The sequence below is a fragment of the Macaca mulatta genome, chromosome 7 (assembly GCF_049350105.2).
Source record: "Macaca mulatta isolate MMU2019108-1 chromosome 7, T2T-MMU8v2.0, whole genome shotgun sequence".
Lineage (NCBI taxonomy): Eukaryota > Metazoa > Chordata > Mammalia > Primates > Cercopithecidae > Macaca > Macaca mulatta.
The window spans coordinates 156,258,424-156,330,512 of NC_133412.1; the positions used below are offsets into that span (position 1 = coordinate 156,258,424).

General features: G+C 35.7%; 1 non-coding gene and 1 pseudogene across 1 annotated transcript; both read left to right on the forward strand.

Annotated features, from left to right (window-relative positions):
- Positions 1-25,852: 25,852 nt before the first annotated feature.
- LOC114679818 (U7 small nuclear RNA) lies at positions 25,853-25,914 on the forward strand. The gene has a single exon (XR_003731912.1). It is a non-coding gene; the product is annotated as a U7 small nuclear RNA (small nuclear RNA).
- Positions 25,915-55,867: 29,953 nt separating this feature from the next.
- On the forward strand, positions 55,868-56,351 carry LOC709043 (large ribosomal subunit protein uL23 pseudogene; annotated as a pseudogene).
- The last annotated feature ends 15,738 nt before the right edge of the window (positions 56,352-72,089 follow it).

Below are 72,089 nucleotides of genomic sequence, written 5' to 3' on the forward strand. Positions count from 1 at the left end.
TGTTCATTTCTGGTGACTCAATAATAAATATTCACTGAGTGTACAGAAAGTAGTAATCCTCTCCCTGAGACTTTGTGGAGGAAGATTCTTCCTGTCAAAAATAAAGGCAGTTTGTTCTGAAAATAAATTACTATTTTGTCTGCCAACTTTGGGTGGTCTGCTGTTATTAAAGACCAGATTATCAGGATTCATTTTAGATGCTTCAAGAGCTCACAAGTGGATTTCTCTGGGGCTTGTGAATACAAGGAGGAGTTTGTTATGTCTAGGGGACCAGAGCTCTGAATCTGGGAGGTAGCTTTGATTGGCAGGTTTATGTTTTATAATTCTGTGGGAAAAAACAAATCCTAGTTTCAGCGGTTTCTGTTGTTACATTTGTTTCTTTTATAAAGTATTTTGACACCAGGTAAAACTGACACATTAAATATCGATACAATCATTTGATATTTACTTCCATAAAAGCCTTCTAGATCATTCTGATGTAGGCAAAACTATCAAGTTATCTAGCATTTAGAACCTTCTTTCTTTCCCACCTGTGCCGGTTCACCATTATTCCCTGCAGTGGACTGAAAGTTTGTGTTTCCCCAAATTCATATGTTGAAGTGCTAATCCCCAATGTGACAGTATTTTGAGGTGGGTCTTTAAGAAAGTAATTAGGTCAAGATGGTAGACCCTTATGCATGGGATTAGTACTCTTTTAAAAAAAAGATGCAAGAGAGATAATTTTGCCACCATGTGAGGATACAACAAGGTTTTCCTCTGCAAACCAGAAAGAGGGCCCTGCCCAGAAACTGAATTATCTGGCACCTTGATTTTGTACTTCCCAGTCTTCAGAACTGTAGTGAATAAATGTTTGTTGTTTACTTCTACAGTACTTTTTGTTATAACTGCCGAAACTAAGACATCTCCCAATTTTAGAAGCCCATAGATTATTTTAGATTCTCCTTTGACCAAAAACTCCTCTTTGAACAGCATGCTAGGAACATTTAGCTTAATAATACCATAGATATTTATTGAACACCTACTATGTGAGAGTAGTGCCGGGAAATACCTCTTGTATTTGAAAACAACATGGCTTAAAGTACAATATTTTTTGTAACAATTTGCACTTAAATTGCTGCATTTTAGGAACTCACACACCGTTTAAAAAACATGCTTTATGTGCAAGTACTACTATGGTTATTGATTCAGAAATCATATCAATTGTGAGGCAGGGGAGTTTGAAAACGAATCTATGAATCCACCTACGCAGCATTAAGATAAATCCTGCAAGATCAACCCAGGCAAGTCTCAACACTCATATTGAAACCCAAATGAAGAGGTACGAGTTTTTTCTACATTTTGTTTTGCCCATCCATTCTCAGAGAAATGTCTGTACTTTGATCATATTATCGTACCATTCTTCTCTGCACGATTTAAGTTCTTTTTTTTTTTTTTTTTTTTTTTTTTTGAGACGGAGTCTCACTCTGCCGCCCAGGCTGGAGTGCAGTGGCCGGATCTCAGCTCACTGCAAGCTCCGCCTCCCGGGTTTACGCCATTCTCCTGCCTCAGCCTCCCCAGTAGCTGGGACTACAGGCGCCCGCCACCTCGCCCGGCTAGTTTTTTGTATTTTTTAGTAGAGACGGGGTTTCACCAGTTAGCCAGCATGGTCTTGATCTCCTGACCTCGTGATCCGCCCGTCTCGGCCTCCCAAAGTGCTGGGATTACAGGCTTGAGCCACCGCGCCCGGCCACGATTTAAGTTCTAACCAGATCATCTTTGTATCATTGAGAGATATTGGATAAAGAATAACACACCTTAAATTTCATATGAACCCTTACTAAAAGAAAAATTTTACAGAATTTTTTTTTTATTTTCCATTTTTTTAACATTTTCAACAAATACAAACTGACTTTATAGCATTTACCATGTATTAGGCACTATTCTATGCCCTCAGTACATAATGTAAAGAAGACAAAGCTCATGCTTTTTGGCACAAACTTTCTAGAGAAGTCAGAAAATGAAGTTTTCAAACATATGTGAATTTGGCAATATAAAAGATACTTTAAGAAAAAGAGATCATGCTGATGATGTTATTTACTAGACACATATTTATTTAGTGTATATTACCCCAGACATGGTTCCATACTAAAAGGGCAAGAATTGCATCTTTGAATCTTTCATGTCTAGTATACATACTTTTACTTACTAGGCATTTAATGAATATCTTAGGAAATAAATTTTATTCAGTTTGAAATAAAAGGAAAAAAAAAACTTATTTTGCTTTTTTGGTTGAGAGCTTACTTCTTCCAACAAACACCGAGTAGTTTCCATTCATTTATTAAGTCATTCATTTAGTAAATATTAATCACTTAATATTCAGAGAAAAACAAGTGGTAAACTATTTCAAGTGCTACTGAGAGAGTTGAAGATTGAAATATATCTGTTTTATGAAACACTTTAGAGGCTAATGGTAATCATTACAGAAAGGAAATAACTTGTCTTGCGGAGATTGGAACCACATTGGAATAACATGTTTTGAGGACCAATGAGATATCATTACACATCTATCAGATTGGAAAAAAAATGTAAAGAAAAGAAAATCAAATATTGATAAAGATGTAGACACACTGGAATTTTCCTGCACTGATATCAGGAGTATAAATTAGAACGATTAATGAGAAATTGTATACTATCTAATCTGGTTAATGCTATGCATGTTTTTAAGTTCAAACATTCTACCTCAGAATAAAAATTGCGGAAAACTCTTAAACATGTACACAAGGAGACATACAAACAAATTTATTGAAGAAATTTTAGTATAAAGATATTAAGAAAAATACATCTTAAAACATGCTATTGACTATAAAAAGCAAGATGCAGAGTTTTATTTTATATAAAGTTTTAAAAATACACAAAATTGATGCATATATAGTAAAAGCTTAAAAAGATTAATAAATGTAGTAATATTAAGAGAGGGAAGAAAGAGGATATCTGAGAGGAGAACCTAAGGAACAAAAGATTTTACTATCTGCAATGTTTTATTTCAAAAGAAAGAATGAAAAAAGAAGGACAGAAAGAAGGAAGGCAGGAAGGAAAGAGGGAAGGGCAGGGGAGAGGAGGGAGGCGAGGGGAGGAGGGAAGGGAGGAAGGGAAAGAAAGAAAGAGAGAAAGAAAGAAAAAAGAAAGGAAGAAAGAAAGAAAGAAAGAGAAAAGGAAAGAAAAAAAGAAAGGAAGAAAGAAAGAGAAAGGAAGGAAGGAAGAAAGAGAAAGGAAGGAAGGAAGAAAGAGAAAGGAAGGAAGGAAGAGAGAGAAAGACAAGAAAGAAAAACAAGAAAAGGATGAGACAGGAAAGGAGCAAGAAAGAGGAAGAGAGAAATGGAGGAAGAAAGAAAAAATAAAAAATGTTGAGCCGGTAAAAATAGATATTTACGTACCTGAAGTTCTGTTTATTTTTAATATATAATTCTACTATGCTCTACTTTTATTGTATATTTGAAAATAATTCATTATGAAAGAAAGATTAGGGTAAAATGACACATGTGTAGACAGTTCCTTTCAGCTTCCTTGAAGAGATTGGTCTGATGACAGAAAAGATGGTAGCATTAGAAGAGGAAGACTTTTGTGTTGAATGGGGAGAATAAATGCTTTGTAGTGAGAAATCAGCACCTGAGAAAATACCCCTTCCCCAATTATGAGATATACAGAGTTTTGGGGGTGGGGTGGGGACAAAAAGCAGTCCCCAGCAGGGGAAACAGCCGTGTTATGGGATGGCTGTTACAGGTAAAGCAAAAATATAGAACAAATATTCAAAGAAAAGACTGTCAATATGGAGTGAGTCACACGCAAGTGAATACAATTTCTCTTTTGAGGATGCATCCATTGAAAGCACTCAAGTCAGAGGTGTTCACAAAACACAACATTTTTCCAGGACGAACTTTGAGAAAATAGTTGAGAGGCTAGGATGCAAAGCAAGGCAAAACAAAGCAAAACAGCAAAAGACACAGAGAGTCAGAAATGCTTTCTTTTCTTACATAATCTTGAATATTAAAATTAATGTATAGAATATGAGTGTTCTTGGACAATTAATAGACAACCACAGACAGTAGGATCGGCCCTCTGCAGCACATCTTTTATCACTGTTAAAAGGCCATTGGAAGCAAGCTGTACCATTTTTGTCTTTGTTTCTGCTATCTTGAAAGGAAAACACACCAGGTAAAGCATATGCTGAAACAACCTCCATGAACGTGAAATACGTGTTAATTTTTTACATGACTACAAGTTGAGCATAAACAATACATGTACAGATATTACGCAAAATGAAATGGCTGACTGTATCATTAAAAGTAGCCTGTTTTGATTAAACATTTTTGACAGCCTATGATATTCTCCTATGATATTTATTTTCCTAAGCTTAATTTATCTTTATGAAAGTCTGCTCTCAAAATATTCATTAGCAGATAACAATGGAAATTTATAGGGCCACTGGCCTACAAGAAAAACCATATTATTTCATAACCTGCCTCATACTGGAATCATTCCACAACTTAAGTGGGAATTATAATAACAACAGTCGCTACAATTCATTGAGGACTATTCTAAGTGCATTTCACTTCTTAACTTATTGCATCCTTATACATTTACCAGGTATATACAATTGTGTCAGTTCACGGAAGAAATGAAGGAGCTGAGCACATTCCCAAGATGGCGTAGCTGTTGTGACTCAGAGTAGGAATTAGAACCTATGTCTTTCGGATGCTCAGCTCAAACTTGCTATTGTGCTATTGTATATCCTGTTTTAGTCTATGATGCAAGAGCAGCAGCCAGGAGCGGTGGCTCAAACCTGTAATCCCAGCACTTTGGGAGGCTGAGACGGGCGGATCACGAGGTCAGAAGATTGAGACCATCCTGTCTAACACAGTGAAACCCCGTCTCTACTAAAAAAAAAAAATACAAAAAACTAGCCGGGCGAGGTGGTGGGCGCCTGTCGTCCCAGCTACTCGGGAGGCTGAGGCAGGAGAATCACTTGAACCCGGGAGGCGGAGCTTGCAGTGAGCTGAGATCCGGCCACTGCACTCCAGCCTGGGCGACAGAGTGAGACTCCGTCTCAAAAAAAAAAAAAAAAAAAAAAAAAGAGCATCAAAGACAAGCTACCCTATGTTCTATTTAATTAGGTGACACTTAGAAAGTATTTTCACTGATCATTGGAGCAATTAGAGGGGAAATTATAGACACTGCTAGAAAACTGCTGATGGAAATGTGTGATGTCTCAGTGAGAAAAATATGGCAATATAACATAACCTTAAATGGAAATTATCTTCCTGTCTCAGCTTTCTTCTTTACAATTGGTTTTGATATTGTTTTATAGGGAGACTTTCTCTGCAAATCTGATAACAATCATTGGTCAAAAGTAACACAATTCTGAGCGAATCCCTGATAAAAGAATGATAATAGTCCCAATAATATGGGCATTTGTCAGGAGCATCATCCATAAAGACAATCCCCAAATGAACATAGTTAAGGCTTGGTTTTCTTGGACAATTAAAAACAGTAATAACAAAAACTTGGGGACAATGGATTTTCTTTCCCATTGTCTCTCTGAATATTAATCACCATTAAAGGTGACTCTTCTTTTCAAAATATATACTTTGATAATGGATGCATAATCATATCACTAAAAGAAATCTGACTGCACACATACTTAGCTTCCCCTCAAAAAGAGTACAAGGTTTTCCTCAGGGCTTGATTTCTTCATTAAAATTGTGTATTATATAATTTAAGCTATGCTGTTTATTGAGATCCTGGAAAGTAAAGTTGGTATGGAGAAGGTCTACAACGTAAATAAGAAAATGACAGAAAGTCTTGAAAACTCTGTACAGATCCATAACTTACACACAAACTACTCAGAATGCTCAAATAATAAAAATAATAACTCATTCAGCAGTCAAAAAAATTACAGGTATACCCGGATATTTTACTAATTGAAACCTGGAAAAAGAAGGCAATTTTGTTCAAAGTAACAATGGCTGCAAAAATAAGATCAAGAGTTTGAGCTACTAATAATAAATCTCTCCTAAGTGGATTCCAGATGTTAGTCATTGTAACTAAGTCATGGCCAAAGGCAATCAATCTCGTAAAATGAGTGAGTAGTGAACGGTTCTTTAGACCTGAAAATAGACACACGATCTACCCTTTGTAACAGCAGCAGCCGTCCACGAAGTCATAGTGCTGGTAATAATAATGATAATACTGGCATTCACCCACAAAGCGATGCTTTTAAGCAGAAAGCAAATGTGCCAGGTCCAAAAATATTATCTTTAATAACTATAATCTTCTGGGATTAGACAGGAATACTCAAAATATGTGACTCTACAACCTGGGGATTTACTACCGATTATGTTTTTTAATCTTCTGTGGCCCATTTTCTTTGGAGTACTCTATCTTTGCCTACACTTTAGGCCCCAGTGTGTTGTAAATGGTGTAAAGGGAAAGCTGTGTTTGATTAGGAAAAAACAGAAAACATTTCTCTTATGATTTGTTAGCATTAATTTTCATTGCTTACTTGTAAGAATGTCTCAGGTTTTAGTTTAATTATGTCTATTTTATGAGATACTACAATAAGAGGACATGTTTTCTGCCTATATATATCTATATGAGCTAACTTTCTTATAAAATGTATTCTGAGATAATATTCTGATCTTGAACTAATATCTTGGTCCATAAATGGGCTCAATGACATGAAAATAAAGGGAAAAAGAGTGAGAAAAATATTACAAAAATTGTGTGTAAATAAAACTAGTGTTTTGTGATGAACTTTGTAATTGTTTAGCTATTATACAGTTCTATTTTTGTCCAGTGATTAATTTTCAAAACATTACTTTCCTTAAATTATAAAAGAGTTAACCAATAAACTGTATGTTTAATCTTGTTGCTAGTGTATCATCTCGACCAAGTTCACTTGCTGGTGGTGGGTGCTCAGAGTGTATCTGATGTCATTAACATCTTCTACCCCTATCACCATGACCACTACTGAAGTCTCTGCTTTCTGAATTACTTATTTCGAGATCTCAGATGTTTTTGCCTATAATAAACTCATGAATTTAATTAGCTTTTGTTTTAATATGTAGGTAATTTACGTTATCTTTTTTTAGCTTCAATATTAAACAATACTGTAATCACAGGAAATATTTATATTGAAGCTACCATATGACTATTGCATAGGAAAATTATACACTACATTGTGTATGATACAGTATATACACAGTATACATATTCAGTATATACAGTATATATACACAGTATATAGAAATTATACAGTATATATATATTTTATATTTCCTGCCTTGCGTAGGAAAATTATACAGTATGTTTGAGGGTTATTGAAAATCTGACCTACAGATACGTGCCAATGACTTTGAGTGTATACCACTCAGTCTCTGTTAATAGATGGTGGAAAAAAAAAGTTGGCTGGGCGAGGTAGTTCACGCCTGTAATCTCAGCACTTTGGGAGGCCGAAGCAGGTGGATCACGAGGTCAGGAGTTCAAGACCAGCTTAGCCAAGACTGTGAATTCCTGTCTCTACTGAAATTACAAAAAATTAGCCAGGCGTGGTAGCAGGTGCCTGTAATACTTGGGAGGCAGAGGCAGAGAATTGCTTGAAGCCAGGAGGAAGAGGTTGCAGTGAGCTGAGATCTCGCCACTGCACTCCAGTCTGGGTGACACAGCTAGACTCCATCTCAAAAAAAAAAAAAAAAAAAGTCAATGAAATAAAGATTAATGTCACAGCTCAGATTTAGTGAGAAATCTTACCTACCTGATGAATTTGAAGACTTGTGCTTAAGGTGGAAAAACAATATTTTCCAGCCAAAGAAACAATGGACATTCAAATAGTAGAATTTGTGCAGAACAATTTATAGGCATAAGAATTGGAGGTTGGGATGATTTATTTAAACCATAAAGAAAGAGTGTCTTCTGGATACATGTGTTTGATGAAAATGTATCCTTACCATCTCGAAGAGGAGTCATTGAGTTTCTTTGCCTGAGCCACAGTCACTTCTGAATTTTAGAATTCATAGGCATTTTAAGAATTCATCACTGATATAAAAATGTATTTGGACTGGATCCTAAGAACCAAAAAGATGTTTCTACTAGCAAATTAAACCATTGTTTCTACAAAGAACCACAGAACAACTAAATGATAACATTACGATTATTGAAAAACATGTTTATTTTAATGAGGTGAAACGGTACATGTACTAGAGTCAGATTGGCTTGAAACTTAATTTTACCCTAGCCTTCTCAAAGGTAAGGGAATAAGTAGCATACTTTTATTTAAACAGAGTTAAACTGATCAATAATGCTGAAATTGTGACTCATATTAGAACACATTGAAAAGTAACATTTATAACACTATTACAGAGTAATACTTTTACAGAAACATATTAATTCAACTTAACTATCAATAGCAATTTATGTAACTGTTGAATATCACAATGTACTAAATTTCATTTTATAAAGAGCAGAAGAAGCTATTTCTTATTGAAGTTTTCATTTAAATGACATTTATTTCTTATGACATTACAGGAAACTGAATTGCTTTTTGAAACAATATTAACCAAAAATGCATAAATCATTTAATAATCATTTATTGTTCATTAATATTAAATAATCAACTGACTTTTAGATGACTCAACAAGTAAGTGTAAACATAAAATTCATAAGTGGTTGCCACGGGAAATGTTTACCTTATTTGTGTAATGTTATAAATGCTAAGGAGGACATGATGGGTGTATGTTTGGCGTTATTATGTTAGTTATGCAGTAAAACCTGACACTATGTCAAAAGGATGGTCTGATGTATTAGTGGTTCAGTATAAGACACAGCCAAAACCCTAGGATTTTCCCTAGAGATATGTGATGTATGTAAAGCAGATGTAAATGCACAATAATTGTTATTAGATGCACAAATGCTCATTAGGAGATAATCAATTACCACAGTTAGGGTTTTACAGCCATTTGCATATTAGACCAGCAGTGGCATAAAGGTTACAAATGAAAGGCACACACTACGTTAAAGTCTGTGTATCTCCCTAAACTTGATTGTTCCTAACTGGATGTTCTCTAGGATTGTATTCAAGCATATTTTACATAACTCACACAATATGTTGTGCTACTTCTTCGTGATAGGAACATTGATGTTGTAGATTTCAAGGACAGTAATACTTTCATCTAGTAATCAATCTAAAGAGTTTTAATCAATCCTCTAGTAATTAATCTAAAGAGTTGTAATCACTTTCCTCTAGTAATCAATCTAAAGAGTTTTAATATATTTAATCAATGTATTCTGCAGTTAGAACCTGACATGTTAGGATTAAGATAAAGTTCACCCTTTAATTGTTGTGTTTTATAATCATATCTGCTTCTGTATATATTTTATTAGCAACACATAATTTATTTTGCTGTTCTGGAACAAGAGAAAACATTTATTCCACAGCCTTTGACTATATGTTTCACTTATCACATATATAATTCTCCCTCTGAAAAAGTTTTCACAGATGACATAGACAGCATAATTAAATAGGTCCAAATATAAAAGAAAAAAATGATAGCAGGTTAACCTTTATCTTGTAGTTTATTTTAATCTAAAGCTGTTCAACTTGAAGAAAAAAAGTGAGTATTTTTGAGGATAAAAGCGATTTTACTGGGGTCAAAATAACGTGCTGTAAGCCACTTTTAAAAGGAAATCATGCAATCTCATAGTTTAACAAATTGGAATGTTTAGCTTATTCGTTACTATTCATTTTTTAAAATAGTTTGTCAACTTTAAAAATTGTCGAAAATATAAGCCACACTAATTAACAGAAACATCACTTTTAGAGACGTAAAAAATAATAGACGTACAGCCTGCATTAACAATGGCACAAAATGCTTAAGCCTTAAGACTCTAGTGTTATAGCCAGACAGAATTTTTTTTACAAAGTTTTGCAGACAGATGTTCATGTTGATAAAATAGAAAATCGCTTTTAATTCACACCCACTGTGGAAATCATCACAATGTTTACTCAAACAAAAGCAAATCTTCTTTTATATCTTTTACATCCTTCATATAGAATACATTTCTTAAATCTGTTTAAAAATTGGAAGTTTGACCATCAACTTCAAGACAATAGGCTGAACATGCATAATTAACTTTCCTTGCTTCCAACAGAAATCACAGTAAATATATGTTAAAGAGTATATATCTAGTGTAATGTTCAGAAGGAAAGCAGAAACCACTAGCAGAAAAATGACAGAGTTTCAGCAATGATTAACTGAGCAGTGGAAATAACAGCCCAGAAAATTCTGAGAAAATTTCTCCACTGTCCAAAACAGTCCTGTTTGTTAGGCTCCAAACTCATGTTAGCAAGTGTGGAATGTGTGTGTGTGTGTGTGTGTGTGTGTCTGTCTGCCTGTGTGTCTGTGTGTATGCATGTGTGTGTTTGGGTCTGTGTGAAAGACCATAATAAACAAATAGAATAATTAGCCACATAAACCAAAGGTAACTGAACAACTGGAGGATATTTATTTTAAATCTAATGAATATCCTATGAGAGACTGAAGATGATAGTTTTCTTCCACTAAAATCAGTACCATGCTGTGATGAAAGAGAATAAAATAAAATGAGAGTAGGTTCTTAGGAATTAAAATATACATTTGTTTAAAAAAGAAACAAACTCCATTTTATGTAAAGATTAAAGAAGATAAGCTTTAGAAAATAGCTCAAATTATATTTTACCAATAAAAAGAATTTCCTCTTTCAAGTATGATAGAATAAGAGAGGCAGATTTACATTTATGCTGTAAACAAATGAAACGTTGAACAAAATATATGAAGTAATTCTTTTCAGACATTGGATTAGGGTGTTACAGGACTGTGACTCCTGAAATAAGGATGTAAAATCAGGTGAGTCACAGGATCACTCCAACTATCAATGTGCAGATACATTTCAGATGGGGGTCTTGCTGAGTTTTAAAGACAATGATCAGACCTCAGGAAGCCACGCAGAAATCTGTATAGGGTTCATCTTGAGTTTTGCTCAATACTAAAACCTTCTTATATAAAGCAAAAAGCCATGATGTTGACCTAAGAAATGCCAGAATGCTAAGACTTCAATGATTCTCAGTTTATGCAGGTAATAAGGCATTTAAGTTCTGACCACGTGTAGAGTCTTCATTGGTCACTCAGATAATTTAGTAGAGACCCTAGAAGGGCCAAACCCTACTGTGGCTTGCCTATCCCTAGGGTGAATATACAAGACCTGGCTACCAACACTTAAACTCATGCCTCGGAAGAACAAATCAAACCACAAGTTACTTCACATATTACCAGAAAAATAATAGCACTATTTTATTTAAAAGGAGACAGAAAATTTTAACATACAATAGCGTAAAATCCACAATGTCCAAATTCAATAAAACAAGGGAAAAATCAATCAATCAAAATAGTTTTGGAAATGATAAAGTAATGGAATAAGAATGCAAAGTGTTAAAACAACTGTTATTATAATCAGATATTTAAAAGAAAGATGAGCATAGAAGAAGAGAAATGTAATAGTTAACAAAAAACCTTCTAGAGATGTAAAATGCATTATCATTTAAAACTTAACTGGATGGAATTAGCAGATGATTAAGAATTGCAGAAGCTGAGAAAACTGGAAGACATAGCAGCAAAAAGTAGCCAAAGGAAAGCATAAGGGAAATAAAAAGATTAAAAAACAAACAAAAAACCCAAACAATCAATAGGTAGTTGTGAGCCAATATAAAGCAGGTTAACATATACCCACTATAATTTGTGTATAATTGTATATACACACACATATATATACTTGATGTATTTTGTGTATATATACACATATATATCTGTATATGCACATGTATAGTACATATATTTGTATATATATTTTGTACAATACATATTTATACATTTATATATTTTGAAGTTTGTGTACTTTAAATATATGGTGAAATTTATTTATCTTGAAATTTGATGGAAACATTAGACCTACACACCTAAGAAACTCAAAGTAGCCCAAGTAGACAAAAACGAATGAGCAAACTAAAAAAACAAAAACCAAGGCAGTTTCAAATTAATTTCTTAAGAGCAAATAAAATTTAGTAAAAATAAAATGAAATCTTCAAAAGTCTCAACCCAAAAGAAGGCAGGAAAAAAGAACAAAATAATAAGTTAATAGATAATAATAGCAAAATTATAGATTTAAAAGCAAACGTATTCATAATTGCATTAGATTCAAATAATCTAACCATTTTACTTAAATGGCAAATATTTTTAAACTGAATAAAAACCCAAACCCAAATTACATGCTATCCCTACAGAACTCGATTAAATATGAAACATGAAGACTAAAAGAAGACGAAGAGTATGCAATGCATACACTGAAAAGAAGGCTGAAGTTACTAAATTATCATTAGAAAAAGTAGAATTTAAAAGAATGAATATTATCAGGAGTTTTAAGGGACATTTCATAAAAATAAAACGGTAAATTCGTCAAGCAAACAGACATAACCCTAACAGTGTATGTCTCTAGTAACAGGGTTTCAGAAAACCTGTAGCAAAAACTGAAAAACTGCAACTAGAAATAGATGCATCCACTAATTATATTTGAAGACTTTCACACTTCTCTTTTATTATTTAATAGAACAAGTTGGCCCGAAAAAAAAATTAACAACTAGCTAAACAATTTACAATTATTGACACATTCTTACACAAGTAAAGTTCACATTCTTTAGAAGGGCACATGAAATATTCACCAAAACAGAACATATGCTGGGTTTTTGTATTAGAGTTCTTCAGAGAAATAGAAGTAACAGGTTCTCTCTGTGTGTGTATGTATCTCTCTCTGTGTGTGTATATGTGTATTTGTGTGTAGAGAGAGAAAGAGAGGGAGAGAGACATTTATTTTAAGAAATTGACTCATACAATATTGTGGAGGCTAGCAAGTCCAAAACCTGCAGAACAGGTTGACAGGCTGGGTACTGAGGGAAGAGTTACTCCTGCAGCTCCAGTAGTATAAAAGCAGGCATCTGGCGGAATTTCTTTTTCTTCAGGAGAGGCCAGTTTATTTTCTTTTGCTCGAAGGCCTTCAGCTAATTGGATGGGTCTCGTTCACTTTATGGACGGTAATCTGCTTTACTCAAAGTCTACTGATTTAAATGTTAATCACATCTAGAAAAAAAAAAATACCTTCACAGAAACATAAAGAATAATGTTTGACCAACTATCTGGATATTATGGTCTAGCCACGTTGACAGATAAAATTAAGCATCACAGCCATAAAACAAGTTAAATACATCAAAAATGATGGATATCTTACAGAGTACATTAGTGTACTCTCTAAGCAGAATAGACTTAAATTATAAAGATAAATAATCTGAAAAACACAAAATATTTAGAAATCAAACAACACATTTCTTAATAACTCATGGCTCAAAAAAAGCAAAAAGAAAATTAGAAATTGTTTTGAAGTGAATAAATTTAATATATATGATGTAAAAATTTCTGTGGTACAGTTAAAACAGTGATTAGAAGAAAATGTATAGCACTAAATATTTTTTTAAATTTCTTGAAAAATTGTCTAATTGTACATCTAAAGAAAATAGACAAAGCTGAGCAAATAAATAATACAAGTAGAAAGAAAAGAATCATAAATATTATAGTGTAAATCAATGGAATAGGAAATGAACTACAGAATAAAATCAGTGAAGTTAAAGATTTGTTTAAATAAGTAAATAACAGTACACCTCTAGCCATATGGGTTAAAAAAGAATACAAATTACCAATATTAGGCATGAAAAGAAGACACCATGATGGATCTCTAAGATATTAAAGGGCTATAGAGGACTATTATGAGCAACTGTATGCTAATAAAGTTAGATGAAATTTTCATATTTTATGACAGCCATAAATTACCAAAAGTAACTCAAAAAGAAATGAAGAATTTGAATAGAGTTATATAAAATGAAAAATGTGAATGTTTAATTTCGACATTCCCACAAAGATTTTAGGCCCAGATGACTTCACTCATTAATTCTTTCAGATTTATGGAAAAAATAATACTAATCCTACACAGTATCTTTTTAAATATAGAACAGGAGAGGTTTATCAACCTATTAATGAGTTTGAAATTACCCTGATGCTAAAGCATGCTGCCTATCTCAGGAGTATATTTACAGGAAGCCAAATATTGTTGCTATTTTAGAGCTTAGAAAGTAATTAGATCAAAATAACCTCAATAAATAGTATACTTAAAAACCTGTGAAAAGATATGTGATTCTCTAATTAAATAAATTAAAATAAAAAACCTGGAACATAAAAATCTAAAAAACAATTTTAAAAAGGTAGTATTAGAAAGTAACGTTAAAAAAAAAAAAGACTTGCATCCTCTGAAGCCACAGCCTGAGCTCTAGGTTGGCCCTTTTTAGCCATGGCTGGAGTAGCTGGGATGCAGGGCAACAAGTCCCTAGGCTGCACACAGCATAGGGACCCTGGGCCTAGCCCACAAAACCATTTTTTCCTAGGCCCCCAGGCCTGTAATGGGAGGGGCTGCCGTGAAGACCTCTGATATTTTCCCCAATGTTTTGGGGATTAACATTCAACTCCTTGTTACTTACGCAAATTTCTGCAGCTGGTGGCTTGAATTTCTCCTTAGAAAATGGTTTTTTTTTCTTTTCTATGACATTATCAGGCTGCAAATTTCCCAAACTTTTATGCTCTGTTTCCCTTATAAAACTGAATACGTTTAACAGCACCCAAGTCACATCTTGAACGCTTTGCTGCTTAGGAATTCCTTTCACCAGATACTCTAAATCATCTTTCTCAAGTTCAAAATTTTACACATCTCTAGGACAGGGCAACGTGCAGCCAGTCTCTTTGCTAAAACATAACAAGAGTCACTTTTGCTTCAGTTCCCAACAATCTCCTCATCTCCATCTGAGACCACCGCAGCCTGGACTTAATGTCCATAATGCTATCAGGTTTTTGGTCAAAGCCACAACAAGTCTCTAGGAAGTTCCAGACTTTCCCACATTTTCCTGTCTTCTTCTGAGCCCTCCAAACTGTTCCACCCTCTGGCTGTTACCCAGTTCTAAAGTCACTTCCACATTTTCAGGTATTTTTCCAGCAACGACCCACTGTACTGGTAGCAATTTACTGCATTAGCCTGTTTTTATGCTGCTGATAAATACACATCAGAGACTGGGAAGAAAAAGAGGTTTTATTGGACTTACAGTTCCACATGACTGGGAGGCCTCAGAATTATAGTGGGAGGTGAAAGGCACTTCTTACATGGTGGCAGCAAGAGAAATATGAGAGAGATACAAAAGCAGAAACCCCTGATAAAACCATCAGATCTGCTGAGACTGATTCACTATGAGGACAGTATGGGGGAAACCACCATACTGTTCCCTCCAGCTTTCTCCTCCTGCAACATGTGGGAATTATGAGAGTACAATTCGAGATGACAGTTGGGTGGTGACACAGCCAAACCATATCATGCCAGATATCCTAAATCATCTCTCTCAAGTTCAAAGTTCCACAGATCTCTAGGACAGAATAAAAAGGCCACCAATCTTTTTACTAAATTATGGCAAGGATCACCTTTGCTCCAGTTCCCAGTAAGTTTCTCATCTCCATCTGAGACTTCCTCAGCCTGGAGTTCATTGTCCATATCACTATTAGAATTTTGTTCAGAAATATTCAACAAGTGTCTAGAAAGTTCCAACTTTGCCACATCTTGTCTTCTTTAAGCCCTCCAAACTCTTGCAATCCCTGCCCATTACTCAGTTCCAAAGTCCCTTCCACTTATTCAGGTTACCTATAGATCAGCACCCCATTCCTGGTACCAATTTTCTGTGTTAGTTCACTTTCACACTACTATAAAAATACTACCTGAGACTGGGTAATTTATAAATAAGAGTTTAATTGAATGTGATAACAAGGTCTTCAACATAAGTAATAGCCATCAAAATCAGTTGGGACCAAGGGCCATGGCCCCCTACAACAGAGTCATCTGGACTGATTATTAAATGTAAAGATGCTTGGAACTCTTTGCAGACCTAATATATCAGCCTTCTTTCAAAGCTGAATCTAGAAGTCTAAATTAAAGCAACAACAATACAGTTTCTCCAGGAAACTATATTTACTCTAATCTTATGTACAAATGCTGAAATTAGTGTAAAAAATTGCCAGCCATGTCTGACTTAGAATTTACTAATTATCTAAGGAGGAATAAAAGGAAATTTCTATAAAACATTAAGATGTAGTATCTATAATCTGTGTAGAGTATTTTGCTGAAATTCATGTTGAGAAAAGCTGCTTGACATGCCATGGTGTGTTAGGTTCTACTTGCATTGTTGGAGGCCAAGGCAGGGGGATTGCTTGGCACGGGAGTTTGAGAACAACCTAAGCAACATAGTGAGAACCCATCTCTACAAAAAATAAATTAAAAATTAGCCTGGTATGGTGGTGCATGCCTGTAGTCTCAGTTACTCAGCAGGTTAAGGTAAGAGGATTGCTTGAGCCCAGAAGGTGGAGGTTGCAATGAGCTTAGATCATGCCAAAGTACTTCAGCCTGGGCAACAGAGCAAGACCCTGTTTTAAAAAAAAAGACAGAAATACATGAGATTGTGTAATTTAAAATGCAAAGAGGTTTTAATTGGTTCATGGTTCTGCAGCCTCTACTAAAGCATGATGCTGGCATCTGTGCACCTTCTGGGGAGGCCTCAGGAAACACAATCATGGTGGAAGGCAAAAGGGTAGAAGGCACAGTCACCTGGCCAGAGCAGGAGCAAGAGAGCAAAAAGGGAGATGCCACTAACTTTTAAATGACCATATCCCATGAGAATTCACTCACTATTGTGAGAACAGCACCAAAAGGATGGTACTAAGCCATTCATGAGAAACCACCCAAAGGACACAATCACCGTCCACCAGCTCCCAACTCCTACATTGGAGATTACAATTCAACACGAGATTTGGCAGGGGATTCATATGCAAACAATACTACACTGCATGTGTTCACCGGGCTACTCCATCCACACTGAAGCCCAGCAGGTAGACCAAGCCTTAAAGATTAGTCAGGCTTACTTACTCACGCCTATACACACTACATATAGCATAAGTTTAATTATTCACTCAACCATCATGCATTGAAAATCTGTTATAGTATATAATATATGATATTATATTAGTATATTATATATACTAATAGTTATCTTGATGTTCTCTTACAAAATTATATTACAACAGTATAACAAATAGTAAAGAGATAAGATCACTCTTGAAATATATGGTACACTGTTATTCATGAAATAGCTAAAGGAATTCGTTTTTTTCTTCTCAAGAAGCAATACCTAAAGATTAATTTAAAAACAGTAGTTAAGTAGTTGGTTCAAGGTTGATTAAGAACATGGCTATCTTTGGTTTCCTTTTTAGCCTCAATGGAGTAGAATAACTAAAATCATAGATAGCTATTAAATGGCGCGTAAAAATATTCCTGAGAAGAACAGAAGCCAAAGATAGGGAACATTCTCTGGAAAAAGAAAGAAATAGAACAAAATACATTTAAAAAAATGGTCCTTCCCTGCAATTGAGAAATTAGACTAAATGCTTCCTCTTTATAAGCACTGTTGGCATGACTCCACCTAACACTAGTTATTTTCCTATATTTTACCAAAAAGTAAATGCCTTAGGAAGGAAAGAATTGAGAACATTTAGGAATCGTTAAAATTTTGCTGGTGTACAAGTCTAATGGTTCAATGGAACTATTAAATATTTGGGTTCATATTTTTCTTATGATCATGTGATTCCAATATAAATTACATAGTTGAAAAGGCTGATAGCTCTGGCACACAAACATTTACCCCCAGTGCTATGACTTTACAGGTGTTATGATGTGATGCTATAACTTTTTATCATGTTTATACTTTTTAAATTTTGTATGTTTATAAAAAACACTTTAATCCAACATCTTTTGACAATTTTGCTTGTTATTCACTAATGTGAATGAAATTTCAGGCATTATGAACTTTTACCTTCCCCAGGGGTTGTCTGGGGCTTGGACAGCTGAGCCTCTCTTTTTTTGAGGGACAAGGAATATATTAAATCATGTATTTGATTTAAAGCTCTGAGGTTTAAAATAAAGTGTGAGACTCTTAGTGCTAGGGAGCTTCTCAGCATGAGCAACATTTAGTAATAATAGAATGGATGAACCACAACGGGTCCGAAGCTTAGCATAAGTAAGTATGCAAGACCTTGTATGCTTATTCTAACTTCTTTATTTTGGAAATGAACCAAGAACACCCTCCGCTGGGAGATTACCAGTATTCAGTAACTCAGTAGTGGTGAGAAAAATTATGAGAATCTGATTGCCATGTAACCTTCTTAGCTGTTAGCCCCAGTTGCCGTCACCATGCAGTTTCAAGAGTGTTTTCAGTTCACAGCAACTTCGGTTTCCAGTTTGTTCATGATTCTCAAAATGATTCAAGAGACTTCTTTGTAAGTGTACTCTCCATTAATATGATGTATCTTAAACTACTTTTCTTTTTACTGTGCCTGCCTTCTCAGTAGGAACTATTCTGTCAGACATCCAACAAAAATCATATTTTAATCACATTTATAATGTCTTCCTGTAGTTGGGGAATAGCAGACATTGAACTGACTTAAAGGTGAAAGAGAAAATTAGGCTTTGCCTCCCTTAAAGCAGGAGTACATTCCTACCATAATGACATTTTCAGATTGCTCTGCACTTATAAATAACACCAGTTCACATCAGGTATATGCACTAAGCAGTCCTTCTCCAAGTGATGAAACAAATTCTTCTCCACACAACATTCAATAATCCAGTATCCAATTCTTTTATTTCTATTTGTGACCTATAACTCAAATGTGCCACAGTCTGTAAGTAAAATAATTAAAATGAAATAAAATTGAGGTTAAATTAGTCCCTTTGCAAAGGATCCATTTTGGCAGTATAAATAACGTGTAACAGATTTGTGTTAGATGCACAAAATAGGCAGAAATTTAAGAAAAGATAACTTATTTTGTATATTAGCTTAAGTTAAACTAAAAAATAGAGGAGAGAATGACAGTAAGAAAGTGTGTGTGTATGTGTGTGAAAGTGAAAGAGAGAGAGAGAGAAGGAAGAGATAAGAGAGAATAAGTTACCTAAGAGCATTGGCTCTGTGAAGTTTAGTGGATAAAATATTTGAACTAAGTAAGAGAAAACTTTTAAAAAATTAGCACTTTTTTTGGAAGAAAACCCATAATCCTAGACACTGAGCCATCACTGAAATTGCTCCATTTTGATATTCTGTGAAAGAGAATTAGTGATTTCAAAAGACTGAGGCTTCCCTGTGTGTTACAAAAAGAAAAGGGTGGAGAAGGAAAATCAGATCAAAGGAAAAGGATAAGAAGTTCAGTAATCAAAGAACCTTAGGAAATTAGGAAGCCCAGAAAAAATTCAAACTCGAATGTACATGGCACAGAGAGCAAACAACATTTACAGTTTCATTTGTTAATGCTATGTAACTCATGTATCTACTATTGGTTACATGAAGAGATATATCTTATTTTAGAAAAAAATGAGATTAAGCATTAATTATCATCAGAACTTCAGTTTAACAGAGAAATTTTCTTCTTTTTCTTTTCTAGACTGTTCTAATAAGCTCTTAGTTTCCATCTGGAAGTAAAAAACAGCCTTTACAATTATACAATCATACATGTTATTCTGGGCTGCTATGACAGAATACCATAGATTAACAATAGATCAGTGACTTAAACAATATAAAATTGTTTCTCACAATTCTAGAGGCTGGGAAGTCCAAAATCAAGGCAAGGAAGATTCAGTGTCTGGTGAGGGCCCACATCAGAGTTTGCAGATGGCTATCTTCACCTTGTATTCCCATTTTGTCTAGAAAGTTATCATCTCACTCATGTTTCTTTTCATAAGGGCACTAAACTAATTCTTGAGGGCTCTGTCCCTATGACCTAATTACCTATCAAAGTCCCCATTTCCTAATACATCACAATGGGAGTTATTATTTCAACACAGGAATTTTGTGGGGACACAAATATTCAATCCTTAGCACACGATTTTTAATAGTTATAATTCTTATAATTCAGGCAATACTTTATAACAGAATTTTAGCTTTAGAGGCAGAAATGGTATCGTGTTTTACTGCTGACCTGTAGATGGGTTAGAATTTTTAAATTAATGACTAATTTGTGAAGACTTTATAGTAACTAATTATTCCCCCTGTATCTATATAAAATCTGCAAGCAGCTTGGGACTAGTAATCATGTTTTACAATTTTTCATTGTTGTTTCCATGACAACCCACATAGTGCAAGATAAAAAGTGGAGATTTATGAAACATATTGTATTCTATATTAGAATAAAGATCTAGTATTATAACAAATAAAGATAAAACTTTAATATGCATTTCTTACTGAATTATTTCCCAAAAATATGCTTCTGATCTTAAAAAATGATTAAACTTACACATCCAACCAAGATGGAGTAACAGGGAACAAATTTACCTCTTTGCCTGAAATAAAAAACTAAAAAACGATACAGAAGAAATTATGAAACAATGATTTTTATACATGTGAAAATAGCTGGTGCAAAATAATAATTCCCAAGAGAAGGGAATTAAGTTATGTGGAATATTTATCCTAGGCTAATGGCTAGAAAGTGTTTTCAATTCACAGTACAGAGAGGGGAAACACACCACACACACACACACACACACACACACACACACACACACACACACACACACACAGGTCCTAGTAGTTACCGAAAATTAGTAAGATAGAGGTTTAAGTCCGGGGAGGATAAAGCAGCTAGAATTCATAAGATAGAGTATTGCAGAAAACATTCCACAAAGAGTATGTTACAGAAATCTTCAGAGTGATCCTCATTAGTCTTTGGCTGAATACAGGTTAACAGATGGATGTATGGTGACTGGGTTTAGAAAAAGAAACAAGTAAAAGGATGAGAGGGACAATTCCATAGAGAGAAAACTGGACTGAAAGTAGTCTGTGTTCTCACCTGTCATAGGTGTAAAAATACCTGTGAATTCCTGAGATGTCAGTAAGGATACTCAGATGGGTATAGCCTCATTAGTGCAGAAAAATAGCCTTAGAGTAAGAGCTACTCTGAGTCTACCTAAGAAAGCTTAAGGCAAGCATTAAAAGGATCAAAGTGTTCCCAAATAACTTAACTCTATCCCAGAACAGAGTTCAAGAATATTTATAGAAATGCAAAAATATCTAACAGCCAATGATGTAAGATTCCAATGTCTGTCATCAAATACAAAAATTGCCAGGAGTGCAGAGAAGCAGGAACTACAGCTCACTATGAGAAAAAATACAGCAATTAATAGAAACAGATATGAATTGTATAGGCAATATAATTAATAGGCAAGGGCACTAAAATATTTATCAGAAGTATGTAAGATATGTTGAAGAATATAAAGAAAAGTTTAAGCAGAGGAATGGAAGACATAAAACATAAAAATTAAGCTTCTAGGATGAAACCTAAAATACACGAGATTGGAAAATATATTGAATAGGATCATACCTGATGAGGCACAGGAAAAGAAAAGGTTATTGAAATTGAAAATGTGCTAAATATTATGCAAAATAAAATGGAAAAATAAATTGAATATTAGTAAATTATAGGAAAACTTTAATTAAGCTAATATATTAATTGGAATCCCTGAAGGAGGTGAGAGAGAAGAGGAACAGAAAAAAAATATGAAGATATAATCACTGAAAACTTCCCAAACTTGATGAAAACCATAAACCCACAGATTCAACCTCAATGATCTCCAAGTCTCTAAAACAAGAAGAAAACCACAAAGCAACACTAATGAAGTTGCTTAAAACCAGTAATGAGGAAAAAACTTAAAAACAAACAGGAAAAAATACATTATGTAGAGGATCAAATATAAGAATGATAGCATACTTCTTGGCTGAAACAATATAAGCTAGAATACAATGGAGAAACATGTTTAAAGTAATGAAAGAGCAAAACTGACAATGTAGAATCCTATACCCAGGAAAAATAGCTTTCAAAAGTAAAGGTAAAAATAAAAAACATATTTAAAAAACTGAAATCATGTAGTACTATCAAAGCTGAAATAATTTTTTATTATTATTAAATATTAATATTTAATAGTATCAATGAATTATAAGCAATATTAAGAAAGTCTATTTAGAAGAAAAAAGTCAAATGGAAATCTGAATCTACAAAAAAGAATAAAGAACACCAGAAATGATACAGATAAATACAGACATAAAATTTTAATTTCTACATAATAACTAACTGTTGAAAGAGAAAACAGTAATGTATCGTAATGTTTGTAAGATATGTAGAAATAAAATTGTGAGAAAAATAGCACAGATGTCATAAAGGGGACTACAACTTGTCCTGTTGTAAGTTTTTTACACTCTCTATAAAAAGATACAAAATTCTATCAAAGGATATTGTGATAAATTCAAGAGGTATACTATAAACCATGAAGCAGCACTAAAATACCATGACAAAAATTTACAACTACTAACTAGTAGAAGAAAATACTGAATCATAAAATTATTTCATTAATCCCAAAGATGACAGGAGTAGAGAAAAGCAAAGAAACAAAAATCATATAGGGTTACAAAGTCTAGAGATCTAATGCATAACATGGAGACAATAGTTAATAAAATTGTACTGCACTAGGGATTTCTGCTAAATAAGTAAATTTTAGCTGCTCTTCCCACAAAAAAGGACAGCTATGTGAGATGATGGATATGTTAATCTGCTTCATTATAGTAATCATTTTACTATCTGTATCTCGTAACATCATGTTGTACACCTTAATATACACAATAAAATTTACGTTTAAAAAATTTAAAACTTTTTTTTTTTTTTTTGACAGAGTCTCGCTCTGTTGCCCAGGCTGGAATGCAGTGGTGTGATCTTGGCTCATTGCATCCTCTGCCTCCGGGTTCAAGTGATTCTCCTGCTTCAGCCTCCCAAGTAGCTGAGACTACAGGCGCTCACCACCATGCCCAGCTAATTTTTGTATTTTTAGTAGAGACGGGGTTTCACCATGTTGGGCAGGATGGCCTTCATCTCTTGATCTCATGATCCGCACTCCTCGGCCTCCCAAAGTGCTGAGATTACAGGCGTGAGCCACTGTGCACTGCCAAAAAATTTTAAACATTTAAAAAAGATTATGTAGAACAAATAAAAACCAAAAGTAAGACAGCAGTTTTATGCTTAACCATATTAATCTTGACATATTAAGTGAAAATAGTGTGTCATGATTAAAAGGAAGGTATTTTTAGATTGAATACAAAAGCGAAACCTAACTATATGCTGCCTAAAAGAAGTCCATTTTAAATATAAAGATAAAATAAGTAAACGGTAAAAGAATTTAAACATATATACCATAGCTAACACTAATTAAAATAAATTAAAATCAAGCTGGAGTGGCTACATTAATATCAAACTCTGTAACTGTGAAATTTTATTTGTGTGTGTTTGTGTGTATATATATATATATACACATATGAATGTACGTATATGTATATATTCTTTAGATAGAGAGGGAGAGACAACAGATGATAGACAGATAAATAGGCAAGTAGATAGATCTTTGCCTTTGCTTCCTGAAACATAGCTTTTAAAACTCTTCCAGATAGTGGTATGGGAAGAATCCATTGGTAAAATTTTTCATCTCTGATCCTGGGTTTCTGTTACAGAGTTCCAGAATTTTTTTGGATTTCGGGATTGATAGGAGTGTCTTCTGTTCTAATGACCCTTGATGACTCTTGGTGGGCTCTTAGATGGGAGCTCATCACCAGAAAGGCCAAGCCACAATTGGAAGTTGGGAATTTTCAGCCCCACTTTTCATCTGCTGTTGGAAGAAGAGAGAGGCTGGAGATTTAGTTAATAATAGATTATGCCTATGTGATGAAGTCTCCATAAAAATCCGTAAGTTGAAGGGAATGTGGAGAGCTTATGGGTTGCGGAACATGTGGAGGTGCTAGGAGGGTTGGTGATGGAGAGTAGAGGTAGGGATTTTAAAGACAGGTATGAGGGAACTTAGGCCCACACAGAGATGGGCTCTGATGTGCACACACAGTAAGGGCTCAGATAAGTCCTTGCACCCATGTGATGACCATTGGAGCTGCTCCCTCTCCCAGGCAACAGCTAGTCTCCATCTGTTCTTGCCTTATGCCTTTTTAAGAAGTCCCTGAATAGGAAAGTCTTATGCTTAAGCTCAAACAGGGTGTTCTTTATTAGCTGAACTTTGGAATAAGAGACAGAAAAAGAGCTGAAGTCGTGTACTTCAAGCCAACTCCTTAAATCATATGGGCACAAAATATTCCAGAGATCACAGCAGTTCAAGCTACACATAGCAGTAACTCACCAAGTCAGGTTTTTTAATTATCTGAAAAACTTGAATCAACACTGAGTACTATCAAAAGCAAAATGAATATACATTAATCACAGAATATTTTAGTCATGGCATCTTTCATCCTAGAAAAGGTCACAACCCATGGGTCTGTTTCTCATCACACTTAACCTGAGGAAACAGGAGAGCAAGTAGCTTTGAAGAGATTGAATGGGAAAATGTGGAGTTTTTAATCTAGACAGAGCTACACAATTGTTGCAAAAAGCAAGTGCTTTCTCTTACTGGGTCTTGTTTCTAGAGTTGCCGTATTTGCTTCCCCCCAGTGATAAAGAAATGGACAACAGCTTTTATGCATGTTCATTAAGATCATGGGCGAAAAATAAGTCTTGAGAGAAACTTGAAACTAGTATATTTTATAGTACATATACTATAGTATATACCAGAATATATCCTATAAAATATACTACCTAATAGAATATTATTAAAAAATAATATTTTCTCTGCCAAAAATGAGTATGTTTAGTATACTGAGTAATTGATTGATTATTTCCGGCAATACATTCACGGGAAATCAAGCCCACCATGCATCACTAACGGTACTGATGAATTGATGATTTAGACTAAACAGATCGTTACATTTTCTTGCTCTTCAAACTGGGGTATAGGTAAAATATCATCTATTTCTTTCTACTCTCATGGGAAAGTGAGCCAAAGGAGAGACTGAGGCATAACAGAAAAATCTTATTCTCCTGAGGCATTACATTTTCTGATAATATTTATTATCAGATTGTTTTCTCAGATAAAAGCATTGATTTTCAAACAATGCTCACTAAAACTTTTGTACTTTTAAATATTTATTCCAAGCCTTCTGCAAATAAACAAGTATTTTCCCTCAGTGAATCAAATTCTCTGTTGAGTTTCTGAATTGCTTTCATTACCTATAAATATTAGAATTTAATTCCGGGATTTCATTGTGAAAAAATTATTGAAAATTATTTGAAAATTATTCTATTAAAACAAAGATGCGCCGGGCGCGGTGGCTCAAGCCTGTAATCCCAGCACTTTGGGAGGCCGAGACGGGCGGATCACGAGGTCAGGAGATTGAGACCATCCTGGCTAACACGGTGAAACCCCGTCTCTACTAAAAAATACAAAAAACTAGCCGGGCGAGGTGGCAGGCCTCTGTAGTCCCAGCTACTCGGGAGACTGAGGCAGGAGAATGGCGTAAACCCGGGAGGCGGAGCTTGCAGTGAGCTGAGATCCGGCCACAGCACTCCAGCCCGGGCGACAGAGCGAGACTCCGTCTCAAAACAAAAACAAAAACAAAAACAAAAAACAAAGATGCATGTGATTGTAGAAAAAAGGCATATATTCATTTGCTTTTACAGGTCACTCAAAATTTGAAAAAATTTTTAAGTGTTACAGCTCTTTTAGAATTTGTCTAGTGGGCTTTCTGGTTTTTACGAGAAAGTCCTTCCAAAAAATTATTGAAAAAAAGAAATTGTGTGCCTATCCCCAAAATAAATAACACACTCTTCTCAGCCTTTTATTATTCTGAGTGAGACTTCATTTGAATTGTTTTTAATAAAAGCAGAAAACTTGATTCTTTAGCAAATGTGGGGATACAACAGTAGGTTGGCTACAAATTTATTCTAAAATATTTAATGGACCGTTACCCTGATGTAGGCCAAATAGTAGGTGCTGGGATCGGTTCAGTGTCTATTTTAGAGTAGATCTCAGTCTATAGAATGGGATAGAGATGTAAGCAAATGCAGTTATGACATTCTCTGGCCAGTCACGCACCATAAAATATATTTTTCTGATTTTAATTAAAATGTAATTTCACCTTTATTCCCTCTGTGGTGATGGCGATGTCATAGTGAGGTAGGGGACAAACAGGACTCATCTCCCGGACCAGATTGAAAACTGGCTAAAACTGAAAAGTGGCTCTGAAAGCAATCCCTGCTTGTTGTTGCTCCCCATCAGCATAAGACATTCCCAGCAGCACTGCGACAGTTGACAAATTCCATGGCAACACCTAGAAGCTACTGGTCATTTTCTAGAGATTTCTGAATAACCCATTTCTTAATTTGCATATAAATAAAAGTGGGCATAAATACAGCTACTTAAAACCCATAGAAGTACCCCTAGGCTCCTTTTCTCAGTGCAGTGCCTATGGGCTAGCCCTGTTCTGCAATGAGCAGTGACAGAACTATTAGCACTGCCACTTCAATAAAGCTACTTACTTCTACTACGAGGTTGTTCTTGAATTCACTCCTAAGTGAAGCCAAGAAGCTGCCCTACATCACTGGCAAGTCAACCAGTAGCTTGAGAAGAAGTGGCAAGAGGCAGTAAGGTAGGGACAGCGGACAAATGATGAGATGTCAGCAACAGGTGTTGGTCAGCGAGGCAGCAAGGCAACTGGCAACCCAAGCTCCAAGGGTTGTAGTACTGAGTCTGTAACATCAAAGAGCTGCTAATACTGAAGAGCTGGAACACTAACCAAAGGCTCTTTTCAGGGCCATCATCTTTCCTGACAGGTAGTGGAGCCAAGCTAATGGGCAAGTGGCCACAGTACTGCTGCCTTGTGGAGTACTCACTGTTCTGGCTGGTGGGTGATGGGTCTGCACGGTGGTCTACCTGTGGCAGCTGAGCCTATCCAAGCTGGGGGGCACCTGAGGAGACCATCACCTAGTTCTCATGTTGGAGACTGGTTGGCACCATTTTGGCTCTTGCAGGTGAGTGTCCTCTCTGCCACCCCCTTCAATATCAGGTGAACCAGGAAACAGAACCTCTGTCTAGGTGGTCAATTTAAAGTCGGCTATCATTTGGGTGCCCTGGACAGAGGCACATCCTTTTGCCCCATCCCTCAATCCTTTATTCTCTAATGCCATTTTGTTATTCCACCAGCCATTTTATTTTCTGCCCTGGATGTGTGTTTCATTTGCAATAATTTTGTTTTCACCCCCTGCAAGCTATATTTTGACAAATGTTTAAGGCAGGACCCTTATTTGTGAGAGGTGCCCCAGTATATTGACTCTAGGTCACTGGAGTTATGTTGTATTGTGACCCCAACTTGGCATTTGGGGCTCACCGTTAGCCACCACTGGATGTTCTGGAGTTTTCAGCCTTTGGTGAGGAGACCATCATTGGCTCTTACTTGGTTGCTCTGGGTTTTTTGGCAATGGTACTGTTGTCCACCCTGCTGGATGCTCCAGGATTTTCAGCACTGACATTCCCTCTAGAATTGAGGGAAATTCCCCCATTCCCCTGGGGGAATCTTGGTCTCACTTTTTTTGACCTGAAGTTAGAAGTTGTTATTTTCTCTAACAGCCAGTTATGGGCCCCTCCCTTGTGCTCTCTTCCTTTCTGTCCAATAAACTGCCTTGTTCAAGCCCAGCTTGATTAAAGGGGCCAGGGTTTTTGGTTTTCTTTTCAGTTTCTCTGCTACTGGGAGAATTCCGTGGCAAGTCACGGTCTTCAATGTCTCCCCTTGAACAATGCTGTTCACCCCTTCCCATTTTCCCTTCCACAATCACCTTCTCTTTCTTTTGGTCCCTCTTTGTGAAAACTAAGATGTTTGCTTTGTTCTCTGTAGCATTTAGACTCATCATTCTACTGCCCACTCATAGTGCATAATCCATTTTTGTAAAGCTGTGTTACTTATACTTACACTTTCTTTGCAGAAGGTGGGATTTAAACATGGAAAATAACTAGGCTTTCATTAGGCTTATGCAAACTAAAAAAATTTCTGTAGAGAACCTTATTTCATATGGATACAACAGCGAGCGTCTTAGAGGACTTGCCACTAGTGTGTCTTTTAGGCAACTGGAGCAAATTCAAATTAGATGATCTAAAGAGGAAAACAAAATCATTTTCTGTTGCAACACTGTTTGGGTCCAATACAAATTGGAGCACCAAGAGGTTTGGCCTAAACAAGGTTTTTAAAGTTATAATGCTATTTTACAATTAGACTTATTCTGTAAAAGGAGAAGGAAAATTGGAAAAGTTCCTTATGTGCAGGCTTTAATGACTTTCTACCAGGATTCTGACTTACAGGATAGCTGTATGATGTGTCTGGCTCATGATACTCCCAGGCACCAAGAAGTTGTCTCAGATATCTTATATAACTGTCTCCTAGCTGCTCCCGCTAGAAGGACTACACTCCCTTCAAATCTTCTCCAGTCCCCTAGTTCTGAGAGAGGACCCACCGGTTATCTTGCACAGGATTCCACCCCAAGGTGATCAGGCACCCATCTCCCTCATACCTAGCTCTAGCCCATAGCTCCCACTGCCTGAGGAAATCAGCCCAACCAGTACCACCATGAGTGCATCCCATATCAGCCCTTAAAATTGAAGCTGTGTTCATCATGGGAGGGAGTCAATGGAGATGGAGGAACACAGAGTATATGCATCTTTTTCCATGTCCAATTTGATTTTATGCAAGGAGAAATTTGGCTGGTTTTCAAAGGATCCAGGGAAATTTACAGAAGAGTTTATTAAATGGGCCATGTCCTTTGATTTACCTTGGCATGGGTTGCAAATATTATTATCCACTTGCTGTACCAAGAAGAGAAACAAAAATTTTCTAGGTACTGGCCGTAAAAATGCAGATGGAGAGGCCGCTCACAACCAAGGCCATGACATTTATCATACTGGGGAGATGGAGTTGCAGATCTGCGTATTCAGTGGGATTACCAGAGGGGTTCCCCATATCTCAAACGCCGAAATCACATGCTAACTTGTTTAGTAGAATGCATGAAAAATTGTGTGGACAAGCAATTAATTATGACAAAGTTAGAGAAGTCAGGGGAGAGACGGAAATCCTGCCCTGTTTCTGGGCCGCTTGGTTAAGGCACTTAGGAAGTATTCTAATGTAGACCTTGACTCCCCAGAGGGATGACCTCTCCTGGACACACATTTTAATACTCAATCTGCCCCTGACAGTAGGAGGAAATTACAAAAGGCAGCAGTGGATCCCCAAACCCCCATGGGCCAACTCTTAAGCATGGCCTTTGGAGTTTACAACAATAGGGGTAAGGCGGAGGAAGAGATAAAAAACCAAAATAAATAACACCAAAGTGCAATTGTTAGCAGTTGCTTTATGCGCTCTCTTACCTCAGATTTACCCATCCTGAGGATATGTTTCAAGATCGGCATCTGGAATGCCCAGACGAGAGCACGCGACTCACTGGGCCCTCGGTCAAAATCAGCGTGCCTTCTGTGAGGAAGAAGGCCACTGGAGGAAGGACTACCTCTGGCTTAAAAGGGAGTCTGAGCCACCCAGACTCATAATAACCAAGAGAACAGAGGACTGTCAGAGCCTGAGTTCCTCTACACCTCTCACTGTACACATTACCATCTCCACAGAGGAGCCTCAGGTGACACTTGACAGCGAAGGTAAAAAATACTGAGTTATTGAATATGGGAGCAGCTTTCACAGTTCTAACCCATTACTTAGGGCCACTGCCTTCCCACTCCTTTACCATAACAGGGATTGACGGCCAGCCAAAATTTAGGATATTCACTTATCCCCTTCATTCCACCGTGCAGGACCATACATTTTCTCATAGTTTTCTGCTTATGCCTGAGTGCCCTGTCTCCTTACTGAAAACAGAATTATTTTCCCAATTTGGCAAGCCTCGGGCCTCGGGAGAAGACAACAGGGCAGGATGGGACACTTCTCCTAGCTCTAAGTGCTTGCCTTAACACAGGAAAAAAAAAAAAAGACTCTTCCATGGCATATTGCTTCTCAAGTAAACAGCTCTGCTTGGAATACGAAAGTTCCTGGTACAGCTGTTAATGTACCCCCAGTCCAGGTTATTTCAAAACTCACAGTTAATTATTCATGTAAAAAATATCCTTTGAGACCTGAGGCAAAGAGGGCATCCAGTCCCTGATACCAAATTTTCTAAAGTACAGATTACTATAATCCTGTCAGTCCCCAGGTAACACTCCCATTTTGTTTGTAAAGAAACCAAATGGGGATTATAGGTTTGTTCAGGATCTGAGGGAAGTTAAGGAGGCAGCAGTGCTAGTCCACCCAATAGTTCCTAATCCTTACACAATATTGACCCAAGTCCTTGAAGATGCTAATTGGTTCTCAGTATTAGACTTGAAGGATACCTTCTTTTGCATACCTTTACTTCCAGAATCCCAGTATATTTTTGTTTTTGAATGGATTGATCCAGACATTCATGCTGCATCTCAGCATACCTTGACGGTCCTTCCCCAGAGTTTTAGGGACAGTTTCCATCTCTTTGGCAATGCATTGGCAAAAGGGTTGAGGGAACTACTGTTAACTAATGGATCCCTGTTGCAATATGTGGATGACCTATTAATTTCCAGCACTATTAGGGAAGACTGTGACAGGAACGCAGTGCAGGTCCTTAATGTTCTTGGAAAATAAGGGTATTAATTATCCCCACACAAGGCTCAAATTTCTATACACAAAGTTAAATATTGGGGTTTATGCCCATTCCTGGGAGAAGGACCTTGGCCCCAAAATGAAAAGATACTATCCTGGCACTCTAGCCCCTTCAGATGAAGAAACAGTTAAGAGTCTTTTTGGAAATGACTGTATTCATTGGATTTGAATTCCTGGGTTTGGGCTCATGCCAAAACCACTCTATGAAGCTCTATAAAGCAGTGATCATGAGTCTTTGAATTGGAATAATACCTGTCAACAGGCATTTTTATCCCTAAAAGAAAAGTTGAGAACAGCCCCTCCTTTGGGACTTCCAAATTTAGAAAAGTCTTTCACCCTCTATGTGGCTGAAAAACAAGGGAGAGCTTTAGGTATCATAGCTCAAAGACTCAGGTATAATCCCAGACAAGTAGCTTACTTTTCTAAATAGCTAAAACAGGTGGCGGCTGGATGGCCAGAAGGCTTGTGAGCTGTGGTCACCACTGCTTTATTAGTAGAAGTAGCAAGTAAGTTTATCTTGGGACAACAATTTAAATTATGCAGTAGCCTGGAAAATCAAGTACACAGTGTCCTAGAGGCGAAAGGACATCGGTGTCTAACAGGGGGCCAGTTACTCAAATATCAAGCCATTCTGCTTGACACCCCAGATGTTATTCTTAAATTATGTCTACTCTGCTACCCTGCTGCCAGATTTCACATCCCAAGAAACAGATCCGCAATTCATTCACTCTTGTGTGGAAACCATAGAATGGACCTCCTCCTCTAGCAGGCCTAACCTCAAAGATCAACCCCTGCCCAACCCTGGTGTTGAGTGGTTAACAGACAGAAGTAGCTTTATTCATGTGGTAGTTAGAAAGGTAGGTTATGCTGTGGTTAGCCAGCAAGAACTCACTGAGGCCAACGCTTTAACTCCCCAGACTTCTGCCCAAAAAGTAGAAAAATTGCTCTAATTAAGGCCCTCCAACTGGGAAAAGATTTAAGAGTCAACATGTTTACTGACTCCAAATATGGATTCCTGGTGCTCCATGTTCAAGCAGTGATATGGAAGAAAAGGGGATTATTAACAGCCAATAGATCCCTCATATAACATCACTCTGAGATGTTGGAACTTTTAGACATTTCCAATTCCAAAAGGAGGTAGCAGTTATTCACTGCAGGGAACACCAAAAGGGAGACTCCCCTGTTATTAAAGGAATTGTCCTGGCAGACAGAGCAACCAAGGCCACAGCTAAGGAAACACTGGCATTCCAGGTTACTGCACTAACACCAGGAACTCCGACCATGCCAGTGGCACCATGCTATACACTTGAGGAAATTAAATGGGCAGGACAGAAAAGCTTATAAAATGATCCCTCAGAGTGGTTGCTAGAAACAAGAAACTCTCCCCAAAGCTGAGCAGTGGGAACTAATAGGCATTTTCACAATTCCTCATATTTAGGATGGGATTCTCAAATATTCTTCCAGACTATGAGAAGTTTCACCAAGGCCTGTGAACCCTGTGCCAATAACAAGCCAGGAAGCCATCCCATACCCCACCCATTCCTCAAACTTACACACCAAGGAATATATCCTGGAGAAGAATGGCAAATAGATTTCACTCAAATGCCACCTTATGGTGGACTAAAATATTTGCTAGTATTTATAGACACCGTCACTGGGTGTCTAAACGCTTTCCCCATAGGGACGGAAAAAGCATTGGAAGTATCCAAATTATTACTTTGAAAAAATTGACCCCAGTTTGGGATTACCAAAAAGTTTGCAAAGTGATAAGGAACCCACCTTCACAGTTGAGGTGACCCAGCGGGTTTCTTCAGCCTTAGGCATTACCTACCGTCTTCACTTCTGGAGGTCTCAATCCTTAGGTGAGGTAGAAAAAGCCATTCATGTTCTAAAAACGACATTAACAAAACTCTGGCAAAAGATGTCAGCAGCCTGATGTTTCCTCCTGCACATAGCACTTTTGAGGAAGAGGATGGCTTCAAAGGGAAACTTAAAGCTTTGTCCATTGAAATGACTTATGGAAGACCCTTTTTAACTTTAGACCTGCTACTTGATGAAGACACTCATAGAATACTCACTCATATTATCAATTCAGGCCAGCTTCAAGAGGCCTTTCAGGCATATGGAAATGAAGTGTTACTTCCTCACTCAAAGGAAAGAATAGCTCCCTTGTTCGAGCAGGATACTTAGTCTTACTAAAAACGTGGAAAAATGTATTCTCTGATGAACAATTACAACCAAAATGGAAGGGCCCTTATTGAATGTTGTTAAGCACCACCACTGCTGTTAAACTCCAAGGAATTACTAGCTGGATAACCTTCTCCAGGATTCAACCTGTTCCTTCTGAGTACCTGCAGGCACAAAAGGAAGACCTACGACCTACAGCTGTAAACTTTTGGAGAGCCACCGCCACTCATTTAAAAGAATCAACACTCGGCCAGGCACAGTGGCTCACGCCTGTAATTCCAGCACTTTGGGAGGTGGAGGCGGGAGGATCATGAGGTCAGGAGATCGAGACATCCTGGCTAACACAGTGAAACCCCGTCTCTACTAAAAATACAAAATAAATAAATAAATAAATAGATTAGCCAGGCGTGGTGGCGGGCATCTGTAGTCCCAGCTACTCAGGAGGCTGAGGCAGGAGAATCGCTTGAACCCAGGAAGCGGAGCTTGCAAGGAGCCGAGATCGTGCCACTGCACTCCAGCCTGGGCAACAGAGTGAGAATCTGTCTAACATGGTGCTGTGAAATGTGAATTTTCTCTTCCTGATACTTCTTTTCTATTGCTTTGGCCAACTGCTTCCTCCTTGGAAAAACCCCCTTTGTCTTTGTTGGGTGTAGAGGCCACTCTAAGGCCCAACCAGACACCATACTGCCCCTGTGGCTAATGTTTGTTCTCCTGATTAACATAATCCAGTGTGAGTGAAAACAAAGCTTCATAGTAAATATTTCAAAAATTATAGTGTCAGGAAATCATCTTAATGGTTGCTGTATTTGTCATCAACATCCAGGATAGAGAGCTCCACCATCTAGCACATCCAGAAAAATTCTACAGTCACGTGCCCAGACTTCCTAACAAACCATAGTGATCTAAAGTATTTAGACCCCGCTACTTGTTAGGTGGAGCTCTCTCCAACTTAATGGATTCCACCTGAGAAGTTGGGTATGTATATCTCCAGTGTGCTAATGATACTATTTTTTGCGCCCATTATTGTGCTGATAATATAAAAAGGAGAGTTTCCCTGTGATGCTTCGATCCAGCTCTAGTCACAGTTCCCAAACCACAGTGAGATAAATGGGATTCCATTTGTAAGAGAGGAAACTATATGTGATGCCTTCTGCTGGAACAGAAAGTGCAAGAACAAAACAACCGCCTAATCTGGCAATGTGAGAATACAGCCCTCTCTGGAAAACAAGGACTGTTTAACCAGCTCATTGGAGCAAGGAAAAAATATTTCGGTAGACCCAACTTGGCAGCAAAGGATGGACATCACATTTCTGTAGAGCCTCAATTTGTCCCTAATAGGGTTCATTTTTGTTTGTGGCCACGAGTGGGAAGAAATCCCACTCTACAACTACTTCTGAATTCCTGAGGAGCCACCTATCCTTTCAGGGATAGCTTTCCCTTATATATCAAAATCGGAACAGGAGTGAATGTATATTGGCCACTTTTGCCCCATTGGAATTCACCGTCTATAACCCCATGAGATGCAGGAGTATCAGAAATAATTAAGCAATATAATTCATTCTGGCAGGTCTATGGCCATCCCACCCTGAGCACACCCAGTCTTGTCAGAATTAATTCTGATGGGAATCTGGGTGGCAATAGTACTAGCAACCTCCTTGGGGTGGATTTGCTATCCATGAGTCAACCTTAAAGAACTTGACTCAAATCCTAGAATCACTGGCTACCAACACAAATCAGGCGTTAAAAAGAATTCAAGAGTCCCTACACCCTCTGGCAAATGTAATCCTTGATAACAGACTAGCATTGGATTACTTACTAGCTGAATAAGGTGGAGTCTGTGCAGTTATTAATAAAACTCGATGCATATTTATTAGTAATTCTAGGTAAGTTGAGATTAATATCCAAAAAATGCACAAACAAGCTACCTATTTACATAGATATAACCAGGTCACTGATCCCAACTATATCTGATTGACTATTATAAATGCCTTCCTAAGTCTCACCTGGTTTTTTCTTTTGCTAGTACCTCTACTAGATATCTTATTATTATTAATTGTTGGCCCTTGCTTGTTTAGCCTCTTAGTAAAGTTTGTGTCTTCCAGATAATATAATTCCATGTAAAAACGATGCTGGTAGAAGCCTTCCAACCCATCCTACCTTCTGATCTGGAGAATAAAAAGCATCCTGCATTTGGGTCCCTTGGATCAGATGTGCAGAGATTTTTACTCATCTACTGCTAGGCACAGCCTACAGCCATAAAATCATTAGGAAGCAGTTACAGAAGATGGACCTGCACCTTTTTCCAACCCCCTTAAAATTAAGAAGGTATATCCAATTTCTGAGTGGGGAATGAGGTCTGAGACTGGCAGGACTCAGTTTCCTACCAGATTGGAAACCAGCCAGAACTGGCAAGTGGTGCTGAAAGCAATCTCTAGTTGCTCTCACCACCAATCAGCATAAGACATTCCCACCAGCATCGGTTTACAAATACCATGGCAACATGTGGAAGTTACTGCCCATTTTCTAGACATTTCTGAATAACCTGCCCCTTAATTTAGATATAATTGAAAGTGGATATAAATCTAGCTACCCAATAACCCATAGGCTACTACCCTCAGTGCATGGACTATGGACTAACCCTACTCTGCGAGGAGCAGTCACAAAACTGTAATTCTGCCACTTTAATAAAACTGCTTTCGTCCACCACTGGCTTACTTTTGAATTCCTTCCTGAGTGAAGCCAAGAACCTGCTCTGTATCAATAGTGCCTATTTACCTAGCTCCACCAAATCATAGGTTTACCTGAAGTTGTGACTATCTTGCTTTGGAAAACTTAAACAGAGCTAATAGTTTGGGAAGAGGCAGATCAATCAATTACTCTGTTGTTCATCTAGCCCTACAGGTCATTGAGGAAACATTTATTCCTATCCAGTATGAAAATTCATCTACACAGATTTTATTAAATTGCCCACCTTTCCTGTTTTCAATGGCCCAAATTTGATAAAGTAGCTTTCTCTGCTCATTATGTGTTCCTCTTGGGCACATTTAGGATTTGGTTTATGATACTCAAACTCCAGAAATAAACTAGCTTTTAATTAGGGTTGAAGGATAAAGGGCAGGACCAGGAAATTAAAGTAAATAGTAGGAGAAGTAAATAGCAATTGACTAATTATTTAGTTATGTTATTACAACACAAAGAACTGCAATGGAGAGAGACAAGCGCTAAAAAAAAAAAAAAAAAAAAAAAATGAAAAAAGAAAAACAGATAATTGACAAACACAAAAGGGGGATCAGCTGTTTTTGGGGTAAGGGAGGAGGCATTGTTCAGAGAAGGCTTCGTAGACCAAGAGTGAATGCCCAATAAGACCTGCTGATGTCATCACTCTCTGTTTGGCTTTATTTAAACCCTCAACCTACCAAGGGTCCCCTTGGTTTAATGTCTTTGAAATACACATATATTCTCAAACTTTTTCAACTGAGAAGTTCATTTTTATAGACCAGGCCTATTAACTGGTTTAATATAGAATGTCTAAAACATTATCATATACCCTTGAAAATTTTTTTCATGGATTATTCTAGCCATATGACAACATATATCTAGGAGGACATAGGTTTTCAAGTCAGGCATGTAAATTAGATTGAAATCTTAACTAGTTGTTGTTTACTAAATGAAGAATTTTAGATAGTTTCATTTCTCTGAGATTCACTTTTCTAATCCATAGAATTGGAGGATACATTTTTAAACTTTGATAAGGATGTTGCTAGAACTTGATATAATAACCTTAATACAATGCCTAGCGGAGAACTGAAAAAAAAATGGCAGTTTAGTATTACAGATGGTAATAATGATATTAAAAATAATGCCTTCCTCCTACATAGAAGATACTCTATGGATATCAATCACTTTGGATATTACAACTATTAAAGAAACCACAATCCATCAAATGATTTTACAATCTTATAAAATCATAAAACTGGAAAGAACTCAATTCCTTCACCTTCAAGTAATTCTAATAATTAATATACTTTTTTCATATTTCAGAAAAATCCAAAACTTTTAAGTGCAGAATAAATTAGTTATTTTTGTCTTTTGGAAATCTGACACTTAGCTTTGAAGCTGAATGATGAGTAAAGACATAATTATGTTGAATTTAGAAGAAAAACTAGCAATTTTTTTCTTTTCTGTATGATGTACAGTTCATCAGCTCTACTCTGTATTTTAAACATACATAGAATAAGTATGTAATAACAGAATGCAAATATTAACCTGCCAATATTCCATTTTAAAATTACGTTGCTTCCACCCTCTAATTAGTCTAATTTGTAAAACAAGCTAAAATATAATAGTTGCTACTCTATGTATATAAATCTTGATAATACCTAGAAAATGTAAACACCATGGCCTTGTCACAGGTGGCCAAAATTAATCTCAAATTAAATATTTATAGCAGATAGGTCCATAGACCATACCTAGGAAAATAATAATCTAGACATAAAATTATTCACGGTATAGCTTTAGATTAACAGGTCTATAAAAGAACCATTGAATTCTTTTGATTTGACCCTTTTTTTTTCCCAGAAAAATATCCTAACAATCAGAGATTAAAAAGAAAAAGAAAAAAAAAAAGGCCGGGCACGGTGGCTCACGCCTGTAATCCCAGCACTTTGGGAGACCAAGGCGGGCAGATCACGAGGTCAGGAGATCGAGACCATCCTGACTAACACGGTGAAACCTCGTCTGTACTAAAAATACAAAAAAAATTAGCCGGGCATGGTGGCGGGTGCCTGTAGTCCCAACTACTGTGCAGGCTGAGACAGGAGAATGGCCTGAACCTGGGAGGAGGGGATTGCAGTGAGCCCAGATCGCGCCACTGCACTCCAGCCTGGGCCACGGAGCGAGACTCCGTCTCGAAAAGAAAAGAAAAGAAAAGAAAAGAAAAGAAAAGAAAAGAAAAGAAAAGAAGAGAAGAGAAGAGAAAAGAAAAGAAAAGAAAAGAAAAGAAAGAAAAGAAAAGAAAAGAAAAAAGACAGGAGAGTAGAGGAGAGGAGAGGAAGAAAAGCGGTAAAATCCAGATGTATGGCACAAAATAGCAAATGCAAATGAATAAAATATAATGAAAAATTAAGCATAATAAATGATATATAAATATATTCAATTCAGAATACCATACCCTGAAGAGAGTTATGTTCTTGAATTCATTCTAATCATAGTCTTCTTATATAGAGAAACATTGTTTTTGTTTTTTCTTCATTTGGGGAGAAAAATATATAAAGCCTGCCCTCCAGAAACAGAGAACTGTGAGAACTTGAAGAAGCAACCGTGAGGTACATTTGATTTCACTTCTTTGGTTTTAAATTTCTGAAGAAGAGATGTGTTAGATATGTGGGTTGAAAAACATGGGAGATTTTGTCCTGAGTCCTATTTTGAACTCTGAAGATAATCCCGCTCTATGGGGAGCTGTGTGGCAACCTACCAGCACAAAGAGTGCAGGCGTGTTAGAGTGATGAGATAGACTGAGGTACTATTTCTTGCCCAATGGTGGTTCCTATGTGCATGGAAGGAAACCACAATATCCACATTCCCCGTGGGGGAAGTGTAAAGTAGCTGATTAATGGGTAGTTGAGGGGGTGTGGGGGTCCGGAAGGGATATGTTTGCAGAGAGATGGGGAAAGTGTAAAGTAACTGATTAATGAGTAGTTGAGAGGTGTCCGTGTCCAGAAAGGATATGTTTGCAGAGGGACAAAGCAGGCTTTTGTCCTAAAGCTGTAGGGTGAACCATCAAGGTTTAAGATTTAATGGGAACCACGGTCAGACCTTGAAGTGATACAGTGCCAGCGAGAGTTGAAATGAATCAGTCAGCAAGGGGAGGTGGGCTGTGCACTGGGTTATTCTCTCACCATGGAGATCATGGGCTGCATGTCACCGAGAGTGAACGTCAGCATGTCAGTCATCAAGAAGGCCAGTGACAGACTCTGGGAGTCATCTCACACACGTATAGGAGGATCAAAAGAGTTTCACTGGGGAGCTGACTGACTCACATAAGGACTAGTATGAGAAAGAGGCCTCATCTTCATCCCCTGAACTCTGCCTTTTAAATCCCGGGACAACCATACTTCCTCTTTGGTCCAGAATCCATCTTTGAGACGAGAAGAGAAAGCAGGGAATAACTTCAGCCACATCATGTAATTTGCCTTCGAAGAGACAGGATATTTACTCAAATGATGCTATGTAAATCAGGAAAAATTGAGATATCATTAATTGATTCTTAAAATATTATTCTAGTTTACTGCCTCCCAGCAATTAGGAAGATTTCTGAAGATAAAAATGTTGTATTTTAATTGTTTATCTGATTTTTATGAGCAAATTTGCTATCCAACTACAGTATTGTAATTTTCCAACATAAATTTATGCTTCGTGAGGGCAGGCATACTTTTTTTTTGGAATTTCATTTGTACTAACCTATAGCATAGTAGTTCAATTGTGACTTCAGCTATTTCTTACATGATTCTTCATTTATCTGACAGATATTAAATTGGAAATAATCTGTTTTTAATCACTACTATTGCTATTGAATAAACAATGTCTTAAACATTTTAATATCTGTCTGAGAAAATAAGAAAACTAAATGTGAAAATATAGATTAAGAAACAACAGATATTTAAATACTAAGAAAATCAGCAAAAGCAGAGACTCCATAATTTCTCCATTTAATAAACTTTATCAGTATTGTTCTGGGCTATTATGGAAATACTCCAAAAATATACAAATAACAATTAAATAATATTAAATTGAAAATAAACTACTAAATCTATTATGACCATTGAAACAAATAAATTACGAGTAGGCACGTTGCTTTTTCTGCCACTTGAGGAATTCACAAGATAAATAATTAATTAAATACTTCTTACAACATTTTCAGGTACTTATATGCTAAGTAGGCTATTGGGTCAGCTAGTAATATCGTTGCAAGGTTGAACAGAACACAGACTTATATAGTGAAGGACTTGCACCCTGGTGGGAAGCAAGGCATGCTGGCATGTAGATAGAGTAATGTGGCAAGATAATATGAAGAACCGTACAATGAAGCTCAATAGAACAAAGCAAAAGCTCATGACTATGAATATTATGGAAACTGTCAGGAAGAAGAAATCTGAGTTTGAATTCTATGGACAAAATCTATGTCCTCATGAATATTATGGTAGGAAAGACACTCACACTAGCCCAGAAAGAAGGGCTAGTTTGATCAAGGAGTAGATACATTTTGAGAAAAATATTAAAACCTTTGTTGGGTTAGTCCATGAAAAAAGCCAATTGAAAGCCTAAGTAATTTTAAATTTAAAAATCTTTATATTTCAACCATAAGAAACATAACGACTGCGTTTTTGAAGACAGTGAAGACATTACTGAAAAAGGAAAGAGATTGTTCTTATAGTTCATTCCCTAAAGGATCTGGTCATGTATGATATATAAAAGTGATTCAAAATATTCTTAAATTAAACTTTCACCTGTGTGTTATCTTATTTCATGATTAAAGATTGTATTTGGCATTCCTAAAATTAATTACAATTTCATATGAGCTTATTTTTCTTGGTCAAAAGTCATCATAACATATTTAACATTATAATCGTTTTTCTGGTTGATTACTGAAAACTTAAAAAACGCAAACTGTTTTATGTTATATTAAAGGCTCATGCTTTTAATGATAACATGCTATTTGCAATTGCTGTGTTTCGGACGTACTTTGAACAGTCTAATGTTTCAAAATACAAATGTACTTTGAATGTTTCACTCTTCAGCTTTTTGGATGACTGCTTCAGTCCGATTTTTCTTCCCACTAAACTCCGAGAAAAATCACCTTATTAATGCCTCCATGCTGCCAAGCCCAGTGACCCAGTGACCAATTCACAGGACATGTTGCTTGACATTTCTTCAGCAGTTAATCAGGGTATCCTTGTTTAAACACTAACTTTTTTAAACGTGATTTTAGGTTCACCACATTCTCATAGCTTTCCTCCAATCTCACTGACTTCTCTGTATCAATATCCTTTGAAGAGCCCTCCTTCTCTTTGCAGCCTCTGAATGTTGCAGTGCTCCCGGGCTCCCAACTTAGACATCTTTCCGTCTCTTTTCATTCATTTTCCTGAGATGTGTGGCTTTAAAAATATTCAAGACTTCCAAATTTTAATTTATTGCATGGGATTCTCTTCTATACTTAAATATCTATCTATCCTTTTTACGTTCTTACTCAAATGTCTAATAGGCATATATCTTAACAAACATAACCTTAATATGGCTTTTGCCTAACGTTTGACCTTTGCACTCATCTCTGTTATTTTCCAAGTGTTTTCAATTGTAGGAAATGACACCACATTGAAAATATATCCCAAATATATTTTCTTTGCTTCACTACTACTACCTCCGATCAAGCCACCATCCTTCATCTCTTGCCTTGATTATGTAATCGTCTCCTAGTTTGTCCTACTTCTGCCATATTTGTTTCTGCCCATAGCATATTCTTCCATACAATAGTCAGTGTGATTATTTTAATATAAAAGTCTTGTTTCTAAATCTCTTAAATTGTTCCAACTCCTTTCCATGAACTACTCTCTTCTATATGATCTGGTTTTTGCTGCCTTCAAAATTTATGCCTTATTTTTCTCTTTTCTCTTGACATGTTTAACCATTTTTGCCTCTTTGCTTTTTCTCAAACATGTTAAGCATATTTTCAACTTATTTCTCCTTAGAAATACATGTCTCACCTTCTTGCCACACGTATATCTCTGCTCACATAGCAACTTCTTTCCTTATCCATTTGGTCACAAATAGTCACTTATGTTTAATCTCTATTCACTATTCTTATTCATTCTCTATTCTTCCTACTATTTATTGCTACTTGGCATTATGTATTTATGAATTTGTTTCTTTGACTTTTTATTTTTTTCTTTCTTCCTTACTAGAATGTAAGTGTCAAGAAGAAAAAGCCTCCACCCACTCTTAGAAGAACAACTGAAGGCCTTACTGATTGAATGAATGAATGAATGAATGAGTACATAATGCTGAGCTTTTTTGAATATTGTATCCATCTAACCAGTTTCCTTTAAATAACTGTATCTTTGGAAGCCTAGCCTTAACAAGTCTCATCATACACCTTGAGAGTCAAGCCACTTAAAATAAAGCTGTGCCCTATCATTTAGAACACATTTAATTTTTATTTTACTTGAAATAGTACTGTTACTGCTATAGAAACAACAATCTGCTTGCTATGTTTTTAGAAGGACTATTTAAACAGTATCCACTTTAGCAAAAAAAAATGAATTACTAGAAGATATTTTCCCTTAGGATAGTATGGTCATCTTATTTTTTTAAAAAAGTAATAAGATGGGCCACAAGAAGATTTTGCGGAGGTTTTTAGATTTTTAAAAATATTTAGTTATTATTTTCCCAGAGCACTGAGGGACATTTTTTTAAGGGCCAAGTAACACGTGCTAAAAGTGATGACTTGTCCTGATCTACAAAATACAAGTATTGGAAAAAAATAAACAGTTTTAACATCCTGGTAGCTTTTGAGAATTTTTGTGCCTTTGGCATAAAAGAACTGCCATAGAATATGTTCAGCATCTGATTAGTGTAAGAACCTTCAATATTAACTGGGAAGAACTTCTGAAAATTAAATGTCTAGTGAATGTTTTCTGTCTCATAAAGTGAATTAACTGGAGAAATATGATAATATGTGGTTACCACTGTCTGCATAATTGACAGAAATATTAACAAAGGTTGTTTCTAGGTATTATTATCAAACAGAAGGAGGAATTAGGCAAATTATAATGAAATCCGTGGTGTTTTAAGTTTCAGCAAGCAGAAACAAACACATATATTTCTTACACAACTTTACTTGAATATCCAATGATAATCAGCTTTCTTTTACTGTAATTTTTAAGGAAGAGTATATGAAAGTTATCACCCATTCTACAAAAGCTGGCACTGTTGATTCTTCAGCTGACATGATTTGAAACTCTGGACTTCACATTTTCATCTGCTGCCAGCCATAGGGTCCATAGATCACATAACTGAAAAAGTTATTTTGCAACTTGATACCTTGGCTACCTATATCAAAATGTATAAAGAACATGTTTTAAAGCTTATACGTGCATCTGAGGCTATCTATATCACCATCTACCTTTTTCTTTTTGCCTAACTGCAAACTTATGATATTCACAAAGACACAAATCTTAAGTAAATTAACTCATCAAGATGGTTTTGGCATGCCAAAAACCATGTGTGACCATAGCAATTTTCTTGAGTAAATCTCCTGAAAATTTGTTTTCCTTCAGATATGCTTCATGTTTCCCAAATATTTCAAAACTAAAGTGTACTTTTTATGTAATTTAGTTAAGTATTACTAGGAGATAAATTATGCATAATTGTTGAATGCTCAATTGATAAAAAGATGACTCATAAAATATACAACTGTCTTGAATAAATTTAAAGTCATTAATGAAATGATCAGGCCACATTCATACAAACCAACAAAATCCCAGCATCTAGATGTTAATGCGGACCTCAGGAGTTGGCTAGGCTGAAGTCACAGAATATACAAGAGTATATTTGTGCTTTTTATACCATCTTCCATTTATCAGTAGTGGTTGATAAAGTATATGCCAATATTTAATTTTAAGTGCTTTTAAAAATAAAATATTTCTTCTAACTGTAATACACAATTATAAATGTATTTGGAAATTATAAATTATAAATGTATAAAATTATAAATAAAATTATAAATGTATTTAAATGAAAATGGAGAATGTATTTTTCAGTGAGTGGACATGCCTTTCATTTGTAGAAGCTCCTTTCTTAGTATAATACAGAGTTTACATTGCACAGCCAGGCAGCTTTTGCTGGCTGATTACACAAATTCGTTTTTTCTAGCTATCCTTGGAAGTCTTTGATATTGTAGAACTGAATTGACTGGTGCCAAAGGGAAAACTTTTGGAAATCTCTGATATAAAATGTTTTTCTTTGAATAAAAGAAATGCCCTCAGACGTGGATTTTAAATCCATTTTGAATCTTTTCTGCTGGTTGTTAACTCTACATTCATCATTTTGTCCCTATTTTTTATGTAATGCACTTCAATGGATGTTTTTATGGGTGGTTCTTAACACCTGTATCCTCATAGATTAACATGATCTGCTGATTAATAACATGTGCATTTCCATTATACCTGAATAGCATTTTAGACTGGTTTGTGGTAATCCAGTTTAATCTCTTTTTAAAAAATGATGTATTAAAACCTTCAATGTGAAACACAGCATGCTTGTTTCTGGGCATATGAAAATGAATAAAATACATGTGGCTTTATACTTTCTATTTCTACTGTAAATGAGAAAGATGCTAAAAATAACTAACTTAATTACAGGCATACTTCAGAGATATTGGGGGTTCTGTTCCAGACCACCACAGTAAAGCAAATGTAACAGAAAGCAAATCACATGAATTTCTTATTTTTTTCAGTGCATGTAAAACTTATGTTTACACTAGACATACTATAGTTTATCAAGTGAGCAATACTGTATGTCAAAAAAAGTACATGCCTTAATTTAGAAAGTAGCTAAAAATGCTAACAATGGACCGAATCATCGGCAAGTCATAATCCTTTGACTCCTGAAGGATCTTTCCTTAACAATTATGACTGCTGACTGATCAGGGTAGTAGTTGCTGAGACTGTGGTCACTGTGACAAGTTCTTAACATGACAGTAAAATTTGCTACTTAATTGACTCTTCCATGAAAAACTTCTGGGTAGCATGCAATACTGTTTCATAGCATTTTACCCACAGTAGATCTTTGAATCTGGAGTCAATTCTCTTCAATCCTGCCACTGTGTTATCAACTAAGTTTATGTATATTTAAATCCTTGGTTGTAATTTTGTAATTTTAACAACGTTCACAACATTTTCACCAAGAGTAAATTCATGCATAGTAAGAAACTCACATCATTCAAGTTTTATCATAAGATTGCGGCAATTCAGTCACATCTTAAAGTTTCACTTCAAATTCCAGTTTTCTTGTGATTTTTACAACATCTGAAGTTACTTCCTCCACTCAAGTCTTGAACCTCCAAAGTCATCCATAAGGGCTCGAGTCAATTTCTTCCAAACTCCTGTAAAAGTTGCTATTTTGACCTCTTCCCATTAATCCCAAATGTTCTTAATGGCACCTAGAATAGTGAATCCTTTTGAGATGCTTTTCTGTTCCCTTTTCCAGATCCATCAGAAGAATCACTCTCTATGGCAGCTGCTTGTTTTGGCTGCTTTGATCATCTATCCAGCCTTGCAAAATATATTTATTAAATTATAAGACTTGAAAGTCAGAATTACTTCTTGATGTGTGTGCTACACAACAGATATTGCGTTATAATGCATGGAAACAACATTCATCTCCTTGTGCATCTGCATCAGAGCCCTTGAGTAATTACGTACATTGTCACTGAGCAGTAATATTTTTAAAGAGATCTACTTTGTTTTATTTTTGAGTATTAAGTTTGAGAGTGGGCTTAAAATATACAGTAAACCATGCTATAAACTGATGTGCTGTCATCCAGGTTTTGTTGTCCCATTTATAGAGCACAGGCAGAATAGATTTAATATAATTCTTAATAGCCCTAGGCTTTTTGAAATGGTTAATAAACATTGGATTCAGCTTAAATTCACCAGCTGGCTGAGCCCCTAACAAGAATGTCAGCCTGTCCTTTGAGGTTTTGAAGCCAGGCATTGGTTTCTCCTCTCTACCTACAGACCTAGATGGCATCTTCTGCCAACATAAGGCTATTTCGTTTTCATTGAAAACCTGCTGTTTGGTGTAGTCAACTTCATCAGTTATCTTACCTAGATCTTCTGGATAACTCGCTTCAACTTCTACCCCAACATGTGCTGCTTTGCCTTGCACTTCTATGTTATGGATATGGTGGTCTGTTTATTTAAACCTCATGAGCCAACATCTGCTTGCTTCAATTTTTTCTTCTACAGCTTTCTCACTTCTCTCAGCCTTCATAGAATTAAAGAGGATTAGGGTTATGATCTAGATTAGACTTTGGTTTAACAGAAGGTTGTGGCTGGTTTGATCTTCTATCCAAACCACTCAAACTTTCTCCATATCAGCAATAAGGCTGTTTCACTTTCTTATCATTTTGGTGTTCGCTAAATTAGCATTTTCTTCATGAAAGTTTTCTTCGCATTCACAGCATGGCTGACGGTTTGATGCAAAAGGCCTAGCTGTCTGCCTATCTTGTTTTTTGACAATGTTTTCCTCACTAAGCTTAATCATTTTTAGGTTTCGATTTAAAGAAATATGTGTGACTCTTCCTGTAACTTAAACACTTAAAGACCATTGTGGGATAGGTAGTTGGCATAATTTCAACATTGTGTGTCTCAGGGAATAGCAAGGCTTGAAGACAATGGAGAAATGGCTTGAGGGTTGGTCAGTAGAAGAGTCAGAACACAGACAGTATTTATCAGCTGAGTTCCCTATCTCATATGGGTGTTGTTTGTGATGCCCTCAAATTATTGCAATACTATCATCAAAGATCACTGATCACAGATCACCATTACAGACATAATAGTAATGAAAAATTTGAATATACTGTGAGAATTATCAAAATATGAAAGAGAGGCCTGAAGTGAGCGCATGCTGTTGGAAAAAATGGTGCTGATATATGTGCTCTATGCAGGGTTGCCACAAATCTTTAATTTGTAAAAATATACAGTGTTTGCAAAGTTCAATAAAGTAGAGCACAATAAAATAAAATGTACCTGAATTTAAATAAAATTGGTATAAAATAATAAAGGAGCACCTCTCTTTTACAATTTCTGCATGCCACTGTCGAATAAATCAACTGTAATCCGGTTACCAAAACGGAAGTCAGTTGTAACTGACTTACCAAAGCAGAATTAATATTGTCAGTCATTTAAAAATTTGGTCATCTTAAGTCTTTTTTGAAATTAAATGAACTCACCTCCATAGGCAAAGGGAAAAAAAAAGTATTATCTATGACATGGCAAATGTGAGATGGAAAACATTTTATGCAGTGATTTTTTTTTATCTCACTGGCTTTTTGGGTTAATTAAAGGTAACATAATGAATTGAATGGTGCCTAGCCACTTAAGACTGAAGCCATAACAAACTGGTTAATAGATGTCAACAGTTGTCTACCAGCTTTGGGTTGAAGTTGGTAGAACATTAGATGCATACAAAATTCATTCCACTCTGTCAGTTTTTCTTTGTTTTTGTTGTTATTTTTGGATGCTTTTATTTTCTCTAATGTAACTGTGATCTTTGTAGGCAACCAAATAAACATTGGATATGTCCTATTTTAATTTTTTCTACAAATGACATGTTAAAAGATCACATACTCTTTGCTTCTATAAAAAAGTTTAATAAATGAGGAAAACTATTAAATTTTAATAACTACTGGTATACTTTTCCAGCTTTATTAAGGTATGATTGATAAAAATTGTGTGTATTTAAGGTGTATAATGTCATTATTTTACATACATATACATTGTTAAATTATATCACAGCCATGCTAAATCCCATCGTGTATGGGCACTAAGATTGCATTCATAACTTGACTTGTACAGTAAATTAATGGTGCAATAAAGATGAGAGTGCAGATATCTCTTCAAGATGGTGATTTTATGTCCTTTGGATATGTACCCAGTAGCAAGACCGCTGGATCATATAATAGTTCTATTTTTAGTTTTGTGAGGAACCTTCCTACTTTTTTCTATACTGGTTTTAATAATTTGTATTCTGACCAACAATATGTAAGAGTTCCCTTTTCTCCACATCCTCATCAACTTTGTGTATTGTCTTTTTGATAATAGCCATCCTAGTAGGCGTCAGGTAATAGCTCATTGAAGTTTAAATTTACATTTCCATCATGATTATTGATGTTGAACACCTTTTCATGTATCTGTTGGCCATTTGTATGTCTTCTTTGGAAAAATGTCTATTCAGGTCCTTTGTCTATATTTTTTTAATCAGGTAATTTGGTATATTGCTATTGAGTGTATGAATTTCTTATGTATTTTGATATTAATTCACATATATATATATGATTTGTAAATATTTTCTTTCATTTTGGAAGTGCCATTGTCATTTGTTGATTTTTTTTCTTGCTGTTTGAAAGATTTAATGTGATGTAGTTGCATGTTCTCATTTTTGCTTATATTTTCTATGCTTTTGATGTTAGATTACAAAAATCATTTCAAACATAGCAAACATTTTCCTTGTGTTTTTCTCCTGGGAGTTTTATCAATGCAAGTCTTACATTTAAGTGTTTAATTCATATTGAGTTGATTTTTGTGTATGGTGTAAGGTAAAGATCCAATTTCATTCCTTTGCATATGAATATCTGGTTTTTCCATTTATTGAAGAGACCCTCCTTTTCCCTTTGTGTATTCTTGGCATCTTTGTTGGAGATTATTGACTGCAGATTTGTGGGTTTATTTCTGGGCTCTCTATTTTAGAATAGACTATACCACTATATATATATGTGTGTGTGTGTGTGTGTGTGTGTACACATGCATACATGTATATGTATATATGTATGCATATGTATCTGTTTTTATACCAGTATATATACCAGTACATATATGTGTGTATGTACACACACACACATACGCATACACATGTATATGTATATATGTATGAATATACGTCTATTTTTATGTTAGTATCATACTGTTTTGATTAATAAGCCTTAAAATTTGAAATCAGAAAGTGTGATGATTCCACCTTTTTCTTCTTTCTTAAGATTGTATTAGCTACTTTGTGTGTTTTGTTTTCATATAAAATTTTTGTAATTTTTTTCTCTTCATATGAAAAATGCCAGCGAAATTTTTATAGGATTTGAATTAAATCTGTAGATTGCTTTAGTACTGTAGATATTTTGACAATATTAATTTTCCCAATCCACAAACAGGTGATATCTTTCCATTTATTTGTTTCTTATTCAATATCTTTTAACAATGTCATAATTTTCAGTGTATAGAACTTTTACTTCCTTGATTAAATATATTCCTAAATATTTTTTATGTTACTGTAAATGGTATTGTTTTCTTAAATTCTTTTTCTGGCAGTTTGTATTTAATGTATAGAAACAGAACTTGAACTTCTGATTTTGTTTATGTGTTATCTTCCTGATTTCAATGAATTGTCTGTGTTCTCTTATACCCCACTAAGCTTCCTTCAAAAAATTGCTTAAAATTCTTTGTCAGGAAGTTCATAGATCTCCATTTCTTTGTGGTTAGTAACTAGAGAATTACCATGTTTCTTTGGCAACATCATGTTTTCTTAGTTTTGTATGTTCCTTGAAGTCTTGTACTGTCGTTACACTTTGAGAAAGAACCATCTCCTGCAGTCTTTATTGAATGGTTTTGGGAGAGAAACACCTTCACCAGTCAGCTCCTTAGGCATTTTGAGGTTCTTTCTTTCAGTTCCTCCTGTTAATGTAGTACTTCACCATTTTGGTTCCCTCTTGGGGAACACTGAGGCGTTACTAATTCAGACAGGGTGAAATCACTGCAAGCACAAATAAACTAAAGGAGTAATATACATAGTCTCTGATCCAAAAGTAGAGTAAACATTTATCCTAGTTTTATTTTTCATCTAGCTTAGATCAGTTGCCTTGACTTAGTTTAGCAATCAGCACTCTCAAAACTGTCAGTTGGGATCATAAATTATATCACCTGTTGTGGATCTTTAGGGAAAGGACAAACTAGTTAACAAATGTTACGGACAAAAAAAAAAGGATATTCTTAAATAAAAAGTTAAATTAGATGTCTATCCACACTAAATATCAAATTAAATCTATACAAATATGGTAAAAACTATTTAGCATTACATAGTGAGGGTTAAAATGGAGCAAATGATCATTGGTTATCTCTTCAATAATTGGCTATGGTTCTCACCCTAGAGTAAGCGTGTCTTTCTAGTTGGTCTGCTGGAGGGGACACTTTATCATTATTGGTCTATCAAGTAGAGGTGTATTTTGTGACTCAACCTGCCTGGAGTGGCACTTTCTTTTTCTTTTCTGAATTCTCACCGAAGTGTTCTAATGTGCTAGCTGTGGCCCCAGTTGAATTTTAGTTCTAGTTAGTTACTATCTAAGATCACTTTAATTTTTGATGCTATAGTTATCACCATTTACTAACATTTTATTTACTATTCTATAAAGTCCCAAGTCATTTTTATGTGTACCATTACCTAATGATTATCTTTCATCTTATTATTATAGTCTGATTGGTTACTTAGGCCACAGCATATGCTTTTAGGAGGGCACTATTGCACAAAGCAGATGAGATACTCTGAAATTATACTACATTCAAAACCTGAATTTGTGACTTTGAGAAAGGTACTTCATCCTTTGACCTCCAAATGTATCAAACATGGATAATAGTAATACACATTCCATATTCCAGGGTTGTAGTAAGAATTAAATAAGAAAACCTATATAAAAACTCTCAGTATTGTGTTTCACATCTAATAATGTTTAATGAATACTGTCTCTTTCATTCATATTATGTTTGTCTTCATCAAATTTAATTGATTATATTAATCTCTTCTCTTTCACCAGCAAATACAGTTTTGTTTTCAATTTTGGCATCTATTATAGTCATAATTGTATTACTCATATATGCAATATTTTGAAGTAGTTTCAGTGCAATCATACAAATCATTGAATCAAAGTGTAGAATAGTAAAAGGTCAAAAATCAGAGTTCATGCTACCCTGAAACATACCTCACTTTTGGTGAATATCTGTTAGCTCACATTGGTGATGATTATTTAAAAGTAATTAAATATATTTATTTTACTTGAATTTGGGGTATAGTGTAATCAATCTAGTCAATTATCACTGAATTGTTATTACATCTATCCAATGAAAAAAGAAGTCTGAGTGACTGAGAAAGGGTTTAAACAAGGTATATACTGAGTTTCTAAATAAATCACAGATATTGAAGAAGTGCTCTAGGACACTGGTTAGGGTATATTTTGTTTCTTGTTTTTTTGAGGGTGGGGTGTTAAGACCTCAAAAGCACAGACAACCAAAGCAAAAATAGACAAATGGGATAATATCAAGCTAAAAAACTTCTGGACAGCAAAGGAAACAATCAGCAAAGTGAAGAGACAACCCAGAGAATGGGAGAAAATATTTGCAAACTACCTGCCTGACGAATGATTAACAACTAGATTATATAAGAAGCTGAAATAACTCGATAGCAAAATGTAGTAATAATGATCTGATTTTAAAGTGGTCAAAACATCTGAATAGACATTTCTCAAAAGAAGACACACAAATTACAAACAGGTATATGAAAAAGTGTTCAATATCACTAATCATCACAGAAATGAAAATCAAATCTACAATGAAATACCATCTATCCCCAGTTAAAATGGACTTTATAAGAAGACACGCAGTAACAGAAGCTGGTGAGGATGCAGAGAAAGAAGAACGCACATACATTGTTGGTAGAAATGTAAATTAGTACAGCCACTATGAAGAACAGTATGGAGGCTCCTCAGAAACTACAAATAGAATTACTATATGATCCAGCAATTCCACTACTAGTATAACCTAAAGAAAGAAAATCAATATATTGAAGAGACATCTGCACTCTCATGTTTACTGTAGCCCTATTCACAACAGCCAAAATGAAGAATCAACCTAAGTGACCACCAATGAATGAATGAAGAAAATGTGATATGTATACATACTGCTTACTCAGCCACAAATAAAAATGCAATACTGTCATTAGCAGAAACATGAATGAAACCGGAAGCCATTTCATTAAGTGAAATGAGTCAAGCACAGAAAGACAAATATTGCATTTTCTCACTCATATTTGAGCTAAACAAAAAAGTGGTTCTCATGAATACAGAGAGTAAATATGTGGCTACCAGAGACCAAGAAACAGAGCGGGGAATGAAGACAGGTTGATTAATGGGTTCAAATATAGTTCGATAGAAAAAATAAAGCAGTGTTTGATAAATCAGTGGGGTGATTATAGTTTACAATAATCTATTGTGCAATTCAAAATAGCTAGAAGAGAAGAATTAAGATGGTTCTTACATAAAGAAAAAACAAATATTTATGGTGATGGATTTCCTAAGTACATTAACTTAATCTTTACAAATTATATGAATGTATTAAATTATCACATGTACCCCCAAACTATGTATGCTTAATATGTATCAATAAAATTAATATAAAAAGAAAAATCTAAGTGAAGTAGCATAAGAATAATATAAAATACTATTGTGATGTTCACACTGCAAATATCCTTATTTCAGAAACATAGTGTTAAATCATCATTATGTCTGAATACCTAGTACTTGACATTATTTCTCATGGTACCACAATTCCTCATTAGGTTTACTGGAAACTGTGACAAAACTAAATTTTTTCTCTTTCCTGTTGGCTACTAGAAAACATCAAAGGTATTGGGTTAATAAAACACTTATTTATTTTTCAAATATTCAATTATAAATCTGAATACATACATAAGAACAATGTTTCTGAAGGGACGTGCAACTGTGACTAATTTACTTCTTCAAAGATCCCCTGAGAGCTAGGCAATAGACTAAAGCCTTGTGCACTACCTCTGAATACTATAATTATATTGAAATTTCCTGAAAGTAACAAATACATAGAAAGAAAAAAGTTCCCGAACACATAGAGTGTGTGACTATCTTAATTCTGAAGACTGGCTTTGAATTCTGTCAATCCTTCCAAAATTAGGGAAATACAGAACCCTAATGTTAAACTGAGATAATTTATAGGACTATATTAAGCAAATCAAAGTACTTCAAAACAGAACTCCAAAGCTGTTAATGTTGTTTGCCCAACACATTCCCTACAGGAAGGACTTCGCAAAAATATATTCATTATGGAATGTAGTTTCTGTTTAAATAAGCAAAGTTAAAAGGAACTAAGCAATTGGCCAGGTTCAAAACTTACAGCTTCTATTGAGTCTTAGTGTGGCAAAAATCCAAAGGAAGGAGACAAGGGCGTGGCATTTATCCAAGAACCATTTGCTGTGGAAAGGTGGCTTGTTGTAAGTTTATCTTCTAAACTTAATCAGCTCATCACAAATATTGCTTCTTCTTATCATTTTTTCTGGTATATTAGACATTTTTTAGAAAGATAAAATATCAACTATATTAAAAACAATTTTAGAGGATAAAATTGAATTGTGTATATTTTTAATCAAATTATTATTTTTAAAATTTTATATTCAGAGGCTACAGGCACATGTTTATTATATGGGTCTATCACATCATGGTGGGCAGGTCTCTAGTGTAACCCACATCCAAATAGTGAACTTTGTACTTGGCAGGTAATTTTTCAACTCTTAACCCCCTCCTATCCTTTTCCCTTTGAAGTTCCCAATGTATATTATTTCCATCTTTATGTCCATAGGTATCCTTTGTTTAGCTCTGATATGTAAGTGAGAACATGTAGTATTTGATTTTCTGTTTGGGAGTTATTTTACTCAGAATAGAATAGTGGCCTGCTGCTGCATTTATTTTACTGCAGAGGACATTATTTTATTCCTTTTTATGACTGCATAATATTTCATGGTATATACATACCACATTTTTTTTATCCAATCAACCACTAATGGACACTTAGATTGGTTTCATGACATTGCTATTGTGAACAGTGCTGTGATAAACATAAGAGTACATTTATCTTTTTTTAATGTAATTATTTCTTTTGTTTGGGTAGATATCCAGTAATGGGATTGCTGGGTTGAATGGTAGTTCTATTTTTAGATATTTGAAAAATCTCAATACAATTTTCCATAGAGGTTGTAATTTGCAATCCCAGGAGTGTAAAAAAGTTCTATTCTATCTAAGTCCATGCCAACATCTGTTGTTTTTGACTTTTTAATGATAGCCATTCCGAATAGTGTTAGAATGTATCTCATCATGGTTTTAATTTGCATCTCTCTGATGATTATTTATGTTGAGTATTTTTTCATGTGTCTGTTGCCCACAGTATGTCTTCTTTTGAAAAATATCTGTTCATGTCCTTTGCCTAGTTTTTAATTGAGTTGTTTGTTTTCTTTATGTTGAGCTGTTTGAGTTCCTCATAGAATCTTAATACTAGACTTTTGCTAGAGGCATAATTTGCAAATACTTTCTTCCATTCTGTAGGTTATTTGCTTATACTATTGATTATTTCTTTTGCTCTCCAGAAGCTTTTTAGTTTAAAACCCTTTTTTTGTTTTGATTTGTTGCATTTGCTTTTGGGGTCTTTGTCATAAATTATTTGCTTAGGCCAATCCAGAAGAGTCTTTCCTAGGTTTTCTTCTAGGACTTTTATAGTTTCAGGGTCTTACAGTTAAGTCTTTATCCATCCTGGGTTAATTTTAATGAGGAAATGCTTTTGTGTAGGATGAGAGATGAGGGTGTCCAATTTCATTCTTCTGCATATGGCTAGCTAATTTTCCCAGCACCATTTACTGAATAGGGTGTCCTCTTCCCATTGTCTATTTTTGTTGATTTTTGTCAAAGATCTGTTGATTTAGGGTATGCAGCTTTATTTCCGGGTCCTCTATTCTGTTTCATTGTTCTGTATGTCTAGTTTTGTTATGAGTATAATGCTGTTTTATTTACTATAGCCTTGTATTATAATTTGAGGTCAGGTAATTAGATGCCTCTGGATTTGTTCTAATTGCTGAGGATTGTTTTGGCTTTGAGCTGTAGAACTGTTTTTTCTAATTCTATGAAACATTACATTGGTAATTTTATAGAAATTGCATTGAATCTGTAGATGGCTTTGTGCTTTATGGTCACTTTAACAATATTGAGTCTTGCAATCTGTGAGCATGGTGTGTTTTTGTATTTGTTCATGTCATCTACAATTTCTTTTATAAGTGTTTTGTAGTTCTCCTTGTAGAGATATTTCACTTCCTTGGTTAAATGTATGTCGAGGTATTTTATATTTTTAGAGGCTGTTATAAATGGGATTGAGTTCTTAGTTTGATTCTCAGCTTAAATGTAACTGGTGTTTACAAATGTTTCAGATTTTTGTATGTTGATTTTGCGTCCTGAAATTTTACTGAAATCGTTTATTAAGTCTAGGAGTCTTCGGAGAAGTCTTTAGTGTTTTCTAAGTATACAATTATATCATCAGCAAAAAAAGGTAAATTGAGTCCCTCTTTTACAATTTGGATGCCTTTTATTAAGAAAAATTATTTTTATTATTTTTCATATTTCCTCATTCTGTAAATGTGAAAATCTATTTTAAGTAGTCAATATATTAATAAAAATAAGTTTCATGCACTAAAATATTTTATTCTAACCGATTTTCATGTTGTTTTACATAATCACATTTGTTTGCTTCATATTAGTTCATCACATGTTATAAAATGTAGCTATAAAAAACAGTTATGAAAGATAGACATTTCCTCACTTTTAGACAGTTAAAATGGTATCATTTGTTTTACTAGTTTTGGCATAGTAAATAATATGGTCTGAATATTTGTACCCCTCCCCAAATTTGATGGAAATCCAATCACTAATGTAATGGTACCAGGAAGCAGAACCTTTGGGAAGTATTTAGGTCATGAAGTCAGAGCTCTCATAAATGAAATTACTGCCCTTGTAAAAGATATCCCAGAATGAACCATCTATTTATGAGATGGGCCCTTACTGGGCACTGAATCTGCCAGTGCTTTGATTTTGGGGAACCCTAGAATGGTGAAACATAAGAGTGGCTTATAAGATACCCAATCCAGCCTTTTCACGAGATGGCGCCGAAATTGAAGAAGGAAGCTCTTGCCCCTTCTAAAGCCGAAGCCAAAGCGAAGGCTTTAAAGGCCAAGAAGGCAATGTTCAAAGGTGTCCACAGCCACACAAAAAAAGGAGATCCTCACGTCACCCACCTTCCAGCGGCCCAAGACACTGCGACTCCGGAGGCAGCCCAAATATCCTCGGAAGAGCGCCCCCTCCCGGAGAAACAAGCTTGACCACTATGCTATCCTCAACTTGCCGCTGATCACTGAGTCTGCAGTGAAGATAGAAGACAACAGCACACTTGTGTTCATTGTGGATGTTAAAGCCAACAAGCACCAGATCAAACAGGCTGTGAGGAAGCTCTGTGACATTGATGTGGCCAAGGTCAACACCCTGATTCGGCCTGATGGAGAGAAGAACGCATATGTTCAACTGGCTCCTGATTACCATGCTTTGGATGTTGCCAACAAAATTGGGATCATCTAAACTGAGTCCAGCTGCCTAATTCTAAATACATACATACATATATATATATATATATATATATATATATATATATATATATATATATCTTTTCACCATTAAAAAAAATGATACTCAGTCCATGACATTTTCTTATAACTGCCTAAACAAACTATGAACAAACAACAACAAAAAAAATCAGTATTGAAAAAGGGAGGTGGTGCTGTAACAAATACCTAAAATGTGAAAAGTCTTTGGAACTGGGTAATGTGTAGAGACTGGATGAGTTTTGAAGTGCAGTTTAGAAAAAGCTTATGTTGCTATGAACAGACTGTTAAGAGTGATACTAGTGAGGGCTCAGATAGAAAGCCTCAATTTTCAGAGAATACCTAAGTAATCCCGAACAGAATGTTATTATAAACATGAAGGATAAAGGCCATTATGATGAAGTCTCAGACAAAAATGAGAAATGTGTTATTAGAAACATAAATAAGAAAAGGAAATTCTTATTATAATGTGGCAAAGAACTTAGCTATATTCTGTTTGTGTCCTAGTGTTCTGTGGAAGGTAGAACTTGTGAGTAATGAAATTAGATATTTAGCTGAAGCTATTTCTTAGTAAAGTCTTGAAAGTGAAGCTTGACTTCTCTTGAGTGCTTAAAGTAAAATGCTAAAAGAATATAATGCTTAAATGTTACATTTTTAATCCAAAGGGAAGCAGAGCTTAGCATTTTGGAAAGCTCTCAATTTATCCACATAAGAAAACTATGAGAAATCTTTTTCAAAAGACAACAAGGATGTTTCCAAGCTACTATTTAATAAGGTGAATTCTGTGAATTTTCCATGTCAACAGAAGCCGGGTGCTATTCATAAATACGACAGAAGAATGAGCCCAAAAGCATTTTGGAGATTATTAGAGCTGACCTTTGCATCACAGGCCCAGAGTACAAGGGCCTAGGGGATAGAATAATTTCAATGCTTTGCTCCTGACATTCCAGGGCAGCACTCTTCAGTCACACCAAGTGTGGCTCCAGTGGGCCGAGGTGTGGAGAGGGCTTTGGTGGCTGTCCTTTCAGAGGGCACAGATGGTAAATCTCTGCAGCATACATGCAGTGCCATCTCTGATGACACACAGAGTATATTAGCAGTGGGACCATGGCTATCTACATCTATATTTTGAAAGATGGAGGCTGCCACAGCCTTGGGTGCATTAGCTAGACAGAGGCACCTCGATGTCAGGACAGAGTTCCAACTAATGGAGTGCCTAGTGTTATGAAGATTCCAAGATCCTGTTTTTCTTTCACAGCACCAAACATATATTTTAAAAAATTATCTACTGTCGAGGCAGCAGCGAGGAAAAATGCTTATTGTTCTACAGTGTGATGTAAAGCAGTGATGAGAGCTGCCTACATTCTCTCTGGTACAGTCAGCACCTGTTGAAGTCCTATTGATTTTAATTCAAACCTCCCCAAGGTGGTGAGGCAGTGCCCCCTCATGCCTTCTCTGTCCCTCTGTCAATAATTTGAAATGTCAACCGTTAGGAAGGATAAGAGTTTGCAACTTTCATTATGAACCCTCAGGAAAAACTATACCTAACACAGTATATCCGTGTGTGTGTGTGTGTGTGTGCGCGCGCGTGCGCCTACATGGCTGCATAAAACCTATGTAAGTATTTGTACGTACATAACACAAACTTTCAGCTCTTATTCTCATTTGCAGTTCACTGTATCAAGAAACAGTTACAGACTATGGAGCTGTGACAACAAGTGACTAGAATTCACTGTGAACCAATCTCAAAAGAACGCCATTAAAATGGGCTGTTTGAAGTTAGGTTGCATTTATTATTTAGAAGACTTAGTCCTCCGTAACTAACAACCATTATGCAAAGTCCCAAGAAAGAAATGCAAGAGGGAAGGCCAGAAAAATGCCTATATTCTTTATTACTTTAGTGGGCTTTGTCTACAAAATTCAGTTTAGTTTTCTACTGGACTAAGTTAGACTATCGAGAAATAGGAGAGATCTGCTTATTTGGTTACAGGTAGATCCACATCCTGAATTAAAGGCAGTCTTGGTGTTTTGCCTTTAGGCCATCATTCCAGTCTTGACTCTTTAACTCTAATTTTCCTGTTCATATTGAAGAAATGACGGTTCCCCTGTAGTATTAAAACTGACATCATTATTAAAGCATGAACCATAAGAGATATTCTGAGAGTTTTTTCTTTTAAAGAAATGAAAGTGTGAAATTACTGTAGTTATATTATTCCATTAATATCAGTGTTAGAAAAGCATTGAGCAGGCTAGTGAGAACATAGATTTAAAAGAGAAGATCATTTCTTAATGTTAAAAAGAAGAGGCCAGGTCTTAATAATACATCCAAAATCAATAATTGAAATGACCTATTCCAAAATATGCTGTGCTCAAAACAGCAGCCTTTTATTTAAGAAGATGATCTCCTTATTTCAAAAAGTATGATGCTGCTCCATCTTTCTGCATTTCCCTAATAAGTCACAATAATGTGATGCTTATGTTACTGTTCAAAACATTTTTTCAGTTTTTATGGAAAGCTTTGATGTTCCAAATAAATCTCATTATACAGTAGATCAAAGAGGACAATGCCTTTCACCAAAGAAGTATAACACACCAATTAGCTTTTCATCTATTGGAAGTTATATATATTTTTTTCCTTCAATAAGTTCTATCAGTGCCTACAGTGTGCCCAGAATATGTGATAAGACTATGTAGGTGTGTTTTCAGTGACAGGAGAATAGATCCGGGATAGGTAAAATGTGCTGAGAACAAAGGGTATTAAAGTTCTATCATTATCGTAAAATGCTTTGTATTATTAATAATACTAATACTAATGCCTATTATTAAATAGCTATTTTATTCTATGATTTCTTCCTCTTGAAAAGATCTCATAAACTAAGACAAAATGTTAAGTGAATTACAGAGAGAACTATTCTATTTCTTGCATAAATGAAGCTGAAAATCTAAGTTTAAAAGACTCGATTTCAGCTTAGAAGGGAGCACCAACAGCTATGCATCACTTTAGGTTGTTTAAACAGAGTGCCAGCCAGAAGCATTCTGTAATGCATCAGCAACCTGCCCTCTGTCAGAGGGTTCTGACGGTTGTGGGAGCTGTATGCGCATCTACAAAGCTGAATTTCACTCCCCAAGCACTTGGAATCTGCTTAAGTATCGCATTATTTTTGACTGAGTTCTGATGAAAGTTTCCTTTCTGTGATTTTATGATCTGCATCAAAGTTGAAGTCATGATTGCAAGTCTTATTTTAGATCTACTGTCACCTGGAGAACATAATTCCCTTGGGATACTAGAAGAATTTTAAAAATTTACTAATGCTCATGTGTCTCCCATGTTGCCTAAAAAGTTCTACACTGCTTTACCTTATATGATAATCTGATACTCAAAGGAATCTCATGGCACACAAACTTCAAATCTGTTTCTTAGATAAATTATACTCCTTTATTCCAACTGAACTCACCTACTAGATTTGTGCAAATTTATTTGTTTTGTAATAAGTATCTCAAAAAAATTAGCTGAATTCCCTTTTGCTCTTTAGAAAAAGGGGCCAGGCATAGTGGCTCATGCCTTTAATCCAAGCACTTTGGGAGGCCGAGGCAGGCAGATCACGAGATCAGGAGATTGAGACCATCCTAGTTAACACGGTAAAACCCTGTCCCTACTAAAACTACAAAAAGGTTAGCTGGGCTAGCTGGGCATGGTGGCACGTGCCTGTAGTCTCAGCTGTAGTACAGGCTGAGGCAGGAGAATCCCTTGAACCCGGGAGGTGGAGGGTCCAGCGAGCCGAGATCGCATCACTGTACTCCAGCCTGGGCAACAGAGCAAGACTCAGTCTCAAAAACAAATAAATGAACAAACAAACAAACACAAAAAGGCAGAAGTCTTGGACGACATATTTATTTGTGCGTACTTTAGAGCAGTAGTGCATTATCTATCTATTGCTTCAAAACAAATTACCCTAACACTTGTTGGATTATAACGATAAACATTTATTATCTAACATTTTCTGTGAGTCATTAATTTCAGCATTGATTAGTCAGATGATTCTGGTTCAGATTCTTTCATGATGTTGCTGTCGAGCTGTTGGCCTGAGTTGCCATCACCTAAAGGCTTCACTGGGACTGAAAGATTCGCTCAAGATTGTCCCCTTATGTGGCTATTGGCACAGGGTTTCATTTCCTTGCTAGCTGCTGGTAGAAGAGCTCAATTCTTTGCCATGTTAACCTTTCTTTAGGGCTGCTTGAGGGCCCACATGACATGACAACAGATTTTCCCCAGAGCAAGGAGTCGAAGAGAAAGAACAGGATAAAGCAGTTTCTTTTATGATCTAGTCTCAGAAATCACACACAATCACCTCCACCATATCATTAATTAGAAGCAAATTAGTAAGGATTGTACTTGTTTCAGGTAAGGGAAATCAGGCTCCATCTTTAGAGGGGTGGAGGATTATTAAATAATTTGTGGATCTATTTTTAAATGACTACATGGTAAGAAGGGCTGGCTGTTTCTTAGAACTGGTTTGTGTAATTTTCTTGAACCTGAAGGAGCACATTTCTTCGCTACCTTAGTATTCAGAGTAGGAGATTTTACACACTCTGACAGAAACTTTAAATGCATAAGATTTTAACTGTGTATATTTAATAGAAGCAGTGTGCAAGATTCCGTGCAGAAATAAAGGTTGAGTACATAGCAGTTTACTGTGCACTGTTTCCAATACCAACAAGATGTAGTTCAAAAGCACTTACCTTAGTGTCACAGACAGAGATTTAAATATATGCAGCATCATTCCTAGTTGGAAGACTTTAGGCGAGTTACATAATCAGTTTTCATGTCAGTTACTTCATTTACTTAAATGAATTCTCACAATAACTCTGTGAAGTGTGTAATATTATCTTCATTTTATAAGAAGACAAAAATTGAAGCTCATTACAACTAGAAAGTGGCAGAGTCAATGTTACGATCCAAGTTTAGTTGATGCCAAAACCTCTTTGCTTTCTCCAGTGATTTCTGGAAAAGAGAAAACACTTAAAATTGGTCAGTGATGTAGCATATATAAAAGTGGAGAGCATTATTATTAATAAAGTTAGTATCTACACAGAAAACAAAGTTTCATAAATAAAAATTATTTCTATTGAAGAACAATTAATATGTGGTTACTTAAATCAACAGAATTCTAAGTATCAGCAGGCTTTCAAGATTCCTTTTTATTTTTTTGAGACAGAGTCTTGCGCTGTCTCCTAGACTGGAGTGCAGTGACGTGATCTCGGCTCACTGCAACCTCCACCTCCTGATTCAAATGTTTCTCCTGTCTCAGCCTCCCGAGTAGCTGGGATTACAAGCATGCTCCACCATGGCTGGCTAATTTTTGTATTTTGACTAGAGATGGGGTTTCTTCATGTTGGCCAGGCTGGTCTTGAACTCCTGACCTCAGGTGATCGGCCCACCACCTCAGCCTCCCAAAGTGCTGGGATTACAGGCGTGAGCCACTGCACCTGGCCTAAAGATTGTCTTTAACTTAAAACTTTGAGTTATGGTATGCAACCAAGTAATATACTGCATTAAAATTATTCAGCCCTACTTATTGCCTTGCTTTGTAATTTCATATTAAATGTTGAAGCAGTATGAAACATGATTCACAGCTTAGTTCTAGTGACACAGTGCAAGCAAATGTCAGCTCCAGGATGCCCTTGGTTAGTTTATACCTGCCTTATTTATTCAAAACCCAGATTTATCTAGTATCTTGATTATACTGTAAATAGAAAAAGAGATACAGGAAATATCAGTTACATATTACAGTTGCCCTATCCCTTTCATTGTTTGTTGTGTACCGCTTTGAATCTAGTATTAAACACTAGCTGAATGACTCTGAATTGAACCAGTCAAATTCAAAACATATTCTTGAAACTTAGATGAATTTCTGATAATCCAAAATCATTGATCCTGCATTGAACAATGTAGGTTTTTCAGGATATTTGAATTTATTAAATATTTAAGTAGCTAAGCTTTCTTAAATTCCTAAGCATTCTTATTGGAAGTCTCAATTATAGAATCAAATACTATGATTGAAAGGAGTATCAACTCAAGAAAGTACAGAGATCAATGCCATATCTCAGGATGCTGGTCTATTTCCTTTAGGCTGCAGTTAGCTTACACTGAACTTGAACAGGTTGCTGAACTAATGAGTATTTAAGCTTATTGTAATTTATTATACAACAACTTATTGAGGCTGAAAAAGTGATCAATTTCAAAAACTCTCCCTTAATATGTAGGAAGTATTTTGCACACTGAGCAAGTGTAAATCACAAAGTAATAAAAGTCGTGTAAGATTGTAACAAATATAAATTACTATATAAATGTTAAATAAATTACACAATATTTTTAAGCCCTGAAGCATCAAATCACTTTGCAAAGAACTAAATGTCAAATGACAGAGTGTGAGTTTATGCATACTCCTTCTACGGGCCATTGTTACAACTTTAGTAACATTGGTTTAAAATTTTCATACCCACAGCATATTCACTTTTGTTATTTACTTTGCTTGGCTTTATTTCCTTTGTTTCAAATAGCAACCTTAATTTTCCAGGGAAAATTTTGAAATTTGGGGCTTGAGACTGCTGTAGTGACTGGTCACTTGCTCTGTTTGGAGAAATTGCTAAAGAAGGTAAGGAATGGCAGGTGTGTTACTAGAGGGTAAGAGTCCTGAAAAAAAGAAAAAGATACCCCTTACAGTTACACTAACATTTGCGTGTAGGAATTTGGTTGATGTTCAAAGGCAAACTTAGAGAGTAAAAATATGTAAATTGACAATATGTATCTTGAGGGGTAAATATGGAAGGAAACATGGAAGGAGGGAGACTGTCTGGATAAGTAAGAGATTTTCAACTGATACCAATACAATGATTATGCCAATATATAGTGAATTCTTATAATTTTATGTTGCCTTCTTATCCATTTTGAATATAAGTTTACATTTTTTATGCCAGAAGTAAAGCTTAGTCACTCTTGAAACAGTTTCTAGTCCTACGCCAACTCTCAGTTCCCCAGTGTGATCAATCCAGATATCCGACTTAAACAACTTCCCAATGGTGACCACTTCCCTATGCGACCGCTAGACACAGCCTACTTGACTGGCCCTGCTAATCTCCACATTCCATATGGACTGTGCAGATATGCAACTGTGACCATTTTCCACTTACAGTGTTACCTGTCGGACTTTGTGTCTGCTTGCCTTAAACCTACCAAGTAAAACTTCCCATAGGAAATCTGTTTGAATAATGTCCTAGATCCCAATAAAGACATTGATCTGTGGTCTCTTTCTCTCTGTCTCTTCACCTGCTCTCTATCCTTCATGTGTGTGGCCTCCAGACGCATCTATACCCCTCAAGATCTGTAAATAATAAATGATTTGCATGTTGCATCTCTCCTAATCATTGAAAAGGTGCTGTCCATCTTAAAGATCCTAAATTTAAACACAGTAGTAATTATTACTATTATCATCATTATCACTGGTATTTCATGTTCCTACTATATTGTTGCAAGTCTTTAACATAAGTATTTTCATTTTTAAACCTGACCCTCAATGAGATATATTTTTACTCTCATTTTTACAGATGAATAATCTGTCACTCAGGGCAGTTGACGGAGATCACACAGCAGGTGACTAATGATGGTTTTACCTAAACCCAGGATAGTCCTGTTCTAAAGACAATGTTGCAGATGTACTATCCCCTCTCCTGACTGCATCTGTGCCATGCCATTTGAAACAGCTTGCCTTTCTTATCATTTCAAGTGTCTTAGATCTCAAATATCTTCTACTTTGCCCCCTAGAGCACACAGATTTACATCACGTGCAAAGTCACCGATTGGTTTAGGGTGACTACTGTTGACTCAGCACACACTGGGATTTTATTTTATTTTATTGCATCACTTTGACAGAGCAAACAATTTGCTTCTTCTTTCAAGGCTGAAATGGAGTACAGTGTTTATTCATTTCCACTATATCTGACTAAAACACAGGGATAGAACTGGGTATGTGCTGGTGTTGAGAATGAAATGGCATCAGAGAAGGAACTTCAGATGACAAAGATATTTCAGAGCATGACATGTTATCAGAAACAAGATGTTTGTTAAGAGAAAAGGATAAGGACATGAACATAAAATAAAAACTATGAGGAAAATGTCTCCTAATTTTCAAAATTCGTCAAAAACAAATCATCTAGGAAGTTCATGGGGGCACACTGAAGAACTGGCTGGGATTAGTACTAAAATTACAGGACACAATTCCAGCATTTAACAGGAGTAGTAAAACAAGACATATCTGATCAGGAAACTAAGTCAAGGATTGCCTCAGTCCACAAAGGAAATTCTATTTGTAAGAAAAAATTGAAGAGGCCACTTCCTAAAATCAGAGTATAGAGTCAGAGAAATTGACTTGATTCCCAGCTGTCAACATAGCTGTCTTTGGCTGACTTATACAGCTGAGTAAGAGGAAGTTCCACTTCCACAGCTAGAAACTATACAGAGACTAAGTGAGTTAACTTTATGAAACATGCCTCAGAAAAAGGCAGTTAAGACATTAAGCATTTTGATGATAAATTAACTCAATTTCTGTTTTAACATCCAATAATCTGCAGATGCAAGTTCTTTGCCAATAACATGAAATTTACTAACATTATTTATTGTTGTAGTCCTAAATGGTAAATGTTTGGATGTTTGCATTTTAAAACTTATGTATAAATTTCACAAGTAAAAGTGAAAATAAAATAATTATTTCTACTACAAATGTTTTCAAAGTAGTCTTTGATTTTAAAGCTGAATGCTTTTTTTGTTGTTTTAGTTATATCTTTGTTGACAGTACATATCCTCATACTTAAGCAATCAATGTGAATTCATAAAAATTGGCATATAACAATGTTAATAAAATGACAATAGCTATCATTTAAGGACTTGGTGAGACTAACTGTGATATGTGTCTAAACACAGAATTACCACACCTAAGCCTTACAACAGCCTGTCTTGAAGGTTACCTTTATTAATTCCTGGAGAGGCTTAGTATATTTGTCCATAGTTTCAGCTAACAAAAGGTATATTAGACTCACACCTAGACTGAAAGCCTTATTCTTATTATAAAATGTAGGTACATGCTATGCCAATATAAGGTTCTTAATCACCTTCAATTTCATTATGCAATTGTACAGAAAACAGTCAACTTTTCACTGTAGTGCGAGGGAGGACAATTATTAGCATTAAGCTGTTTTGTCCTTTTATCTACTCACAAAGACGATATAAAATTTAGTTAAAATATTACCATCAACTTGAGTAAAAAAGGCATCATACATTGTTTTCCAATTCACTATTTTCTTTATTTTGCTATTTTGAATCAAAATATGTCTTTTTTATAAAACTCAATATTTTTGCTTTTTCTTATTATTTAAAAGCATATTAGAAACTTCTGAGGTTTTGAAAGGTTACTACAATATAGCTGAAAATTTACTTTATCTAGTATGGAAAATCTTGGAACATTAGCATAAAATGATTAAAGTAACTAAGTAAGAAAAACAAGACAGTCCTACCTAAATAAGTTAAATTTCACATGGTAATTGATTTTGCTGTTTCAAAATGTTTGTAAATGTTGTAATATTGAGCTGGGCTTGATCTATATTGCTCCATTACATGTTGAATTTAATAACAATAAACTTTATTCTATGCTTTCTTCCTATTTTCCACTACCTAATTTCTCAAAATTTTGTGATGGCCGGAAAATGTTTATTTACCACAGCACATATAAGACAGTTGGGATCCAACAACTCTACAAGCTCTCCAATTGAAGAGCTATCCTCAGGTTCAGTTCTTTGGTATGAATTCTTCTGAGATTCTTAGAGGACCTATTTGCTTTGTTCCTTGAGCCCCAATTTAGGACTGTTGCTGGAATTAGAAACTAACAACAACAACAAAAATACTCACTGTCACTTTGTCGTGAGTGGTTCAAGATCAGACATAACCAGATCCATGCGCATTTGTGTATTTTCAGTCAGAATTTTACTGCTATTTCAGTAATAGAAACAATGAGCCACATGGAGTCCTTCTCCAAGGAGACAATTCTTCTTGGTACTACCCATCACTCAGCACTGAGATCCATGGGTACATAGGCTGAAGCCACTCCACCAATCAATCAGTCAATATTGCAAACCATATGTAATAATATATTTAATCAAATATATAAATGTTAGAGATTAAAATTTCACACCAAACAGAGTAACATTTAACATCAAGAGAAAAAGATAATTGAAAAGGTGTTAATGAGCCAGTCCAAGTAGAGTGACATGGACAACGAGAGTCCTTGTCCTGATCCAGAGAGTCTCGCCTGATCCAGACAGTCATCAATGTCTTACAAAGAAGAATCCTTGATTTAGGCAGACTCTTCAGCAGCAGATGTGAGATGCAGATCACGAATGATGAAAAGACAGGGTCTACCAAGAAGACCATGTCTAGCTGCTGAATTTCTGCTAATATTATGGACCTTGAGTCCTCTGGTGAGAATTGATAGTAAAGGATTACACCCTTATCTGATTTGGTGTTCTCTCTCCTGACTAGGCAAACAGCTGGACCGCATTGGCTTGATGCCTTTTGAAATGTAAGATGGTGTCTTTTTCTAAGATGGACTCACTATGTCAAGGGAACTCACTTATTACATTCTACATGTCATGTAATAATATATTTTCAAGAGGAAATATACCTTGAAAAAACAATCTACTTTCATCATTTGGTTTTAAAAATTGAGGAAACTGGGAAATGACATAACTTGTCGACTTACTTGAAACTAATTTAGCTATACTGCAGTCTGAATAAATGTGTTCCCTGAAAATGTATATGTTAAATCTCATCCCCCAAGTTGATGCTGTTAGGAGGTGAGGGCCTTTGGGGGTTGTTGGACCGTGAGGATGGAGCTCTCATGAATAGAATTAGTGCCTTTATAAAAGAGACTGCAGGGAGATTCCTCTGCCATTCTGCCAACTTCAACAAGAAGTTGGCCATTTGCATCCCAGACGAGAGCTGTCACTAGAACTCAGCTAGGCTGGCAACTGATCTCAGACTTCTAGCCTCCAGAATTATGAAAAATAAATTTCTACTTAAAAAACCTATACCCAGTCTTTAGCATTTGTTATAGCAGCCCAAATAAACTAAGACGGAAAATTGATACCAAGAAGTGGAGAGCTGATGTAACAAATGCATTAAAATGTGGAAGTGGTTTCAGAACTAGTAATGGGTAGAGGCTGGAAGACTTTTGAAGTGCAGGTTAGAAAAAGTCTACATTACCATAAACAAATTGTTTAGGGAATTTGGAAAAAGCTTAGAAGGAGAGGTGGAGTGATTTAGGGAAAGTCTCGATTGACTTGGAGAATACCTAAGATATTTTGAACACAATATTGTCAGAAATATAGATGGTAAAGGTCATTCTGATGAGGTTTCAGACAGAAATAAGAAACATGTTATTGGATTTTAGAGAAAACGCAATGCTTGCTATAAAGTGACAAAGAACTTGGTTGAATTATGTTTGCGTCCTAGTGTTTTGTGAAAGGATAGAAATGGTGCATAGTGAAATTGGATATTTGACGGAGTAAATTTCTAAGCAAAATGTTTATGAATGGCCTTGCTCCTCTTGACTGCTTATGTTAAAATGAGAGAATAAAGAAATGATTTGAAGACAGAATTGTTCATCAAAAGGGAAATAGAAATTTAAAATTAGGAAAATTCTCAGTCTATCCATATTGCAAAAATAAGAAAGCCTGTTTGAAAGAGAGTAAGAGTGTAGTAAAGGGAATAAAGTTCAGCCATCTCAACTGAAGCTAGAAGCTGTTCATCAAGACAATGTGGAAATTAGTCATCCATGTAAACAAAAATGAGGACCTATTTTCTAAGACAACGGAATAAAATGGAAATCATTAATGCTGCCCCTTCCCTTCAAAGGTCCAGCTTGCAAGAGTTATATTCCTATGACCTTAAATGGGTAAAGCCACTGTCAGGCAATTCTGAGCAAGGAGATCTTTAGGCATATGACTTAACCCATGAAAGCTGCAGTTTAGGTTGTGTCCAGCAAAACCGTGTAATTGGCTCCAGCAGGTCTGAAGGACAGAGTGCCAAATTTAAAATATATATATATATATATATATATATATGTTCTTGAGCCTTAAGGGTTTAGATTTGCTAGAGACATTTCATTCTTTTCTTCTTTCAAATTTCTTTTTGAATGGGAGTATCTATCTTATGCCAGAACCACAATTGTATTTTAGAGGCACATTATGTGTTTAATTTCACAAGTTCACAGATGGAGAACAATTTGCCTCAGAATGAATTGTACCCTAAGTCTCACCCCTATCTGACATAGGTAATATTTAGATGAGACTTTGGACTTTAAACTTTTTAGTTACTGCTGGAACAAATTAATACTTTGGAAATGATAGAATGAAATGTATGAGAAGAGTATTGCATCTGAGAAGACCATGAATTTTGGGATCCAGGGATCCCTCCCTAAAATTAATGTTTATGCCCTCCCTAAAATTAATATGTTGAAAACTAAATCACCAAGTGATGGTATTAGAAGGTCAAGTCTTTGGGAAGTGAAAAGGTCATCAGGGCAGAGCCTTCATGAGTGGGATTAGTGCTTTTAAAAAAGAAGCTCCAGGGGGATCTCTCCTCACTCCTGCCATGTGAGATTTCAATGAGAAGACTGTCTATGAATCAGGAAACTGTCCCTCATCAAACATCCAATATACTGGTACATTGACTGTTAACTTCCCAGCCTCTGAAACTGAGAAGTACATTTATGGGGTGTAAATCTATCAGGGTATGCTCGTTATAGATGCTTGAATGTACTAAGTCAAGGTAGAACCCACATTTTCTGATGTCCAGGCAACAAATTCTATTTCCTTTCTTTCTGAACTTTATAATCAAAATTCAATGACACAAGTTTATTTTACAAATTGCCACATTTGCATGCTAAATTTTAAATAAGGCTAATTATACGAGAATCTCTTATCTTAAACATAAGACATAAAAATAATAAAATGTTTAGGATTTTTGACCTACAAATAGATTAATTATATTAATCCTTGAGAATTAAATAGAAATGAAGAGATGTTGGAAAAATGTAAAATGGCGTTAAAATCAGGTTTTTTCCGGCGTAGTGTGAATATTAAACTATATGGAAAAGGTAATTTTCATCATCATATTTTTTCTCACGTGTCACTTGTAAAAAAGAAGGAGAACATCATTAAGGACATCTGAAGTTCTTTTGGATTCTCCCCTATGCCCCTCAAAAATGATCTATGTCTATATGTTAGTTTCCTATTGCTGAGGTAACGAAACTTATTCTTTGATAGTTCTGGAGGCCAGAGGTCCAAATTCCTTCTCAGGGACATTGGCTGGGGTGGTTCTCTCTGATGATTTTAAGGGAAAATTCATTTCTTGTCTTTCCCAGCTGATAGAGGGCACCCACATGTCTCAGTCTGGGGTCCCCTTCTCTGCACCACACTAACCTCTTGCTTTCCTTCCCTTCATCACACCTCCTACTACTCTTCTGATCCCCTTGCCTGACTCTTATAGGGATCTTGCACTCATATTTGCTTTACTTTAATTATCTAGGTTAATCTCAGGATCTCAAGATTCTGAATTCAATCACATCCTGAAAATCTCTGTACCCACATAAGTTAACATATTACAGGCTTGGAAGATTAGGGCGTGTTGTTTTGGAAGGCGGCATTCTTCAGATTACCAGGATCTACCATAAACTTGATACTTAATCTTGTCTTAAAGATAATATTTTAAGTAGTTTTAAACTAGTTAAAACTACTTATTTTAGCTATGCTTCTTGGATTTCACAAGTATCGACGTTTAAAGCTTGTTCATTTTTCTGCTGTAACCTCTCAGTTGGCCCTTCCAACTACAACATTACTGTGAGTGAGTGAGTGAGTGAGTGAGTGAGTGAGTGAGTGAGTGAGTGAATGAGTGAGTGATAGGATTTGTTGCAACAGAAATCCTTTGATAAAAGGTCAGTATGAATCCTGTAAGCTAATGCATTGTCTTAGTTCTTCATTAACAATCAAAATATGACCACGAACTAAGACATGAGCCTGCATGTAAAGTTTTTCTCATTAGAAGATGATTGTTTCAGAAGCTTGTTAACTCGTCTACATTTTTCAAGTTCATACAAAAATTTGTACTAAACAAAACAGATAACACATGAGTAGATAAAAGTAATAATTAACCTTAATGAAAAACCTTAGGATAGGCATTAAATTTCAAAATCAAATATTTTTAAATGCAAATATTTCATGTATTAATTTTATCCTAGAGAAACATTAGTGCAGCCTAATTTTTTCTGTGTTTTGTTTGTCTTTCATTTACTGTGTTCATGTAGATAGGAGTCTAGCAATCATAAAGAGGTATAGATACTTGCGCTACTTTTCTACAGTTTAGAATACGGAGATCTTATATGAAGAGAACATTTGTTGATTACATTTAAGAAGTTATGTCTTCTTAAATCAATATGAAAGAATATATATGTGAGTATGTTTTGTGGGAATTTGTCATAGGCTGCCTATGTGCATAAACTTGTATATAAGATATCGGGAGAAGGGAGAGTCTTTAAACATAAGTTGAGGCTTTGTCACACATACCCTTATGCCCCTGGAAATAAGTGCTTCATAGCAACAAGCATATAAAATTAATATTAGATCATGAATCATGAGAAAGAAGATGGGAGATGGATAAGGAAAAAGTAGAAAATGAGAGAATGAAGGAAAACTGGGATTAGATAGTCTCTGCTCTAAGCTAGATCACTGCCATTATGTTAACTATTTTAAAGTTCATCTCCAGGAGCATGTTATCAATAGAGATCTCTCTATATCTGGAGACACGGTGGTAAGATTGATGAAAAGATGAGGGCTTTTCAATAAGCATGCTTCATAGTAGACTTTCCTTTACCCAGAATAAGATTCTTTTAGTTTGAATTATTCTAAAGACACTAAAAACCAAAGGAAAAATAGAATGCAGAGTAGTCAAATTTGTTTTCATAAAAAAGTGCCATTGTCTTAAATCAGATCAAGTAACATCAAAATAGAGACAGTCGATACAGAAGATATAGTTGGGAATAGTTTTTCCTATTAAAGAGGGTCACAAAATTCTCTTGCCCAATGTCCAAAAATTCAGAAGAAGCACAGGGAGAGGTATAGGAATAGGGCATGTTCTTGAAATCCTGACAGACTGACAGAACTAAGTTCCAGGATTTTCCTCCTCTGGTTTCAAGATAATAGGGAATGCTGAAGCTCTATAGGTCAAGCAATAGCACATGCTCATCTGTAAAAATGACTGCAACAACACTGTGTGTGGCCCAATTGAACTGTGCCCTGGTCCATTCCCTTGCTGCATTTAGACATGAGCTGTGTAAAATGGATAATTGTAGTTCTTTACACAACATAAAAGGAAAGGTCTTCTCACAAAACATGATGGCACTTTGGGAAGCTGAGTCGGGTGGATCGCCTGAGATCAGGAGTTTGAGAACAGCCTGGCCAACACAGTGAAACCCCACCTCTACGAGAAACCAAATTAGCTGGATGTGGTGGCAGGGACCTGTAATCCCAGCTACTAGGGAGGCTGAGGCGGGAGAATCGCTTGATTCCGGGAGGTGGAGGTTGCAGTGAGCTGAGATCGCACCATTGCACTCCAGCCTCAGCA